Genomic DNA, 61259 nt, shown 5'->3' on the forward strand with positions numbered 1-61259 from the left:
TAATGTGAGTAATACAGCATCTGGAATACAGTTTGCAGCCAACAGATGTTGGCTGTTATTATAATCATCACTGTTAATGCGTGTTCACAGGGCCTTTGTGTTTACCAGCTGTGCACTGGCCCACAAGCAGTCAATCCAGAGCAGCACTGTGCCCAGAGACCTGACTCAGGTGGGCTAAGCGCGGGGCCAGGGCAAACACTGGGTCTATTCATTGACGCACGTCCTGTTCAGGCACCAACTGTTTCCAAGCAGGGAGAGTAACTCCTTGGTGCTGGTAATTTGTGCCTACACTGCCCTCTGCCATCAGCCCCAGGTACTGCACCTTCCAACGCTGTGGCTCTGGAGGAAAGACACTTAAAACCAAGACGGTGTGAGACAACCCTGGTCAGGCTCTGTGCCCACCGTGGAGCTGCCAGCTGGAGGAGATGCTGTTTCGCTCCCTGGCATGCCCAGGCAGGCCCCAGCCTCTGTGTTGCCCAGGCCCTGGCTTCTGTCTCCCCTCCTTCTTTCCTATCCCTCCTTTCACACGACTGGGGGTGGGTCGGGGCTGTGGTAGTGCTGGCATTGCCACAGCCTGAACCTCTTTACATCTAGTCAGGGAATTCAGGACCTTCTGACAGCTCTTCCTCGATGGGCTGATCCAGGAGTCCTGGGAGGGAGAGCTCCCATCCCTCAGCAGTACTGTGCCCTCGCCTCACCTGTACTATGTCCAGGCTCCCGTCCCGGCTGCAAGGGGAGCCCTCTGAGACCTCTCACTCTCTAGGCAAAGGGGCTTGGAGGACGATCTGGGCTTGGAGGCATGGTGAGGCACAGCCAAGGGGCTACAGAGGAAGGGAGGGATCAGAGCTGAACACAGTCTGGGAAGGCTTCCTGGAGGAGGTGAAGGGGACATGACTTGTTGGAGACCGGGAGTGTCTTAGACTTTTTAAGCCACCATTGGCAGCTGCTCTGAGGTTTGAGCTGTGCTTTGTCAGCTGCCTCCTGTTCCCTTCCAGGGCGGCTACCACCCTGTTTGTAGGACAAGCCCCCTGCTAAAGGCACCATCCCTCAGCCCTTACACTCACGGTTAGCAAGTGCTGCACAGGCCAGCGGAGAGGCGGAGGGTCTCCTCTCCTGCAGACCAGTTTCCGCCACCCAGCATCTCCCTCCTCACTTGGCGCACATCCACATCACGCCACCGTGTAAGTTCTGTCCTCTTAGAGGTTCATCACCGGAATCCCTCTGTCTTACTTCAAACCCACCCATCCTCTCTCTCAGGGATTCCAGATCCTTCTGGCTGAGACTCCAGATGCAGCCCCAAGTTCTAATTTAAAGCTACCCCCAACTCACTGGACGCAAAAGAGTCACAGCGTGGTGGCTGCAGGCTGGAGAGGGATCACCCGGTCTGAGGGGACACACGCTGGCAGCCGGCCAGTCGAGAGTCTGTTTCTTTTGCGGCTCATCATTACGCCTTGGGCAGCTTAGACTCGCTGCTCCTGTTTCCTCATGTGCAAAGTGCTTAGTCGCTCAGTCATGTCCATCTTTTTGTGACCCCGTGGACTTGCAGCCCACCAGGCTTCTCTGTCCGTGGGATTTTTCAGGTAAGAATACCGGAACGGGTCGCCATTTCCTCCTCTTGGAGGCTTGTCCCGACCCAGGGATCAAGACTGCGTCTCCTGCGTCTCCTGCATTGCAAGGCAGATTCTTTACCACTGAGCCATCAGGAGGGCCCCTCCTCATGTGTGAAGTGAAAAAAATAAGGGTATTCACTTGGTAGGATTGGTGTGAAGATGAAACGAATTAAAATGTCCTCAGCAAGCCCTCAGCCGGCGATCCCTCCATGTCTACACCCCAGGCATGACTGTCAGAGTAGCTTCCAGCCACATTCCAATCCCAGGCTGACAGCTCTTCCTTCGTTCTCCTTTGCTCTCCCAGCCCATGTTCATTTCCAGAAGGTTCTCTCCCACGCCTGATGGTCCCTCTCAGCCCTCTCCTTGGCCCTCTGTTATGAGGTGCAGCCCCACTCTTGGTCCATGCTGCCCCTTAAGCGGGAGCCTTTGCGCCCAGTCTGCTGCGTTCCCTGGCCCACGTTGCAGACCACTCACGTCCTGGTACCACCATTACGTCCAGACGTAATATCCCACTTGCTTCAATGTTGGGGGGGGCCATGACACTGGGGAGAGGGGGCTTGGTCTTGAGGCCTCCTTCTCCACAAGGGCAAGTGGACACAACTCTCTGAAAGGGCTCGGCTGTGGTCTCAGCTCTGGATGGAGGAGCTCACAGGCTGACTCCAGCCTCAGCCCAGCCTGCCTGAGCCTCTAAGTCCGAGGCAGGCTTGCGTCCTGGGGGGTGGAGCTTAGGCCCCTCCTCCCAGCAGTGAGGGGGTTCTCTGTAGCCAGCAGGTAATTCATCCCTTCCACCCAGGCTGATCTCCACTGTGAGGCTAGGGGGTCTCTCCAGCCATAAACACTTTAGGAGTCAGAGTAGGCTGAGAGAGAGAATCAAGAATGAGGATTCTGTCATGGATCCATGGGGGGCTCAGGCCATGCCTGTGCCTCCTTCCGATCCTCCCCCACTCCCTCATCTTCCTCCCTCTCTAGGCTTTGGCTCCTCCCCTCAGGACCAACTCCTCCCTCCCCATCACTCAGGGAGCCAGACAAGCTTCATTTCTGAAAACACACACTTCTTATTTCTTATACTTCTTTCTGGACATCCTGCTTTCAAATTTTTTTCCCCTTTCGGTTCCTGCTTTGCCTGTGGTCATCCAGGCCCCTTGGTGCTCCTGCCCTGCTGGGTATTCCTCCCCTTCTCCCACCCCTCTCCTAACTCCTGCCCCCAGGCTTAGTTACAATATGGATACAGGGAAGGGGGGGATGGCTATTCCCCCACACCTGAGGCAGGTGCCCCCAGCCCACCACTCCAGCTTCCCCCTACTGGATGGGGTGAGAGTGGGCTGCTCCATCCCATTTGGATCAGGTTGCACGAGGCTCTGATGGGAGACAGAGGGCTTGTCATTGGGATGACTGGCTTAATTACAGCCCGCCTTGCAGCCTGCTTGTTTGCTTTGGAAATGAGCAAAGGAAGAGGCGGATCAAGCATCAGACTTCACAGCCATGATAAAAAGATTAAGGCCTTGCCCCCAGCCTGCCTGTTCTCTTTCAGGGAAAAAAAAAAAAAAAAAGTCACATCATGAAGGGGTTTGAGGGTTAGAAAAGTACCTTACAAACTTCTTCCAGAAGTGGCTGGGAGTTGTGGGGCAAGGTGGGGCAGTGGGGGGAGGTCTGAGGTAAGGAGATGGATGAAATAATGGAGGTATGGGGGCTGGTGGTATTTTGAAAAGAGCAAATGAAAGCCAGCGTGTCCTTCCCAGAGCAAGACGGCGCTTGTCTCCACATACCTCAGTGCTTTCCCGCTGAGGAAAGCTCTGGTGATGACTGGGCAGGGGCTGGGGCGGAGTTGTAAAGAGTCCAGAGAGCTTTTCTTTCTTAAAAGAGGACAGAAAGAGAACTAAAGCATGCTTGATGTCCACCTCAGGACCAGGAGTCTCTCCAGCCGTAAAAGCCTTAGGAGCCAGAGCAGGAGGAGAAAGAGAATCAAGACTGGGGAGCTTAGTGGGGCATATCCAGGAAGCGCTGAATGCAAAGGACACTCAGGCTAGGAACAGTGAAGACAAGTCTGCAGCTCCCTAAGTCAGAGGGAAGCGGAGCTGGGCAGGGCTCCCAGCGGACAGAGGCCAGAGTGGGCAGAGGTGCGAGGCGGGGGACCATCACTTTCTTTCGAGAGCTCAAAGAGGAAAGATCCAGGGGACTGGAAGTCAGAGTGGAGGCCTGGAGAAGTAGGCTCCAGCTTGAGGGTGGTGGGGGGAGGCCAGGAGACCTTGATGACCAAAGGCTCCAACTCACCTGTGTAACACGAGCCTATCCCTGAGATTCGGGCACGAACCCACGAATGTCCTGAGGGCTGCGAGGGTTACGTCCAGCAATAGGGCCTGGCGAGGGGGCGAGTGGGAGGCCTGAAATCCAGCTGTGCACCCTGGCAAAGGGCTGCATCTGCCCAGAGGAAGGGGCACCTTTTTCTAACTGGCGCAAAAGCATTTAAAGGCACTGCAGCCACTTGGCTAAACTGCTCCAACGTTTGTCTCCTGAGCTGGACCACAGAGAGAAGGAAGGAGATGCTGGTGCTGAGAAGACGTGGGGAAAGCCCCAGACTCAGAGATGGGGTGTGCGGAGACATGGGTAGAAAGTTCTATGAGACCAGCTGTGATAAGGAAGCTGCTGCCAGATTTAAGGTCACTGAAATCTGCTAAGCCTCTGCTAAGTTTTAAAAAACAGAAGCTTACTACACAATGTCCTGTATACTAATGTGGCACCAAGAAGCAGAAATTTTGACCCTGTTGACTGCCTGTCTGGGTTTTCACTCAATACAGTGCCTTATAACAGGACTTGAATATATGACAATGGAACTGAATTTATATTGGTGCCATCCAGCTATCTGTTTTCTTAATAATCTGGGAAAGTCATGTTAACAGGTGTGTGTTGGGGGCAGGAGGCAAGGGAACAGTGAGGATGGCGAGAAGCCAGTGAATTGTTTGACTATGTAAGTTTCAGACTTGGAGAGATGTTCTAACTTCAGGGACCCCCCTAAACTACTAGAGAATTTGATACTCTTTACTCTGTGGTGTGGTGGGTGATGGTCAGGCCATCAGCTGTCCAGATTTTCCAGAACAGTCCAGATTGTAACATGGAAAGTCCCATGTCCCACTTAGAAAAACCCTCAGTCCTGGGCAAACTGGAATAGCTGGTCACCCTACACAATGGTCTTCAGCTGCTTCAGTCGTCTGGGGTGCTGGCCCTCATCTTTTGTGCCCAGAGTTTCCCCTTTCCCATCTTACAAACATGGGACTTTGGCTTCAGTCTCTGAACATCTTCTTGCACCCCCTGTACCCCAGCCAGATACCCAGGCCCCTAGACTGCAGCAGTGAGCTCGACCCAAGCTTCAGTCCCATCTGCTGTTGGACTTGATACCCTAAGACCCAGGGAATTTCATGTCAGGAAGGTGAAGGGTGTTGGGAGAGAGAATGGGGAGAGAGCGAGAAAAGCAAGTGAACTCTCTTGCTTGTTCTAGTTAACTTTGGATGAGGATGGAAAAACAGCCTCCTTTCAAACTGGTTCGGACAGGCTGAGAGTATGTGGTTTCTGCCCTGAGCTCATTTTTGAAAGGAAAGCAGAGAACACAGCTTCATGTCCTTTCCATTCTGAGGTGCTGCGGTTTGCCCCCAAGTCTTATTACCCATCAAGCTTCCTTCAAGAATCTGTCAAGCTTCTTCTTCTCCCTGTTAATTACCTTCTAAAAATGCTGGCTTCCTTGACTATGTCTAGGAATAGTCAAATGGACAATGGATTAGAGAAAAAAGACCTTTGATATCCATTCTCAAACCAGTTTGACATGACCTCAGTTATGTCCATTTGGGATTATTTGTGACACTGCTTTCTGTGCCCTCCCAGTGTGGGTGCTCTGCAGACCTCTCCCCTCCAGGAGCAGCTTTAACCAGGACGGCAGGAGATTATGGTGCACATGGGCTCAGCTCCTTCCCGTCTCCCTGGGGTACTTGTCTGCCCCGCATAGTTCTCCTCATGCAACGCAGAGCGTGTTCTTTAATCTAAAGCACATGCTCTGTCAGGTTTCTTCCCTGAGGACCCTCACATGATTCTACCCTATCCTCAGGGAGAAGGGAAACAACTTGGCCTGTTTTGTCATTTTTCTCCTAGCAACCTCTGCTTCATGGACAGAGGAGCCTGGTAGGCTGCAGTCCATGGGGTCGCTAAGAGTCGGACACGACTGAGCAACTTCACTTTCACTTTTCACTTTCATGCATTGGAGAAGGAAATGGCAACCCACTCCAGTGTTCTTGCCTGGAGAATCCCAGGGACGGCAGAGCCTGGTGGGCTGCCATCTATGGGGTCACACAGAGTCGGACACGACTGAAGTGACTTAGCAGCAGCAGCAACCTCTGCTTCCCAAGCCAAACTTTCTCCTACAGTCCCCCTGGGCTACTCACTGCCTCTGGGATGCTTGTGTGTCTATCCACCTTCCCATTCCCAACCCCCACCTCAGGAAGACCAGTCTATTTTATTCTGATTTATTTTTAAAAGCAGAATTTCAGTAACAGCTTATCTGAATTACTCATTTAAACACAAGGAATTAAACTATAGCAATAACAACAGCAAAACAACTTTCACGTGCTTATATTCTGTCTCCTCCTGTTCAATTTCAGTTTCTTAGAAGGAAGGAGAAGGTCTTACCTGTTTCTCTTTTGATGTCTAGCTTAGCTTAGAGCAATTCATCGAGTAGCGCTCAATTTTCTACTTACTGAATGAACCAATCTCTTCAAGCCTTGGGACACTGATAAGTCCTGTGAACTCATAGACTGGGGTGTGGACTATGATGAGTAATTAGAGGGTAGCCCGCATGGTGAAGATTGGAACTGTCAGAGATCCTACTGTGTAGCAAACGCAATTCTCTGCAATTAAATTTCCTGGGAGGGGCCCCTGTGTTTGGCCACAGTCGCCACACTGTTGTCAGGAAATTCCCCTCTGCGTCCTCCTCTTACTTCTGTGTTGCAACCACCACCGCCACGGCCATCAGCATCATCACCATCACTAGACTTTAAGGGCTCAGCCCCCAGCGCTGGGCCAGGCCCACGCCAGCACTCACTGATTGCTCGCGGAATGAATACAGAGTGCGGGGACCCCTCGCCCTGCTCCTGGCTCTCCTCAGCCTGTCTCTTCTGAGCATGGATGGGCCCAGTTCATTCTGTCGCGTTTTCCTGGGCACCTGAAACTCTGCTTTTGATCTATTCTAAATCTGCTCCAGCTTTGAAGGCCTAGTCTCATGCCTTTCTTGTAAATTCTCTTTTGTTGAGGTCCAGCTCCCCTAACAGATTAGGACCCACACTCCACCAGGCAGTGGAGGTGCACACTTGGCCCAGGAAGAGTCAGATCCCCAGAGTCATGCTGATTTCCCAGTTGGAGGCTCTCAGTGAAGGCCCAGCTATTGGACATTGTAAAATAAAGTAGCCCACATGAAAGTGAGTCTTTTCCTCCCTCTGCCCACCCCCATTTTGGCTGACTTTCTCTTTCAACCTCAGAGTGATGTCTCACCTAGAGCAACCACCTCACATAAGCCCCCATTTCAGGGACAACCTCCCCTTCCTCTCATGTCATCTGCTCATCTGAACAATATATAGAAGCGTGAGTATGCGGCACTCAGAGCCTTAGCTGCTGTGCATGCCTCGTGCATCAGAAAGTCTTGCATCCATGGCTCTAGCTCTCATCTCCATCACATAACAGGATGGTGATGGTTAGGAATATGGACTTTGAAACCAGACACACTGGAATTCCAGACCCAGCTCCGACTTGCTAGCTGAGTGAATTTGGGCAAGTTCCTTAGTGTCTATAATCCTCAGTCTTCAACTGTAGGGTGAATTCAGTAACATGAGGATTACATTAAAAATCCTTGCAGTGCTCACACAATGTCTGGCACATGTGATGTGACCGATCAACTCTGATTCTTTTTGTTACCACAAGAGATACTGTTGCTGCCACCACTGCTACCATTATTGCGATTACTATCTCAACCCTCCGCGGCCTGGGAGTGCCTAGTCCACCACCCTGCCACAGGTAATCGAAGCACAGCCTTCCAGAGGTCCTTAACGCCCCAGCACACCTCCGATCCTTTGTTCCCAACTTTTCTTATTCCAGAGCTTTAACCCAAGGTTAAGTTCTTTGCATAGATTCCTCTCACTAGTCTGCAGCTCCTTGGGGGCTGCGACCAGGTGATAGCCACCTCTGGTCAAGGGATTTTCACTATTTGTTGACATTCATTCAATAGCACTTGCAATCTGGTTTAGAAAACCACAAGAAACCGCTTCAATTACGACTTAGCACACATGCCCTAGGGCTAGGCCCTGCCAAGGAGGATGGGAGACAGGGACCTTAGAAAAACTTCCACCGCTGCCTCTGGGGCTGTTCGGAGAACTTCGTGAGAGGAAATCCTCAGAGGAAACCGTCCAGGGCTATGCACATCCGGCTGTCCCGCTCACGCAGTCCCCCTTCCCAGCTGCAGAGCAGCTGTCTGCTATCACTGGCTTCAAATGAGTCAATTTCATTACTGAAAAAGTGGTCAGAGTCAGAGGAAGGAGATGCCTGCTTTTGGAGTAATTTTTAAACATTTATCTCCACCAGGGCTCCCTGAGCTACAAAAAGCTGGTCTAACCCGACCCAAAATTGAATGGCTTCCCAAAGTGATCAAGAAAGGAGCAGAACAGGTACCTTGACTCCCATGGGCTTCAGTGCCTTGGTCGCTGGGCTTGGAACATGTCCCTAGCGAGCACTAGGGGAGACGTTCTCCCCAGGGGAGTCAATGGCTCACCTCCAAGCCTGCTTCATGGCTCATCTCCTAGGATGCGGCAGATGACCCTGTCCAGGAGAAAAAAATTCAGCTGCAGGAACTACCAGTTGCCTGAAAAGATTCTGTCTGATGAAAAGGCAACATCGAGGTAATCACCACCCAGTCCCTGCCCAGTACAGAAATGTCCAGACAGTCCCCTGCTGGGTGGCACACAGACTCAATATAGTCATTTCCACTACCTTCCTGGGGTCCATTCCATTACTAGACAGCTGTGGTCCTTACAGTGACCCAGAGAATGAGCCCTGGAACTTCTTTCTTGGACTTAGATCTTTGAACACATGCACCACATCCTTTCTGAATTTCATCTTCTCTGGTGCAAACACCACAGCTCCTCAACAGGACCAACAAAGAGAGGGGTGGGTTCTCTAGGGCGGAAACCTGGGGTTTTCTGATGAGCTTTCTCTGGACAAAGCTGGGCATCTCCCCTGCTTCTTACTGACATATCTGTCAGCAAGAAAGAGGCAGCCCTGGAAAAAATTAAGCTAGGAGATCTCTGAAGGGGATAACTCTCCAGGTCCCTAATTAGGAGCACAGATAAATGCCTGATTCGACCACTCCAGTCTGCAAGGACAGCGTATTCTGCTCACTATCAGAAGCACTTTGTTGCTGCAAAGGGCTTGGAGATATCTGTTCCACAAATTGCCCACAGCCTCAGGACCTTCGGCAGGGAGAAAGGAGATAGAGGAGCAACACCCTTTTCCGGTGTTCAGGGATGGACAGAATAAAAGGGAGCGGTGCTCTGGGTGCCCCATCAAAAGCTCTCTCTCCATTGACTGCTTTACTCCAGCTCTGCCACCTCCATCTCTGCCACCATGAGCCGGCAACTGAATGTCAAGTCTGGTGGTGACAAGGGGGGCTTCAGTGGGCACTCGGCAGTGGTGCTGAGGAAGGTTGGGGGCAGTGTGGCTTCTTACCGTGCACCCAGCAAAGGAGCTGGTGCTGCCTTTGGAAGCCGAAGCCTCTACAGTCTCTGTAGAGGGGATCTCTGTATTCCCCTCAAGGTGGCCGGCAGCAGTGTTCGGACTGGAGGTTACAACTTCAGGCTTAGCTCTGGGTATGGAGGGGGCCGGGCCAGCGGCTTTGCTGGCAGTATGTTTGGCAGTGCGGTCCTGGGGTCTGTGTGCCCATCCATGTGCCCATCCATGTGCCCACCTGGGGGCATCCACCAGGTCATCGTCAACAAGAGCCTCCTGGCTCCCCTCAACGTGGAGCTGGACCCGGAGATCCAGAAGGTGCGCGCCCAGGAGCGGGAGCAGATCAAGGCTCTGAACAACAAGTTTGCCTCCTTCATCGACAAGGTGGGTCTCCCAGGTGGATAAGACAGTCCAGTGAGATGTTCGTGATCCCTTTCTGCCTGGCAGTGCACAGGGCATTGTGGATGGAAAGGGTGCTGCTGGATCTCACGAAGGGCTCTGTGATCATAGCACGACCTGTGAGCTAGGCAGCACAAAGGATTAAATGAACGTGTCGCTTTCTTTTACAGAGAAGGGTGGAAATTTTGGTAAAGGGTAGCCCTACCTTGAGGAAGAATTGATGGGAATCTGGAGGTCAACTGGACCTCTAGCCCTTCATGGCAGATGGAGGGCTGATAGAATCAGCACTATTCAGAGAGAAGGGCTCATGGTACAGAAGAAACACTTAGCTGAGACAGAGGAAGAGCATCTCCTGGGGCTGGGTCAGGCAACAGAAGCCAGCTATGGAATCTCCTTCTTCAATGAGTTTTCAGTGACTGGTTTTGCCTGAAAGGCTACAGAATGAACCCTTGTAAAGGGTCTTGTTTGTATGGAATTCCATGAGTGGGGAGTCAGGACTGGAGCCAAATGTCTTTAGAAAAATCTGCATAACCTGGTAGGGTCCATGGTGTTTTTCCACGGGACTTGGTAGCGCCCATCTGATTCCAGGTGAGGTTCCTGGAGCAGCAGAACCAGGTGCTGGGGACCAAGTGGGAGCTGCTGCAGCAGCTGGACCTGAACAACTGTAGGAAAAACCTGGAGCCCATCCTCGAGGGCTACGTCGGCAACCTGCAGAAGCAGCTGGAGACGCTGTCCGGGGACCGGCTGAGGCTGGACTCGGAGCTGAGGGGCATGCGGGACCTGGTGGAGGACTACAAGAAGAGGTGAGTGGGTCCAGCCAAGGTCGCGGGTCAGGTTCCCAGAGGCTCCAGGGATCATCCAGTCTCTGTGTCACTTTTTAGGAGGGCAGGGAGCAAGCACCGGGGTCAAGGGCTCACACCCTTGCTCTAACTGTGAAGGAAGGACCACCCCTATTTGATGAGAACTTCCTACCTGGTTGATGGGAAGGAGTTCCTTTGCTCATTGATCCACCAATGGGTTCAGTGACTGGTTTGGGGCACCTGGATATCTTCCTAAGGTCCAGAGAATAGAATGTTAATGAGGAATTCAGGGACACAGGACTGCCACCACCAGCCCCTGCAGTGCTCCAGCAGATCCTGTGGGGACTCTGCATCCCCAGCCCTTGCCTGGTCAGTGTGAAGAGGGGGTCACCTGGCCAAGGGGACTGAGACCTCTGCTATCTTCTCTCCTTGCCCACAGGTATGAGGTGGAGATCAATCAGCGCACAGCAGCCGAGAACGATTTTGTGGTGCTCAAGAAGGTAAGAGCAAGAAGAGCCTATGGACTCTGTTTTCCCTTGAATCCCTATCCTAACCAACCCTGCTCGGGACTCCAGCCCTGGCCTTCTTCTGGGAAGGGGCTGGTACCTGAGTAGAGATGGAGTCATATTCTGGTCTCTAGCAAGGTGGAGAGGACACGTGCCTAGGATATGGGTGGAGACAGATAGGAGAGAATCATGGTCTGGGAATTGGAAACCTCTGGCTCAGCTCGGCCTTCCTGTGTGACTTGAGGAAATACACTCTACTTCTCTGGGCTTCATTTTCTCCATGTGTAACAGAAAAAGAGTAGCCCCCACTTCTTTATTTATCCCCAAAGATGCATAGGAGAGAAAGGCAATAGTGAGGGTTTTTATTCACCAACCTGCTTCCCTTGGTGGGCAAAAGATAGGAAGTTAATTGACTTTTAGGGCAAGGACAGGGCACCTGGTGGGATGTGGGTGATATTGACCAGTGGCTCTGGGTGCCTCCTGGCAGGATGTGGATGCAGCCTACACGGTCAAGGTGGAGCTCCAGGCCAAAGTGGACTCTCTGGACAAAGATATCCAGTTCCTTAAGTGTTTGTACGATGCGGTGAGGACACCTCCCCCGCCCCCCTTTCCAGCTGAGAGATTCCCTGGCTCTTCCAGGGAGATGCTAATAAGAAGGATTGACGATAAGCAGAATTAAGGGTGTTTTGATGGGAAGGTGCAAAACCCTGCACTGGGAGGCCATGGAAGTGTAGGATCCTGGCCCCTGGAAGCCATATTCACAGGAAAAACGTCTCATTGGGGCTGTGATAATGACCTTGGCAGTAGGCAGGTAAAAATGACCCCATGAGGTCCTACTGAAGCACAGATTCCTGATACTGTGAATTGCAAGAAATGCCTCCCATGGCCTGCTACCCACATGGGGTGTATCCTGCTGTGTGAGCCTTTTCCTTGGCTCCAGCAGGCATTTCTTCTCTCCACTGTGGCCCGTTCTGCCAGGTGCCACAGGCCCAGAAGTCTGATGGGAAGAGGAGGGAGGTGGGGGAAGGACCCTGACTCTGTCCTCATCTCTCAACTCAGGAGGTGGCCCAGATCCAGACTCACACCAGTGAGACCTCTGTCATCCTGTCCATGGACAACAACCGTGACCTGGACTTGGACAGCATCATTGCCGAGGTCCGAGCCCAGTATGAGGACATCGCCCTGAAGAGCAAGGCTGAGGCCGAGGCGCTGTACCAGAGCAAGGTGAGGACTGACTGTGTCTCCCTCCTCCACCAGCCTTCCTTTCCTGGGAAGGGACACCTCCACCAATGGATGTGAGACATCCCTTAGGAGATGTGTTGAATGAAAGAAGGGTTATAATCAATGCCATAGCGACATCTACTCAAAAAGAATTCTTGGCAAAAATTGTTATCAAAGATAAGCCATAAAACTGGGTAGGCATTTCCAACAGAGAGGGACAGGCCATCCTCTGATGGAGGAACGAAGCGAGGTGCTCTTGCTATAAAACTGGGATTAGGTCGTGTCACCATGGGAAAGAAGGAGAGTAACAGATATGGAGGAGAGTAGCTATGGGTGACCTGGAGTGGGACAGGGAGTAAAGAAGAGGGTGCCATGAGCTTCCCTCTGATCAGTGTGGAAGGGCTTCTGAGAAGAAGAGGTGGGATTCTAGGAGCATTCTGGGGGATGGCACTTAAGCTTTGAGGTAAAACCCTTCTAGGCTGTCACTGAGAAGACCCTTTACCTGGGGGCCCTATGGGGCTTCACACCTCCCAGCTTTCTTGGCCATTAAATCCCGCCAACAGCAAGGACCACAGGTTCCTTGTTCCCTGTCCAGGGCTGTGTCATCCTCTCTTTTCTGAAGGGCTGGCCAAGGGTGAGGGGAGGATCTGAGCTACAAGTCCTGAGCCAACAGTCCCACCACCTCCAGGGTACATGCATGCGGTCCTTAGCCCTGGCCCTTCACCTGTCATTAAGAAAGGATTCTAGGAGAATGTTAAGTTTCATGGGACCAGGGACCTCACCTATACCCCTCACCTCTGTATCCCCAGTACCTGGAACAGAACCTGGCCTTTAAAATATTCCTCTATAAAGAGGTGCTAAATCAATAAAGAGGTCCAGAACTCTTCTATTTTGGAAAGTGAAAGTGTTAGTCACTCAGTCATGTCTGACTCTTTGATATCCCATGGACTGTAGCCCTTCAGGCTTCTCTGTCCATGGAATTTTCCAGGCAAGAATACGAGATTGGGTAGTCATTCCCTTCTCCAGGGGATCTTCCTTACCCAGGGATCAAACCCAGTCTCCCGCAGGTGGATTCTTTACCAACTGAGCCACCAGGGAAGCCCTATTTATTTTGGAAGTGCTTGAAAGTGAAAGAAAGTGAAGTCGCTCAGTTGTGTCTGACCCTCAGTGACCCCATGGACTACAGCCTGCCAGGCTCCTCTGTCCATGGGATTTTCCAGGCAAGAATACTGGAATGGGCTGCCATTTGCTTCTCCAGGGGATCTTGCCAACCCAGGGATCGAACCTGAGTCTCCCGCATTGTATGCAGATGCTTTTACCATCTGAGCCACCAGAAAAGTCCTTGGTGGCTCAGGAAAGTGCTTAATACATGAAAACTGCATTTTCCCTTTATCCACCCCCAGAAAAGATTAGTCAGGGAGATGAGAAAGGAGGATAGGCCCAGCAAATAGATTTCTGCTTAGAGAAACAGGTGGACTTCTTGGTCAGAATCAGCTCCAAACAGCTGGAAGGATAACTCAGGTCCTGGCTCTATCACCTCCTGCTGCAGAGCTATCTCCCCTGGCTCTCTCCGGTGGTGGAAGGGTTTGCTCAGGACACTTTCTCTGCCTTGGATGGTGGGGGATATGGAGGGAGTTCTGTCTCATCACCAACTTCCTGTCTCTGCAAACCAGATCCAGGAGCTGCAGCTGGCAGCTGGCCGGCACGGGGACGACCTCAAACGCACCAAGAACGAGATGTCAGAACTGAACCGGCTCATCCAGAGGATACGCTGTGAGATTGCAAATGTGAAGAAGCAGGTGGGCAGCAAGCCCGCAGAGAGCACGGAGGCTGGGCTTCACCCTCTGTCATGGAGAGACTGGAGTCCATCCTTGAGTGAAAAGCAGATGTCCCCTGCCTGACCTGGGACTCTCTGGACCATTGATGGTCCCTCTTCCTCACCATACCTTGGGATCCATACACTCCGAGCTGTCAGCCTGCTCAGAACCGGAGGGGCCTTGCACTTATTTCACCTGACTCTCACAGATCAGATAAGGAAACTGGGCTGGAGAGAGGAAGGGACTCTCCCAGGGTGTCCAGCTGGTTATTAGGATTAGAGTTTAGGTTTCCTTTCTTTTTTTTCCATCTTTCTCAGGCTTTTTCTGTGTGCAGTAAACCTGCCCCATGTCCCCTTCAGGTATGACCCTCCGAGGGCAGACCTCAGACCTCTTCCTCCCACTGGACACTCAGTGCATGTAGGGTTTGGGGGGGCCTCTCCTTGGGACCCTCATTGGCCAAGTTAAGGTCCTCCTCTCACTGCTCTCACTGGGTGACCAGTGAGGATGATAGCAGATGAAGATGTTCTGGGTTGTCTGCCCTGTACCCATTGCCTTTCCAGCTGGCGGACCCTGTCTTGTCTGAAAGCAGAAAAACATCATATCTCTGGGGAGATGATTTTAAGGGGGTAGGGAATCCTTCCCCAGTTGACCCTGGCAGGTCTGTCCAGTGATAGAACTGCCAAACCTGGAAGAGCTGAGCCGGCTCTCTTTCCTGCACCCCCACAGCCTTCCAAGCCGGGTGATGTGGGGAACACGGGGCCTGCTTTCCAACTCGACACGCGGCTGATTCACGACTCTATGAGGACTGTTTCTCCGCCTGGTCGTATTTGCCATCACAGTGCCACTGGATGTTTTTCAGGCCCCAAATGCTCTGTCTGAGGCCATGGATATGACCTCAGGCCCTTAGCCTCTTGTTGTGTGGGAAGGTTCCCCGAATCCATTCAGGCCAGATGTGGGGAGCGTTTAGATAGACCCTCCCTGCAGAGTGCTAGGATAGTCCAGAGATGTACACTGTTGGGTGCTAACGGGTAGGAAGGGTCCCTGCTGGGAGACACTCTGCAGGTAGGGGTCTGATCACAGAGGTGCCTTGGCACGCTGTCTGATTCTTGGAGGCTCCAGGTTGGGGTCTCAGTGTGATTCTCCAGGACAAGGCAGACTTGAAACCGACAGCCACTGGTTTCAACCTCACTAGGCAAACTTGCAAACATCCAAATCTCTTCTTGCGGTCCTGAAATGCAACTGCTCTGACAGCTTTTCATGGGCCTTTAAATATCCATCTACAAAAGAAAATAGAAGCGACTCAGATACTGTGGTGGCTCTGCAGCAATTACTTGCTACCGCCTTGGACCTCATCTGTAAAGTGAGGGGGGTTGGGACCTAACCATTAAGATCTAAACATTATTCTGGGCTCTGATGGTCTTCCCATCCATCCTTTGCTTTTCAGTGTGCCAATCTGGAGACGGCCATTGCCGATGCCGAGCAGCGGGGAGACAGTGCCCTGAAGGATGCCCGGGCCAAGCTGGATGAATTGGAAGCTGCTATGCACCAGGCCAAGGAGGAGTTGGCTCGGATGCTGCGTGAATACCAGGAGCTCATGAGCCTGAAGCTGGCCTTGGACATGGAGATTGCCACCTACTGCAAGCTGCTGGAGGGCGAGGAGTGCCGGTGAGCGGGGCAAGGGAGATGCCATGGTGGGGGCAGGGGACTGTGGGTGGCTCCCTGCTGGGCCAAGGGACCATTTGGGAGGTAAAAGAGGAAAGACAGCAGTGCTCGTGACATGGGCACAGAAGGGGGCTGTTTGCTGATTGAGCTCAGCTTCCTGCAAGAGGAGGTCAGATGCGAAGCACCGGTGGTTGGGTGGTGGCATGAAAAGAGCCAGTGGGGTCAGACAGACCTGGCTTTAATCACTCGCTTTGCCATATGTCAGCAATGTGGTCCTGGTGTCTGTAAATTTTATTATTTATTTGCTCATCTGTAAATGAGGATTGTAACCTCCATAAAATGAGGTTGTTTTAAGGATGAATTCAAATGATATAAAGGCAGGAACCCATCAAAAGGCTCAGCTGAACTGGACACTTCCTTGAGGTTTTATCCTTCTCCAACTTTCTGTCTTGCAGGATGTCTGGGGAGAATCCCTCCTCTGTGAGCATTTGTGAGTATCCCTGAGAGACAGATCGAGTTGGGGATTCTGACTGGACGGGAAAGCTGGGGACTGCAAGATAATGTGATACCACCTCCAATCATTGTCTCCCCTCATCTGGGGGCTCCTAGTACTGTCTCAGGAAGGTTCTCTGGCTTCAAAGGAAGCCTATTTGCCTTCTGTCCCAGGGAATCAGTGACTGAGGTCATGCCAACCCCATTTCCTTCCTGTGTCTCTCTCCTGGGCATCATCATCCCAAGAAGGGTTTGAGAATACGGACCTGTGAGACAAATGGTCCTAGACTCTCTAGGAGGGCAGGGACCATTCGGTCCCGGATTGTCCTCATCTTGCACAGAGGTTGCAGTGTACCTGGGTCTCAACCCACCCTTGCAGTGTTTTTTGACTGCCAAGGGCAGCTGTGGGTTGGAGGGGTGGCTCGCTGAGTGATGCTGTCATCCTTCTTCCCGTTCTGCGTCCTTCCACCACAGCCGTCATCAGCAGCAGTACAAGCAGCTCTGGTTCCCACCCTGGATCCTTGGCCGGCACTGACCTTGGGGCCAGCACCACGGCCAGCACAGTGACCAGCAGCTCCAGAAGCACCCGAAGCGGGCAGACCAGGGCCAAAGGGGCACAAGGGGGAGACCCCAAGGACTCCCAAGACAAGAGCACCCCAGGCAGCGGCCGGGCAAGGAAAGCTGCCCGGTAAAGCCCCTCAGCTTTAAGGGTTCTCTCAGCTGCTGGGAGAAGAGATGCTCTTGCCCTGCCACCTCACTTGGAGATGTCTGCCACAGCCCCCCCTTCCCCAGAGTCCTAGGACCACCGTGGTACATGTGACCACCCACATGCACTGTGGCCTGTCTCACTGTCAAGTTCTGGTTGGCCTCATCCTCTCCCGTTTTCAGGTCCCATCTGGACTTTGTGACTTCCTTTTTCCCTGCTGCCCTCAGCTGCTAGGAGGCTTATGGACACAGCTATAATTACCTTCTTGGCCCCGGAACATCCCTAAGAACATCCCGAGAGAGAGAGGAGAGGAGGGAGGAAAAAGAGAGGAAGAGGGCGAGGGAGGGCAGGATAGTTTTCTCTATGCTTTGGTGGAGTCAGCAGTTGTCCGAAGGCTTACTTTGCAACCTGGAGGCGGTAGCAACTCCTATATGTTAAGTACCAACTACATCTATTGCCTTTAATTCTCATCCAATTATGCAAAGTAGAGGCAATAAGCATCCTCGGGACAGAAGAGACTCCCCCATCCTCTGAGTGACTGTGGAACGTGCCCCCTTCATTCCCTGGGTGCTAGGGTCGGGAGTTGAGCCCAGGCCTGTTTGACTCCAGGGTCCGTGTGCTTTTATATGCCACTGTCTCTTTAATGAAGGGAATGTCAAACTCTTATTTGATGAAGCAGAGACTTAGGTTGCCTTTCTGTCAGTGGGTAGGTGTTTATCTTTGGGCATTTCTCTGGGCTGTGTCCTGCTGTAGCTTCTGATTCACAGTTCCTGCTGCCAGGAGCTGTGTTCAATGAGGGAAGCTTGCTTTGTCTCTGGTGGTGCCACCCAGCCCAGAAGTCCTGGCTCTTGTTGTAAATATTCCTAAGGATGGAGACACCCGGTTCCTCCTTGCCTTGACTGAAGGATTCTGAATTTCTGCCATATGTTCAATAAACTGTCCTTGAGTAATGTCCGAGGTGCATGTCTGTCAACGTTTCAATTTCTCCAAACTGCCCATCTCCAGTGATGATACACTCCATCTCGGTCATGGGCACAAGCCTTTCAGGAACCTGGAGGCTGCTCTGGAGGTGAACTCAGACCAATGGGAGAAATAGACACACACGCAAAGTCACGCACTCATACAAATCAGGGAAGGGCAGCCCAGTGCAGCAATGCTGAGAAGTGATCAGCACAGGGAAGCTAAGCAAGGAAGACTTCCTGGAGGAGGAGGAGAGTATAAACAAATAACTAGAAAAGTGAGAACATAGATTCTTAAAAAGAATTTAAATCACACCATCACAGTAAGTTTCGGCTTAGGTTTTGTGTGCTGGTCTTGTTGGTTGTTGGGTGGGCTGGGTGGGCTGGGTGGGCTGGGTGGGAGGTGAACAGATTTGGCAGTGGATTCTTAGACACGGCGTCAAAAGCCCAGGCAACCAAAGAGAACATGCAGAAATTGGGCTTCCTCAAAATTAAAAATTTCTACACATCAAAAGGAATTACCAAGAAAGTGAGAAGATAATTTACAGAATGAGGGAAAATATTTGCAAATCACGTATCTGATTAGGGTCTAGTACCAAAAACATTGCTTTCGAACTGTGATGTTGGAGAAGACTCTTGAGAGTCCCTGGGACTGCAAGAAGATCCAACCAGTCCATCCTAAAAGAGATCAATCCTGGGTGTTCATCGGAAGGACTGATGTTGAAGCTGAAACTCCAATACTTTGGCCACCTAACGTGAAGAGCTGACTCATTTGAAAAGACCCAGATGCTGGGAAAGACTGAAGGCAGGAGGAGAAGGGGATGACAGAGGATGAGATGGTTGGATGGCATCACCGACTCAGTGGACATGAGTTTGGGTGAACTCCAGGAGTTGGTGGACAGGGAGGCCTGGAGTGCTGCAGTCCATGGAGTTGCAAAGAGTTGGACATGACTGAGCAACTGAACTGAACTGAACCCAAAACATATAAAGAACTTTGACATCTCAATAACAAGAAGACAACCCAATTTAAAAGCAAGCAGAGGAATCTAATAGACTTTTCTTCAGAGAAGATACACAAATGGCCAACAAGCACATGAAAAGATTCTCAACATTATTAATTATCGGGAAATTCAAATCCAAACCACAAAGTGGTAGCACTTCACATTCACTAGGATAGCTGTAATAAAAAAGAATAGAAAACGAAACCGTTGATGAGCTATATGTGAGACCCAACACCCTAAAACTCCTAAAGGAAAACATAGGCAGAACACTTTCTGACATAAATTGCATAAATCGCAGCAATATCTTCTTTGACCGATCTCCCAGAATAATGGAAATAAAAACAAACAATGAACAAATGGGACCTATTTATACTCAAAAGCTGGGAGTCACCACTTCCTCCGTCCTTGAAAAAGAATATAATAAAAACAGGACAACCAGCTCTCACGTGTGTGCCACTAACAGAGAGGAAGGGACACTTGGAGGTCTGACAGTGATAGCTAATCTAAGATGGGGCCTGTTGTCAGGTGGACTGTCATCAGAAACCTGGGCACACAGGTGTAGACACGTGCTCATCAGCCCACAGACTCAAGCCTATGGACGAGACTCAAAATATTTAACCATTGGTTTAATTAGGTACTAACCCATCACAGAAGGTGTCAGCCACAGGCAACTGAGACAGCCACGCTGGTCCCTACTGGCTGGACAGCATTCTGCCTAAGTTTGTATTCACGACCACCCGTATGCAGATGTGGGCCCCCACACGGCCTCTGACACCTATGGGAACACGTCTGTGAGCTTGTGAGCAGTGCTCACAATTCACACGGTAAGCACGGAGACTGGGGCCATGGAGCAGAGAGCATCGTCCAGCCTCAGGGGGACCTGTTAGGCTGGAAGGATGCACACAGCACCTGGGCAAGAGGGTTGTGTACAGAAAGCTGTGGCTGCCCTAGGGAGGGCTCAGGGGAGGCTTCTTAGAGGAGGGGTGTTTTTGTTTGTCTTAAAGGATAGGACCAGTCTGCCTCGGTGGGCAGGAGGCTGGGAGAACAGCCCAGGGCGTGTCATCAGGGGAAAGCAGGATGCATGTAAGAAACATGCGATCGTCTCATAAGCACCCCACCCAAGTCCTGAAATTATATTGCCTTCAAAAGAGCAAAACAGGCTAAGGGGAGTAGGGGTCAGATCTGCTGCTTGGAGAGTCAGGGACAAGAAGAAGAGAGCGGGAGGAGTCGGTGCTGCTGAGCTCAGCTTCTCACACTGTGCTTCAGGGCGGGCATGTACACTGGACATTGGCACATGGGAAAGCCAGGACAGTGCAGAGGCGAAGGGCACAGATGGCAGCCAGGCAGCTTACCTCAAATCCTGGTCCAACTACTCACTAGCTGTGCAACTTCCAATAACTTACTTAACATCCTGTGCCTCAGTATCTTCATCTGTAAAATGGGGATAATAACAGTACTTGCCTCACAGGACTGCAGTGAGAATTAAATGCGTTAATACGTATGTAGTGCTTAGAGCAGTGTCCTGCAGAGCCCACCCTGTGTGTTCGCCAGTATCATTACCATCATCATTATTATTTACAAGGTGACTCCCATCCACCTCGGGGAACAGGCGGAGCAGGTATTAGTACCCCCTGTTTTAGAGATGTAGAAACAGAGGCTTAGGAAGTTGGGAGACCTACCCTGGTCACATGACCAGGGCCTGGATGCACAGTCCTGAGTCCACACACCTTGCCAGAGGCTTGGGGTGGGCTAGAGAAAGGAGATGGCCAGCAAAGCTCAAAGGAGATGGTCTTGGCCACGGAGTTGAGCAAGGAGGAAGTGAGGGGGATGGGGCAGCCCTGGAAGGCATTTCTCTGGCAACCAAACAGCAGAGTGGGAGCAGAGCCGAGTGTCTGGGAGGACAGTCTTCCTTGGCCTTTATACCCCGGCTCCTCTGGCATGAGCTCACCTTCAGCCTTGCTAGCTGCAGACCTGCTAAACAGCTGTCCTGCCCCCAGATGGATGGCTCTGGCCATGGCCAAGTCCCCCAGGGGCTGTGCTCCAGCTGCCAGGCTTGGGGCTGAGTGCCCTGCCAGCCTGAAACTATAGGAGGATGTAGGGGGATGAAGGGCGTACTTGTGTGGGATTCACAGACAACATGCTCTTTTCCTGAGTCCATCTGCTGAGCAGGGCTGGCAGGACCGGAACTGATGTCATCCAAATAGCCCAGCTCTGCTGCTGCTGCTAAGTCGCTTCAGTCATGTCCAACTCTGTGCGACCCCATGGACTGCAGCCTACCAGGCTCCTCTGTCCATGGGATTTTCCAGGCAATTGTACTGGAGTGGGGTGCCATTGCCTTCTCTGAAATAGGCCAGCTCATTCCCCCTAATTTTGGAGACAATTATTTGCTCCAAGAACCACCTGCCCCATTCTCAGTACCTCCAGCCTCCCCCACCCCACTCCTACATCAGCTAGATTCTGCTTCCTTAAACATGTGTGGCTCAGACTCTGTCTGGCTTAAGAGCCCTCAATAGCTCTCACTCACCCTGTCTCATGCACCGGTGGGGTCCAGGGTCCCTCAACCCATGGTCTCCCTTCACTCATAATTACGCCAGCCTGAAGGGTCTTTCCCTCACAAAGCCTCTTCCTCCTGCCAGCCTGGGTTGCTTTTACTCCTCCTCAGGAAGAGTCTACCCAAGCCTTTTTTTCCTTGAAAGACTGACATTCAAACCCCTTCCTCCAGGTAGTCCTTGTGGATTCAGTGTCCCCGGGTCTTGCCTCTCCTCTGTGCATTCCCTTTTCCTCTCACCCAGCAAATACCCTCTGGGATTATACTAGATTTTCTAACTCTTCTGTCTCTCAAACCTGCTCTGGAGGCTTATAGGACCCCAGAATGCTGAGAATGAGGAGCCAATGGATCCTGCAGAGGCCATGGAATCACACGAACACGCGAAGCTGATCATTCTCACAGATGTAGAGACAAAAACACAGAGAAAGCTACAGATTCTTTGTGTAAAGTGAACAAAACATTTAGTTATAAAACCAAGAGCCATATAAATGTAATTCACTTAGCAAGCAATTTAAAAGTCCCTTGAACATTCAAGCTAGATGTTCTTGGTAACCTGGGGGTTGAGTCTCTGATTGGACATACTTTCCCTGCCAATTCACAGGTGAGTAGAGCTGCAGCTCAGAGACCTCCATGCCTGGCCCATCATCTCTCCGAATTTAATTCCCACCTGGAAAACTGGGCAGGGCTTCCCAGGTGGATCAGTGGTAAAAAAGAATCCCCCTGCCAATGCAGGAGACATGGGTTCCATCCCTGGGTCGGGAAGATCTGGAGAAGGAAATGGCAACCCACTTCAGTATTCTTGCCTGGAAAATCCCAGGGACAGAGGAGCCTGGCGGACTACAGTCCATGGGGTCGCAAAGAGTCAGACATGACTGAGCAACTGAGCGCACACATACCGACAGGAAACAGCCACCCCAGTACTGCAAAGGGCGTGAGGGGAAGATGAAGATGGGACGTGGGGCGTGGTAGATCCCAGCCTGTCTCCCTTACCAGCCTCCCCAGGCAGGGACTCTGTCTCCTCTTGCCCATAAGTTTGCCCAGGTCTCAGGTGAGTCTGGGGCAGGGCCTTTATAACCTTGGTGAACTATAGCTCTGTGCTGATTTTCTTTAGTACCTCCCTTTATCCCTGCGGCAAAAACACCAGTAAGCACCCCAGGAGCCCCACCTGGGCCCACCCTTCCTGTGAGTGGCCCAGGATGTTCCTCCTTCCTCTTCTATCATCTGCATCAACAAAATTGGGTGTTTCATTCCTAATGGCCAGTATCTAATTAACTAATTTATACTAAGGTGGTAATGACTTGTTAATAGCTTGATGAGATGCTTTTTCCAGGAATCCAGAAACTAAGTTCTCTGAGGGCAGAATGCTTTTTATTGCCTCCCTCAGCACTTGGTAGGTGCTCAGTGAGTGATAAAGGGATCAGTATCAATATAGTTGGGCTTCTCCTGGTGGTTCAGTGGTAAAGAATCCCCCTGTAATGCAGGACCCATGGGAGACGCAGATTCGATCCCTGGGTTAGGAAGATCCCCTGGAGAAAGGAGTGGCTGCCCAGCTCAGTATTCTTGCCTGGAGAATCCCATGGACAGAGGAGCCTGGAGGGCTACGGTCCCTAGGGTCACAAACAGTTGGACATGACAGAAGCGACTTAGCATGCATGCATCAATATACTTAATATTTGAAAAATGCTTCCTGTCAAATCTTGTAGCTAGAAACACTTATTAGACAGTGGCTATTATTATTTCTAATGGAGAATTTTCCATTACCAGAGATGGTCTGAACAGAGAGATTCCCAGAGCCTGGGACCTTTGAGAACACCATCTATTCCAGGTCCCCCAACAGCAGATAACACTGTATGGGAGTGTGCTAATCCAGACATCCTGTTGCTCTGAAAAGGAAGCGGAGAGAGGAGGAAAAGAGAGGACAGGCTGATTCCTAAATTCTACTTTTGGTCACTGATTAATATGTATTGAGCGTTGAAATACACCAGGCAGTTACCAAGGATTTACATGAATTAATACATGTAATCACCACAACTACCTCATGAGAAATCTTTTTATTTTTGTTGTTTTTCTTTTTAAATGTATTTATTTTTCTATTTGTTTTGGCTACACCATGAAGCATGCGGGATCTTAGTTCCTTGGCCAGGGACTGAACCCATACCCGCTGCGATGGAAGCAGGGTATCTTAACCACTGGACTACCGGGGAAGTCCATCCATGAAGAATTGTGATCCCATTTAGAGCTGGGAAGCGGAGGCTTCAAGAGGTGAAGACGCGCTGGGTGGTAGCATGGGATTCAGACCTTGGGAGCCAGCTCCTGGAGCCTGGGCTCTTACTTGGTGCCATCTGAGGCAGATGCAAGCGCAGAGGCTCCCTGAAGATGCACCATCCCAGCAGTTTGGTGGCTGTTCAAACCATTGTCAATCCTCTCATACCTGGGAAGGATGACCAGAGGCTAGTGCTGTGCCCTGAGGGAAGATACAGAGGGAGGAGTCGACTGGGGGCCATGAACCCTCTCCCAGGCCCCTGGCCCTAGGGAACATGGCAGCCTCCACACAGCAGTCAATGGACAGAGGAGTCCTGGATTGGGGGCTAAATCCAGGAGTGTAAGCAGGATTTTGAAAGACTGGAAGGATTTGGACAGGAAGAGATGGGGAGAGAGGGTGTTTCAGGCTGGGTAAGAAGTTTGGTAAAAATTTGAAGGTATTTGAAGATGAGCCCTGTGGATGTCCTTGGCAGAGCAAAGGAGCAGCCAGGAGGGAGGTTGCTGGCTGGGGTGGAGGTGGGGTGGCAGCTGCAGGGACCCTGAAGGCTGTGCTAGGGAGCCGCCATGCCTATCAGAGAAACAGACAGCCGGCGAAACCATGGAGGGGACCACCCTCATGTGAGGACTGGGTTCCAAGAGCTGAAAAAGGCCTTGAGTGCTGCACCACAAGCTCCTGGGCACACTGCCTGACACATAGTGCACAGTGGAGATTTATTGAGGGAGAAGAGGAGGGGCGGAGGTGCCTACTAGGGGGTGTCTGGGAAACTTCCACCCTCCTTACGAAGGAAGATGTGATGACACGCGATGCAGGCTTCAGAGGAAGCTCATGGAGCTGCCCGCAGAGTCCCTGTCCTTCTGGCACAAGGCAAGAACATGCCAAGGGGTGAGGGAGATGGGAGAGTCAGACGTGGGCTCTGCTGGCCCAGGAAGACCTCCAGGAAGAGGCTGAGAGGAGGGAGCAGCAGAGTGAGAGGGAGAGAAGAAAGGAAGGAAAATGGAGAGGAGGGATAAGGCAGGACGGAGACAGGATGGCAGGAGAGAAGGGCGGGAAAGAGAAATTCTGGTGACCCACGCAGACAAAATGGCAGGGGGAGGCTGGGAAGGGGCATGTGGCGGGTGGGGTGAGGGATTTCAGGCCAACCCGCTAAACAAAGTGACAGACAGCCCCAGACCAGCTGGGCCCCAGATTCTCTTCTCTTCTGTGTCCACACCCGGCCGAGAGTCACAGCCCACCCATGGGGTCCCAGCAGGGATCTTTGGGAAATGGCAGTCTCCAGAGGCAGAGCCAGCCATGGGCAGAGCTGGGGCCGCAGTCACAGGGGCGATCATGGGGGAGCTCTGGGGTCTACTGCGGGAGCCAGGGATGCAGGAGGGAGGGGACAACAGGCAGAGTCTGGGGCGGGGACCGCAGGAGTGTCTGAAGCAGGATGCACAGGGCTCCCTGAGCCCCACTCTGGGCCAGACCTTCACCCTTGGCTTGCCTGGGTGTTGAGGGATGTGATGGAAGTCCAGTCTCATCTTGACAGTAACTTCTTCATTTCAGTTTTAAGCAGATGGTTCCTGACCAAGTTGCTCCACATCTTATTAGCAAATACACATTGGAAGAGAGACATACGTGACAAAATGGATGTTCAGGAGGCTTCCCCTGAAACCTCCAGGCCCTGGATGAGCCTCTGTCCACTGTGTCCATATCTCTTCCCAATGGACTCTGGGAATTTCTCTCCCACCTGCCTGACACCATCCTCCTCATCCTCTTCATTCTGCCCAGGTGCTTGAAGGGCTAGACATCCCTGTGTGCAGGCATGCTCAGTCACTCAGTCAGGCCTGACTCTTTGCGACTCCACGGACTGTAGCCAGACAGGCTCCTTTGTCCATGGGATTTTCCTGGCAAGAATACTGGAGCATGTTGCCATTGCCTCCTCCAGGGATCTTCCGGACCCAAGGATTGAACTCATGTCTCCTGCTGCTCCTGCATTGCCAGGTGGAGTCTTTACCACTGAGCCACCTCGGAAGCCCTAGACATTCTCTGCACAGCCTCTAACCTGTCTTATTTTGAGAGTTTGAGAGGGGTGAAATGTGGCAATCCCATTTCTTGGAGAACTTACAGAAGCTCAAGGACCCACTGTGTCCAGGGTTGACTCTGGCCTGGGCTATTCATGTCACTTGCCAGGGAGAGGGTCACTCCATCCTTGATACTCCACAGAGAGAGCTACTGTCCTCTGTGGGTTAGAAGATGAGGCCATGGGGTGGGGTGTGTCTCAGGGGGCCTGGGGGAAGGGTGAACAGCTCAATGAATGGCCCCTTTCCATGAAAGAAGAGGACACAGCTATGCTTAGAGCTCCCAAATATTCTACCCAGCAACCTTCCCTGTCCAGGGCAGTCCATCTGCTCCCCCTGGTCCCCAGGAGGAAGCCCACAGCCAAGAGAAGATTCATCAGGATAGAGATGATGAAGAGCCAATGACACCCCCCTGGAGAGGCTGGGGCCTGGGGCAAATTACCCTATAACAGCAGGTTAATTAGATAAGACCCAAATTACATGAGCAAGGCTTGCAAGCCCAGCAATTTGATGGTTTCATGTTGTTTCAGAGGTGGGGAGGCTTGATCTCTAGCTCAGCACAGAGAAAATGACTTCTTGCTCGCAGGCAAGCCAAACCCATGAATTAAGCTCTTGACTGGCCAGCCACGAGCCCCAGTGCCAAGCGCATATAAAGGAGGGCACCTGCCAGTCGTCACTGCAACCTGCAGAACCGTGTGGGAATTTGCCTTTGTTCCTCCAGCATCCAAGCTCCATCTCCACCAGAAGCATGAGCCGCCAATTCACCTGCAAGGCCGGAGCCACTGCCAAGGGAGGCTTCAGCGGCTGCTCAGCTGTGCTCTCCGGAGGCAGCACGTCCTCCTACAGGGCAGGAGGCAAAGGGCTCAGCGGCGGCTTCGGAAGTCGGAGCCTTTACAGCCTGGGTGGCGTCCGGAGCATCTCCTTCAACGTGGCCAGCGGCAGTGGGAAGAGTGGAGGTTATGGATTTGGCCGAGGCCGGGCCAGTGGTTTCGCCGGCAGCATGTTTGGCAGCGTGGCCCTGGGGCCCATATGCCCAACTGTGTGCCCACCTGGAGGCATCCACCAGGTCACTGTCAACGAGAGCCTCCTGGCCCCCCTCAACGTGGAGCTGGACCCCGAGATCCAGAAAGTGCGTGCCCAGGAGCGGGAGCAGATCAAGGCTCTGAACAACAAGTTTGCCTCCTTCATCGACAAGGTGGGTCTGCTAGGACCTGGGGACCTGTAAACAGCCCTTGTCTTTTCTTCTTGGAACATGTGCTTTTGTTGCAGCAAGAGGGATTGAGATTAGAAATGGGAAGGCACGTAATCCAGGGTGACCGAATTAAGGTTTCCCGCATAGTCTTCCCTGAGAAAAGACAGGCAGATCAGTCTCTACTGGCAGAGGCTTGCCAGGGTTACTGAAAGGAGCTCCAAAGAGAAGACAGACCCTTGCTTCTTACTCTTGAGAGCCGGCTTGGTGCTACTGCTAAGCCTGGGCCCAAGCAGGCTATAAGCAGGAAGGGGCCAGGAAAGCTGTCCTCCTCCTATCATTGCAAGCTGAGCTCATCCTCTAGTCCTTTGACAGAAGGACTGGGAGCACCAGCAAATGGTCCTTCATGGCTGGCTTGGCCATGGGCTTTAGTTTCGGTGGGTGAGGACTCTCTTGAGAGGCAGAAGGGCACGGTGGGGACGAGGTCTCCACAGCGCTCTGAAGTCAGACCTGGTTTCCACCTTGGCCCCATCACTGACCAGCTGTGTGACTTCATGTGGCTAAGCCAGTCACGTAGCCAGCTGTGTGGACGGGTGGAGAGTCATCCCCCCTGTTTATGCCTCTGTCTCCTCATCTCCACCATGGAGATAATAACCTACCTCTTGGGGCCACTATCAGATTTGTGAAAGAAAATGCATGTGAAGATCTTGGCATGATGCCTGATGCATGCTAAGTACTCCCCAGACGGCGGTGACTGTTATTATCATTTTTATCTCTGAAAGCTGAAGGAGGGGTGTTGGGAAGGAGAAAAATCAAAGGTCTGGAAGAAGCCTCAAGGGATCATCCAGTCCAGATAGGTCCTGCCTTTTTGCAGATAAGAAATGATTGCTCCCATTTTGCAAGTCAGCAAAGGCAAGGGGCAATGCCATGCCCAGGGTCATCTCTGGGCAAGGGAAGGTGCAGTTGGAGGCTCAGCCTCCTGACTCCAGACCCAGTACTGGGCACTGGAGGACTCTGCTGGCTACCTGACAGTCAGGCACCAAGGGTGGGTCAGCCCAGGACAAAGCCTATGTTGTAACAGTCAACGGCCATCAAAATCTCGCATCCCCACGGCTCTGGACTCCAGTTTGGAGCAGTTCCTGTTGCCTCTGCTCACTCCAGGGGCTGCACTGTCTCTGTGGCTTCTTACTTCCTAAGCCTTTCCACATCTAGAACAGCAAAGTATGCTGAGGTTTGGGGTCTGGGGATGTGGGAGTGGACTGACCTTGGGCTGAGTTGGTCAAACCTCATTAAGGAGTGAAAGTCTGGAGACACAGAAAGAAAGACAAGCATGAAGATAGTCACCTCTGTGAAAAAGGTGGTCTGTCTGGGGTGCCTCTGGGCTCAAACGCCTGGAGGTTTCCTAAATAATTTTGGTCCCTAGAGGAGTACAATCCCATAAGCCCAGGAAGCCAGGGGTGATGGGTACGTCCTATCAGCCATCCAGATGTGCATTGTGCTGTCCTGGGAGTAGGGTTTTCTCTGTGGTGAATACTCAGTCTTATGGATAGGCTTGAAAGAGTCAGGATTGCTTAAACCAAACCAAATGCTGGAGGATCTGCTGGAAGCAAGCTGTTTGGTGACCAATCCCACCTCAACACTGGAGCCCAGACAGTTTTCTGATGTCCTGTGTTTCTGACTTTAAGGAACACAACCTTGCTTAAAGTAGTTGTGCTCACATACGATTAAGAGAAGTCACATTCAAAACAGAAAAACCAAAAATCAACCCAAACCAAATGAGAGCAGTGGCTGCAGATCCACCAGCTCCGGTCAGTTTCCTGGCCCAGTGAGGCTACGATGGCATGGGAGTTCTGTCTGTGCATCTTGCTCCGTGAGCCAAGTATGCTCTAGGGAAGATGGTTCTGAGGAGCAGGACTAGAGGACTAGGAAGAGGCCTTGAGAAAGATGGAGCTGGACTCTGATGAAGGAATTTAGAACACCCAGGAGTTCTTGGTCCATTGAGCCCCTTGATCATGAAATACTGGAAAATGAAGAGCAGTCTCCTGTCTTTTGAGTGGTCAGCCTTTCCAAAGATGGATTCAGCCTGACTCTGTTGCAGTAAATTCAGGCTCACCCCTGCCCTGGACTGGTTTGGCCATAGTGGGTTCAGAGTGATCAGATGCATGGGTTATTGGAACATATATCTGGGTTCAGTTCTGGGCTCTGATATTTATTAAACCACTGGACCTTGGGAGAGATCAACTTCTCAGTTTCCTTTCCACAAAATGAGGTTAAAGATGCATGCGCCTCAAATAGCTGTTGTGAGGGGTAGAGGAGAAAATGCAGGGGGGACCGCTTTGCCCATGCCCTAGAAGTGACAGGTGTGATGGTTTCCATGGAGGCTCAACATTTCTGGGCATTGGGTTTCAGGTGAGGTTCCTGGAGCAGCAGAACCAGGTGCTGGAGACCAAGTGGGAGCTGCTGCAGCAGCTGGACCTGAACAACTGTAAGAACAACCTGGAGCCCATCCTCGAGGGCTACATCAGCAACCTGCGCAAGCAGCTGGAGACGCTGTCTGGGGACCGGGTGCGGCTGGACTCGGAGCTGAGGAGTGTACGGGACGTGGTGGAGGACTACAAGAAGAGGTGAGTGGGGAGGGGACTCCCTGTAGCTACATGACTCTCCCTGTCCCTTTTGACCAGGAGTGGGCAGCTACCCCAGCTTGAAGTTTTTGGAGGCAGCGGGCAGTGTTCCTTGTCATACCAAGCAGAATCACCCCAAGAAAGCTCTGGGACTTGCTCCCTGATCCTCCAGCCTGACACTTGGGACAGATGGGTGGTTTCCCTCAGGATGTTCATGCCACATGCTCTTCCTCATTTTTGAAGCTGAATCTCCAATAATCTCATTCTTCCAAAATTGGTGATCACATCCCCTCCTCCAGGAAGCCTTCTCGCCTGGCTGGCCCCACAGGCCCTGGACTCTGCAGGCCCTCCAGCATCTGTGCCCTCTGTCAAGCACACTGCCCCCAGCTCAGGATCTTCCCTGGGCAAGCGAGGGTTCTCAGTGAGACATATTAACCATAAAAGCCCTGGCATTCCCACAGGTATGAGGAAGAAATCAACAGGCGGACAGCGGCAGAGAATGAGTTTGTGCTGCTCAAGAAGGTGAGGGGGTAGGCAGGTCTGGGGTCTGGGGGTGGCCTGGGATCTGGTGGAGCTGAGCTCTGCTTTCAAAGAAAGTGAGCTTATTCCAAAACGGTGAGGGGAAGGCAGGGGAAAACCACAATGCAAGACTATCCAGAGAAGGGAAAAAAGACAGGATGGGGGCATTCTTGAGTGCTTAGTGGGGGCAGAATTCTCCCACAGTGGAGAACAGCAGAGGACAGCACACAGAAGTCCCCTGCAGCTGCAGGCCTGGCTCGGATGCCACTGGATTACTGACAGCAGTCTGGCTGGGGCTCCTTTTCTTAGCGGGGCACCCCATCCCTACTGCTGAGAGAGCCCATTTGCAGGATGGGGCAGGGCTGGGCCCTCTGCTCCTTCCTCCCCTTTCTCATGAGCCTCCCAAAGAGGAGAGGCGGCTAGTTCCCTGTGCAAGGGAGCAGCCTGCGGTGTGTGTTGCCTTCTTGGCTGCAGTGGTGGTGACCTGGGGATGGCTGGGCTATCTTTCAGGATGTGGATGCTGCTTATGCCAATAAGGTGGAATTACAGGCCAAGGTGGACTCCATGGACCAGGAGATCAAGTTCTTCAAGTGTCTCTATGAAGCTGTAAGTCTATCTCTCCATTCCACCCCTCTGAGGGCTCCATTAGGGTAAGACTCTATTCTGAGACACCCAGGAGGGACACCCAGGCCCCTGCTCTCATCTATTCATCTCCATTTCAGCCCTGAGAGGCTCCTCACCTCCACTCTCTGGGTGGGAGGGAAATGGTCCTGGCCTTACCTCCCTGGCAGCAGGACTCTGTCTGGGGCCTGGAGGGGGCTCACTATGCACCGTGAGCTGCAGTCTTGGTTTGGAGCCTCTAAATGGCATCACTGGGATTTGTTCACTTACGAGGGAGGTTGTTGACCTCCATCAGTCACGTCTTAAGACCATCACTGTTTCCCCTGCAGGAGATCGCTCAGATCCAGTCCCACATCAGCGACATGTCTGTCATCCTGTCCATGGATAACAACCGCGACCTAAACCTGGACAGCATTATTGACGAGGTCCGTGCCCAGTATGAGGACATTGCCCTGAAGAGCAAGGCTGAGGCTGAGGCCCTGTACCAGACCAAGGTGAGCTGGGCTGAGGCCAGGCTGGGGAGGGTGACCCCCTTCGACAGGAGGGCTGGGCCAGATCATTTTCAGAGCGGAGACAATATCCAGTTAAGTGTCCAGCATGTCCTGTCCCCATGACATCACCAACCCCAGTCACCATGCACTCCCACAACACACTCATCACCCCTAACCATGGCTCTGTTCTTTGGGTCCCCAGTTCCAGGAGTTGCAGCTCGCAGCCGGCCGGCATGGGGACGACCTCAAAAACACCAAGAATGAGATCTCCGAGCTCACCCGGCTCATCCAGAGAATCCGCTCAGAGATTGAGAATGTGAAGAAGCAGGTGAGATGGCTGGTTGCCTTTGCCTGGGGCAGACGGGCACAATTGGTGGGGGGTGGGGGCGGAGGTGATGAATGGGCTGAGAGTGTCAGCCTTCCAAATCTCTGCCCAGGAAGGGAAAGGGGCCAAACAGGTCACCACATCAAACCCTTAGAGCAGGCATCCCTGGGGTGTCTCAACTGTGGCTCAAGTGCCGGGGATGTGGTAAGCTCTTGGGAAATAATAGTTGATCCTAGAGCATCTCCTTCCCCATGCCCTTGTCTCTGACCCCACATACCTGGGCAGCCACTGACATTGTACCTTCAATACAGTGTTCCAGTGGTCTCTTCTCCCAGACTTTAAAGTCAAGAGCAGAAGGCTGAGCTCTACTCTCGCTCACTTTGTATTCTCAGCATAGGCTGGCCAAATAAATGACTTTGCAAGGAACCGAGTGGTGCTGAATCTATCAGGGCTGCAGAATGCACTATTTTTCATTCACCAATGTCTAAACACAAGGCAGTGAAGCCAAAGCTAAGGAAGGACTTGCCAATGCCAGAAAGGGCTCCAACTAGAAGAGGAACAGGGAGGTCTGACAGGTGGAGGTGGGCGTGTCTGCTTCAGAATCTCAGAGAATGAGTGGGACTTGGATGTGGATGATTCCGGGGAGCCCTTCTGGTTTCCAACTCTCCAGTTCCCCATTTAGGCTTCCAACCTGGAGACTGCCATCGCTGACGCCGAACAGAGGGGTGACAATGCTCTGAAGGATGCCAGGGCCAAGCTGGACGAGCTGGAGGCCGCCCTGCACCAGTCCAAGGAGGAGCTGGCCAGGATGATGCGCGAGTACCAGGAACTCATGAGCCTGAAGCTGGCCCTGGACATGGAGATCGCCACCTACCGCAAGCTGCTGGAGAGTGAGGAGTGCAGGTAATGGGGCACGCTATGGCAGGAAGGCCCCGGGGGTTGGGGAAGGACCCAAGGAGAAAGCCCAACACATCCTAATCTAGAAAAGATGAGTTCTTGGGGAGTGAAGAGGTGGTGATGCTAGGGAAAATAACAGAATTGATAATACCTACCCAGACATGAATGCTTACTTCGTACCAGGCACTGTGCTACGTGGATTGGCTCATTCAATCCTCACTACTTCCCTCTGTGTACCTGGGCACACTCCCATTCCCGCCAAAAAGAAAAAGAAAAACCCATTGCTTGTTCCATCTTCCTTAACTGCCCAGGTCCAAGAGAGAGGTGGGCGGCCACTCCAGCATCCCCAGTGCTCTTGGGAGAAGGAAAGGATCAATGCCTGGGTCTGACCTTTGGGAGGTGTCATGCTGTCTCTCAGATGTTAAACCTCATTCGGTTTAACTGGGATGGTTGCCTGGTTATCCCAAAGATTCAAGGGTGTCCCCCATAGCTCCTCAGGCTGTGTGCCAGAGGAGCCCTGGAATTTCCATAGGTGTCTACTGAGTTCAGAAACCCACATTAGTCTGGTGGGGGCACTAGCTTTGAGGTTAATAGATTGCAGGTTGAATGACTGCTTGCTCTTATTTCTCCCCTTGTTAACAGGATGTCAGGAGAATTTCCCTCCCCTGTCAGCATCTGTAAGTACCTGTATGCTTGGACCTAAAACTGTACACTCTGTGGACTTGAAAGGGCCTTAGTTATACCCCACGTGTGGAGATGAGCAATCTAAGGACCAGAGAGGGAAACCTTTGGCTGAAATCACACAGCCAGATAGCAGGGCATGGCCAAGCAATCGGGCCTCCTGACTCTCAGCCCAGGGCTCCTTCTCACTTATCACTGTCTCCTTGTTCCCAGGGGATGGCAGCTAGGAAGGCTCTCACCATGGGAATGGGGAAACAAAGGACATGGTGCAAGACAATAAGTATGGGTGAGAGGCCCGGAGAGCCAGGTTGCGAGGTTATGATCAGACCCGGGCTGGGGGACTGATGGACCTAGGAGGTCATGTTGATAGTTGTTAGATCTCTAGATTTCTCACCAGGGTTAAGAGTTAAATTGTAGCTTCCCAAAGATGCCCCTGGAGGACAGTTGGCAGGAGGCAGGAGGGAGAGGCTGGAGACTGAGAAGTTTAGAGAAAAGGCTAACAGAAGAGGCAGGAGGTGTCCAGAATGACACAAGAGTCCGTGGGTACCTGGACCAAAGAGGTGGACCTCTGAGAGTTAAGCATCAGCTGAATTGAGTATAAGCTGGGCAAACCAAGGGTAGGGCGTGGGGGGAGCAGTCTCTGCCATATTGTCCTAGTGGGGAGGGAGTTGACTGTGACTGGGTCCCCCAGCCAACTTGTTGTTCCAAGAAGAGCTGCACCTGTCCTGGGGAAAGGCGGCCTCCTCTGGCCCAGCCCCTAGCTGTGCCTGCGGGCTGCTGACCCTGCTCTCCCCCCGCAGCCATCATCAGCAGCACCAGCGGCAGCGGCGGCTATGGCTTCCGGCCCAGCTCGGTCAGCGGAGGCTACGTGGCCAACAGCGGCAGCTGCATCTCCGGAGTGTGCAGTGTCCGCGGCGGGGAAAGCCGGAGCCGGAGCACCACCACCGACTACAAGGACGCCCTGGGGAAGGGCTCCAGCCTGAGTGCCCCCTCCAAGAAAGCCAGTCGGTAGAATCCGCTGCCCTCCCGCCATCCCTGCGTCCCGGCTCTGGCTCGCGCACATGCGCTCTCCCCAGCCCATTGTCAGCCCCACCCCCACCCCGCCCAGCCTGTTCTTGCACCTCAGGTGCTGGCCTTGGCCGCTCACTTCTCCCAGACTGTGTCTTGCTGAACCTGGACAGGTGTGGACAACTGAGCTTGGTGAAATTCCTCCTTGCACATGCTGGAGTTTGCCTCCTTGGCGGTGGTCCCTGACCCATGCCATGGGCTCCCAGCCTTTCGTCCTCTGCACAGCCTTTGACTCGGTGGCTGATTACTCTGTCTGGCTCCGTGTGTCTCAGACCCAGGCCCTCTTCTCACACTGGGGCCTTTGTCCCAGCTCCTGCTTGTGGTAGGAGCTGGCTCTGTGTTCAGGAAAAGGAGGGCTGAAGGACAGACGACCAAGCGAAACCATCCCCACCCCACCCTGTCTGGCTCACGACTCATTCTGAGTGGACCGAGTACAACTCAGGGACTCTTTCTTCATTCTATCCTGCACCCACAAGCAGGGAAGAGGAGGCCCCTTCATTTCTCCTTTCTCCTTAATGACCCTCCCACTGCATCCTCAATAAACAGCACGATCTGATGGCTTGGTCTCTGAGTGGTCAAGGTGCGCGCACAGACCTCAGTTCAGATGCTCATGTGAGCACACAGGCACATGGACACACACATTACACCATGGCATATCACCCGGGCAGGTTAATCTTCTCTGTAGAGCAGAAAAGAAGATGCTTTCTGAGCCCACATGGCAGAGGGGCTGGGAGCACATGTTGGGCTGCAGGAACGTGAAGTGTGAAGAGTTGGGAAGTGAGAGGGAGAAGGCGTGGGGGAAAGAAAGGGAAAGCATAGCCAGGGTGTGTGTGTGGCCTGGTTTGTGGCTTTCAACAAGAGGGTTGCCTGTATCCACTGGCAGAAATGGTCCTGCTCTTGTCAGAGACTCCGGTCTCTTTCTGAGAACTGCTTGTTTCCTAGACGGTGGGAGCTTGGCAGGCAGTTATCTGCATTTGTTCAGCCTGTGCCTCACTCTCACAGTCCTGGCCTCTGGGCCGGGCGGTGGATCTCCCAAGAAGGGTGGAGCTGGTGGGGACCCAACCCCCTGGCCCCTCTGTGAGAAAATCCAAGATAGGGAACAAGTTTTCAGAGCCTGAGCCCAGGGGGGAGGGAGTGAGTTGGGCTGGGGCAGACTGTGAGGGTTAGTGGCTGTGCAGTTGGCACTTCCGGACACCTGTCTGTCCTGCTCCCGCTGTGGGGAGGCCATCCCTGCCTTGTGGTGGGAAGGGCTGTAAGGAGGCAGATGGATGGATTCCACAGCAACAATAGAGAGCTGGCAAACCTCAGCCAGGAAGTCCCTGGAGTTCACAAGGGCTTCCAAAGATGGAGGAGGAGGGATTGGGTAATAGGATGGATGGGCTAGGTTGGCAGATAGAACTTGAGAGTAGTGGCTAGGGCTTACAGCAAGGCCACAAGGCCAGGCTTGAACCCCCCACCACCCAGGAAGTGACCATTGGCCAGGGCTTCCAGGCTGCCCTCAACCAGGAAGTCAATGCCACCTTTCAGCAGGTGCGGGTAGAGGAGGGGTAAACAGATCAAGACTCAGAAGCAAGTTTTGCTTCCCTGGTTGACAAGGTGAGGCTGGTATGTGTGCTTCCAGAACTGGGTAGAGACATTGCCATTTCCTCAGTAAAGGAGTCACGCACATCTGCTGTCTCTGCCACTCTCCTCCCTTTGCAGAACTAAGGACTGAGGTGAGACAGCAGAAAGAACTTTCCGGTTGAGAGGTTTAGAAGAAATGCTAGATTCTCAAATGTGGGGATAGAGACTGTCTCTCTAGATGCTGCTGTTTTATCAACCAGGTTGTGGGGAGGGAGTGAAGACCACTCCCTTGTCTCTTTCTGCCCCAGGGCTCATGGGGGTCTTCTGGGTGGGCAGGATGATTCTGGGTTCTGAGTCCATTTTCTAGAACGGCAGATCACGGTGCTGGAGAGTGAGTGAAGCTTCTTGCAGGAGGCCATCGGGAGCCACGCACTGAGGCCCCTGGTCGGGACTTAAGTTATCAGCTTGGCAGGTCTGAGAGTGGGATGGCTGGGCTGAATGTTCACTGCAGACTTGGTTTGGGGAACATGAGAGGGCCCTGGGGAGGGACTAATGACGATGACTAGCAAGTAGGGTGACCACTATGTTACATGAGTCTACAAGGTCATTGGATTGTGGTTACTAAGAGCAATGGTTCTTGACATTGGCTGAAAAATAACCTGGGAATTTCAAAACAAATACTGTTGCCTGAGCCTCTATTACAAGTCACTTAAGTCAGGCTACTGGGGTGGGGTCCAAGTTTCACCAGTATCTTTTGAAGTTAGTGAAGGGATTCTAGGGAGCGGCTCCAGCTGAGAACCACTGGTCTAGGATGTGGTCTTAGGGATCCAGAAAGGAAGAATGCTGTGATCGATTAGTAATGCCTGCTGTGGCGGCCAGTGAAGGGAGTGGAGGCATAGGATGCCCTCTGTCGTTGGTGCTCACCTGTGGCTTCATGGTTTGCTGAGTACTTGCACACTCATCATCTGAACAGCATTGAAAGTGAGGGAATGCCACTCTTGTCATTTCACATATAAAAAAACAGGATCAGATCCTCTATCAACACCATCCTAGGCTGGAGAAGACCTCAGAGGTACCCTGTCTCTTGCCTGAAGGACTGAGTGGAGAGTGGGGGCAGGGCTCTAGCTTAACGCACAAGTCTGGACTGGAGTAGGTGCTTGACAGTGCTGCCACCTGCCTGATCCCCCGTCCTGGCAGGTTCCAGGGGGAGATCAACCACAGGGTCAGGGTGGAAGAGGGCTCAGGGTTGCCCTGACACATTGCAGACCCCGATATCCTAATGTGAGGGCCCTCTGTGCTGCATAGCAGGAGCTGCTTTATCTTTTTCACCAGTGAAGGAACTGAGACCCAGGGAGGGGCAAGGGCCTCATCTAAGGTCACCTAGGTCATCAGGGGCGGAGCCAGGCTCAGACCCCAAAGTCCTATGATCTATCTGGTCAACACACCCATGGCAGGATGTCATCGGTCTGCAACAGGGGTGAGGGCACTGTGCCTGAAGGTGGGCAGTTTAGGGACCCGAGAAGCTTTGGAAGTATAGGGGATTCTGGACGGTCAGAGAGGGGTGAGCACTTTATAGCCTTCAGTGGCATCAGTGGACAGAGCAGTGCAGGTGGGCCTGTGGCAAATCAGGGCGGCTGGGGGAGGAGGCAGCAGAAGGGGCAGCAAGGCAGAGGCTGCTTTGCGGAGCAGATGGTGCATCATGTGGAGCCTTTTGCTTCTGCTCCTGGAAGCCCAGGATGGGCAGAGGGAAGAAATGGGGTCCCTGGAGACAGAGGAAGAGAGGGGTGGGCTCACTGTAACAGGGATGAGATCCAGGGTCCTTCCTACCCTCAGGGTGTGGAGGGAACTTCAGTGGAGCTGAAGGCCCAGATGGAGGTGCTGTGTAGGGGTCCCATCAGGGCTGGCTCTGGGGGTCAGAGGTGTGACGGAGTCGGTTCTGGTCTCTCCAGGATGACACCGAGCTGAGGGTGCCCTTGGAGTTGCCGTGGCCTGGGTTTCCTCTGCTGCTGAGCTGTTTCCATCTTCCCCACCCCCAGGATCACGTTTCATGCCCACTTCCCACGCACACACACCAAAACTGAACCTCAGGAAGGGAAAGTGATGGAGCCTGGGCCAGGTCATTGACTCCAAACATTCCTCCTGGAGGGTTCCTGCCTTCCAGAACAGTTCATTCTGGACCCCCAGATCCAGCTGGTGTGAGGACAAAGGCCTGGTCATGTGCATGCAGAGAACAAGGTGTGTTTCTAAGTCAGGGAGTTCCTCAGGCTACAGTGTCATAAGAGCTGGCCTACAGGCCTGGGGCTGAGCTTTTCACAGCCTTCCAGGAGGGAACCAACAGGCCTGGGCCTCAGACATGTCCATGTTTCTGTCCAAGGGGAACAAGCAGCTCCTGGGCCAGGCTGCATCATCCCAGTAGAAGAACATGATGGCCCTGCGGAGGGAGGCCCAAGTCCTGGAAGATCAGGAGCCCTGTAGTGCTCTCTAGCTGGGTTCCCTGACTAAAGGGCCAGTCCAGGGCCCAGGACACTTTAAATGGGCACCCAGAGTGGGAAGGGGATGACTAGGGGGCCTGCCTAACACCTTTCAGCCAGTCTCTGAGGCTGCAGGCAGGAACTGGATGATAGGAGGTTAACCACCGGGGGGTGATGGAGACGCTGGGGCAGCTCTTAGCCTGGAGTCTGGTTTAGAGACAGCCTAGAGACTACTGGCCGGCTCTACTGCACAGGATGGCTTGTGTCAGAGGGAGCCTGGAGTGGAGCTGAGGGGCAAGGGCCGGGCTTAGATGGATCCTGAGGGCACAGAGGCTGTGGTTGGCCATATCAGTGGAAGAAGAGTATAGAGAGGAGCCATCATGTATTCCTTTCCTCAGATGCAGATAGTGAAGGCCTTTGATACTTGGCAAGTGCCCCTTGCTTTCTGAGACCCTGTCTCTGCTCCCCTACCCACCTGACTCATCTCCTCCTCCCAGACCAATGACAGGGACTGAATCATCTTCACCTGTGTACTCCTGTGCCTGGCACACCATTTGTGCTCAGCACAAGTGGGTGAACTAAATGCTCCCCAATCCCCAGCACACTCTGACTCCAGGCTGCCATGGTGGGTCCTGACAGGAGCTGGTCCTTGGTATAACCCACTGAAGGCCCTGCAGCAGGAAGGCCAGATGTACCAGCGGCCCAGCTGGGGGACTGTCAGGGGCTGAGTCAGGCTGGCTGTAGATGTGGACATTGGCACCCTTGGGACATCTCTGGAGGGCAAGAAGAGCAAAGGGGGTTCCAGATGGCATCCAGGGGTCCTGCCAAGGGGCTGAAGCCTCTTGACACTGACCTCTGCCCTGCTCCTCTTCTTCATCTGTGGAGCCTCAGCCCTTAGCCCCTTTCCTATACTTCAGGCCCGGAGTAGCAGATAGGGGTCCTAGGACAGGATTTGGAAACTGATGTTTATGGAGCCCTAGCTCCGGGCTGGGCACCTCTCTGAGGCAGGTGGTGCTGTTCCTAAGACAGACATGCTAAATCCAAGGCTACTGAGCAGTACCTGGAGCCAGGATTCCATGAGCTCTGTCTCCCAGAGCCCACACTCTTTCCACATCACCACCCTGCCTCCTGGCATGGGAACGGCCTGCCTCTGCCCACCCAGCTGCTGTGCATTCATTCCCACCCTACCCTGACCTCCCACGGGCTCCCTGCCCATTCTCTGTTGGAACTTTCATAGTATTCTGTCATCTGAAGCCTGATGTCTCTGAGTCCTTGGCACTGGGCTGGGTTCCCTTTTCACCTCCTGATTGCCATTAAGCCATCTCAGTTTTACATGCTGCCGGCTTCCTGCAGAAGCTGTGGCCCCACAGTCACTGGTCAGTCACGGTAGCCCATCCCCTCAATGTTGGGGGTCTTTAAGGCAGTACCTTGATCAAGCTCCTCTTGATCCTTGTCTCCCATGCTAGAGGCAGCCAGGGGCGGTGGCAGCCCTAGATTAGGAGGGTGGGGAGGAGGGAGCGTGGTGATGAAGAGGTGATGAGTGCTTAGTCGCTCAATCCTGTCCAACTCTGTGCAACCCCATGGACTGTAGCCCGACAGGCTCCTCTTTCCATGGAATTCTCCAGGCAAGAATACTTAAATGGGCAGCCATTTCCTTCTCCAGAGGATCTTCCTGACCTGGGGATCGAATCGGTGTCTCCTGCATTGCAGCTGGATTCTTTACCATCTGTGCCACCAGGGAAGCCCTGAAGAGGTGGTGGAGGTGGGCTAAGTGGACAGGGGTGGAAGAGGTTTTGGAAGGAATGGAGCTGAGGTAGACTGGAGTGGGCAGTTTATCTTGAGAAGCTGTCTGGGCTCTGGGAGCAGAAGCATCAAAATGAAATCCTAGATCAGCAAGAAGAATCTGGAGATACAAGAAGGAGACAGCCTGGCCATGCAAGTTGGTGCTTCTGGTCCCTGTCGTTTGCCTAGATTGGTGTGGTGGCCAGTCCATCCAGCTGAGGATGGCCGCCACCTCTGCCACCACCGTGACAAGGGTATGTTTAGTTTTCCTGAGCGTCTTCTGAGGAGACTCGGGAGACCTCATGTCTCACCACTTGACCTTGGAAAAGTTCTGCTTCCTCTCTGACCGCCGCCCTTCAAGCCATCCAGGACCCTGGCTCCCTATCATGCGTGGGTTATCTTGCCCAGCAGTGAAGACTGTTTCTCCTCTGGCTTACTCACCTGCTGCCTCTCAGGGCTGGAGATCCTTGGGGCCCATAGCCTAACCCCACTGGCCCAAATCTCATCAGCTGAGGGCTTATCAACACCACTTGAAGAGACGGGACATTTTCAAGTCTGAGAGTCTCTCTATAATAGTCTAGCTATTCCTGTCCCACCGTTCCAGACTGAATACAGTCACTGTGCACTGCCAGTGCTGGTGGAAGAGGGAGAAAGAGCCACCCAGAAAGGAAGAAGAGGCCGCAGAGCAGGTCGCTGAGAAGCGCAGAGGAGCCAGGGGTTCCTTCCATTAGGAGAAACAGGAAATAAATTTATGCTCTAAGCACTAGCTCCTCTCATCTGGTCCTGACTCTTTCGTTTGTTTGAAGAGCTCATAGATAGCCTTGGAATCCAGCCAAAGCAGGAAAGAGGGGCCTCCAGGTTGTCATAGAAAATCCTCGAAGCAAATAAGAGGTGGATGAATCATGGCTTTGACTGCCCATAGGACGGATGGGACAGGGTAGATGGTGGGAAGATTCCTGTCTGACTCCCCACCCACCCCCCACCCCCAGTCCCCACATTTCAAGTCAGCAAATAGAGCATCAGGCAAGGGGCCCTGTGCAGGCTGAGGCAGGTTTGCAAAGGAGGGCTGGTGGGGACACCGCACCCTCTGGAGCCAGAAAGATTGGGGTGTTCTCTCTGCACGTCCTCAGCTGGCAGGTCAGCCCAGGCGCAGCGTTCCCTCTGACACCCTTTCCTCCACAGTCACAGGTGGTGGCGGTTGGGTACCACCCTTTGAGGATCCTTTGCAGTTTCTCGGAGGCCCTAAGAGCACTTGATTATTTGCCCTCTGCTTGAAAGAGTTAAGTGGTGAGAGTGTGAGCGGTCCATAGTCCACGATCCAGCAGGATTTCAAATAAGATGCTAAGGCTGCCAGCTTCTAATTGGGCCAAAATGGGAGTAATGATCATTGACTGCCTTTATTGTTTCAAAAAAGAAAGGGACCATTTAACAGTAGGAGGCACACGCTCTCAGAACAAGATCGGCCCTTGAGTTTAAACAGTCAGCCGCACAAGAAACTTATTGCACCATATTTATCTTTCTCCCTTAGCTCCAGACCAGTGAAAACTGCTTCAGCATTTATTGTACAGCCTCTTCCTATCTCAGCCCCTCATCCAAATGATGAGCGTAAAAGCACTCTGTCAATGACACGACACTGAGAAAATCATCGAAAGGAACAATAAAGGGAAAGTCTGTAGAAAAAAGGCATGAGCTGCAGGATGAAAGGAGTGGTGACAATGATGATCCTGCAGAAGGAATGTGGCGAGAGGGGAAGGGAGGAGTGGGCTGCTGGTTCACCCTGCAGGGCTGCGCCCACGCCAAGAACCTTGTCCCCTATGCCTGCCTCCTCTTCTGCAAAAATGAAAATAATAATAACCACCTCCTGTTATTGGAGTGGCTGAGACATGAAAATGCCAGGCCCATAATAAATGCCAGCTGTTATTGTTATTATTACTGTTATTAGGAACAATGATAGCTAGGAAACCACCGATGACTTTTAGAGGTTCACTGGGACCCCGATCCTGATTTGATTTCCCAGCAACAAGTCCTTTCTTTGGCGTTTCCTCAAGATTGGTGTGACGCTAGTGTAAAGAACCCGCTTGCCAATGCAGGAGATATAAGAGATGTGGGTTTGATCCCTGGGTCAGGAAGATCCCCTGGAGGAGGGCATGGCGACCCACAGTATGCTTGCCTAGAGAATCCCACGGACAGAGGAGCCTGGTGGGCTACAGTACATAGGGTCTCAAAGAGTTGGACGCAACTGAAGCGACTTAGCCACGCACACGTCAGACTGATATGTTTGAGCCTGTTTCTGAAACTGCCTCCTCCAGGGAACTAATCCAGGTCTACAGAGCCCAGGCTTCCTTCTTAGTCTCAGCCCACCAGAATGGAGCTTTTGCCCCTGGGCTTTTTCCTGAACCAAACCCCAGGAGTTTCCTCCTAAAACTCTGCCTTTCTCCTAACATGTAGATGTTGCTAAGTTTGTGGTTTACTTGAAACAGGATTGCTACATTTCCCCCAGGGCTGTCTCAGTGCTGGAGCTATCTTCTCCAGGGTCCCTGGTGGGCAGAGCCTGGGAGGTCCATATCTCCCTGTGCAGTGATCAGGACAGAACTGTCTCCAGTGAACTTGCTGTTTTTGATGATGGTGGGAAGACACCTGCAGAGTCCTGCCCACTGAACTCTGAAGGCTACTACCCCGCACCACACCCCTTGCTGCAGCTCAGCCCACCTCTCTGCCCCACTGAAGACCTGTCTTTGACTGAACTGGGAATGGCCATCTTTCATCCCTGAGGGCCAGGTGTGCCAGAAGTCACTGCCAAAGCTGACTTCCAGTGGCGAGGGTCTCAGGGCAAGAGCAGGCAGGCAGGGCTTGGGCTAAGAACCAAGCCTGGGAATGGAAACTCCACGACACCGTGATTGACTATTCAGGGCCGGTGTCTGGAAACTGGGCTATGAGCCAGGATGGGTAAGAGGAGAATAGGCTGAAAAAAGACATCCTGAGAGGGATGAGAGGAAGGGAGAGGGTTTGGAGATGGGAGGGGGAGGGTCCACCAGTCATATTGCTGAAGTCTGCAGATTCGGAAAGTGAAGGATGGGAAGGGACAATGGGCAGGATCTGGGTGCAGGGGGGTCAGAGACAGTGGTGTGCTGGTTAAAGCTTAATCAGCTCTTTGAAAAAAAGTGTGTATACGTAAATACACACACAAATATATACACACAAATGCATATATGTATATATGTATAACACATACATGTACATAAACAATATTATGTTTTAGTGATACATACAGTGTTTTTATGAGGCTTCCTGGGTGGCTCAGTAAAGAATCTGCCTGCCAATGCAGGAGATGCTGGTCTGTGGGTCAGAAGATCGCTTGGAGAAGGATATGGCAACCCATTCCAGTATCCTTGCCTGGAAAATCCCATGGACAGAGGAGACTTGCAGCCTACAGGTCATGGGATCACAAAAGAGTCGGACACCACTTAGCAACTGAACAACAGCAACGAGGTGTATAACATGCAATTTATAAATAATAATAAAATATTCAATACTCTTCATTATAAACTATAAAACCTCCTGGATCTCATGAAATACTTTCAGTTGATTTTGCCTAAGCTCTTGCCTAACTGCCAGCCTGTTAACCACAACTTACCAACAAGTACAGTTCCGACAGGAACATTAGTTGGTTCATATTTTCCTGCTAATGATTAAGATTAAAGTGGAACAAGGAACATGGTTTTAAAGCTTTCCTTGCTGCCCAGTGATGTGAATGGCTGAATCAAGGAGAAGGTTTTGAATCCTGGAAGATAATTTAGTTGTTTGTTTGTTTGTTTTTTTGCTATCCATAATGTAATGGTTATGAACATGACACACTTTTAAGTTTAATCTGCATAACATTTTTACCATCACTTCATTAAACTTAGACCAGAGCCATCCAATGCAAGCCAGACACATAGTGTAAAACCTTCTGGCAGCCACACTAGAAAAATAGCTGAAATTCTAATAATGTATTTACTTAACCTGATATATGCAAAATATAATCATTTCAACATGTAACCAATATAAGAGTGATTAGTGATATATTTGATATTCTTTTTTCATAATAAGTCTTCAAAATACAATGTGTATTTTACATATACAACATTTTGAAATGTGAACCACCCACATTTCAAGTGCTCAGTAGTCACATGGGGCTAGAGGCAACTGTGGTAGACAGTATAGTTCTAGACAATTAACAAAACAATCAAATTTGTACGCACATGCATTGATATATATAAGGATGTGCATATATGCACACATATATGTAGTGTGTATATATAGATATAGAATCACTTTTTATATCCCTAAAACAAATATAATGTTATATGTCACAGATATTTCAACTTAAAATACAAAATATAAAAACCAGTAAACTAAGCTCTGATTGGCCATGTTCGATGATCCCTTTGGTGTGACTCCTGCCACAGAGGTGGTTTCAAGCTGCCAACATGATGTCAGTGATCTCAGAGCTGCAGAAACATGCAACAGCTCATCATTGTACAGTATAGGATTGGCAAAAAAATTCCTTTGGTTTTTAAGTAAAAATAAAGGACACATTTTTTATTTTCACCAAGACCTTTATTGAACAACATATTCATCATTTTGTTCCATTACCTTCTACCATTTTTCAGTTAACTTCATAATTCCATTTTCCCAAAACTTCTTATCTTTTTGAGTGAAGAGTGATTCTGTGCCTTTTACAATCTTCCAAGGAATTGAAAATTTTTTACATTAAGAGAATTTCATAAAGACAAAAGTAAATGAAAATCTGAAGGTGCGATGTTTGGTGAATACAGTGAATGAATCAGAACTTCTCAGCCAACCTGTAACAGTTTATGTCTGGTCATCAAAGAAACATACGGTCTTGCATTATCTTGATGGAAGATAATGCATTGTCTGTTGACTAATTCCTGACATTTTTTTGTAGAGTGCTGCCTTCAATTGGTCTAATTGGAAACAGTACTTGTTGGAATTAATCATTTGGTTTTCCAGAAGGAGCTCATAATAGAGGATTCCCTTCCAAAGGCACCATATACACAACATCACCTTCATTGGATGAAGACCAGCCATTGGTGTGGTTGGTGGTGGTTCAGTAGATAACTACCTGCGGAAATATGGTCAAGAAGTTTTTCTTTTTTTACCTTATGTATGTGGGGCCCAAACATCAAAGAGATTAACATTAGCTGGTGCAAATGATTTTCAACACTTGATTTGGATATTTTGAGTATATCAGCTATCTCCCGAATGATATAATGTTGATTGTTCTCAGTTAATGTCTCGATTTGATTGCTATCAACTTCAACTGGTCTACTTGACAATGGAGCATCATCCTGTGAGAAATCCCCAGCATGAAACTTCCCAAAATACTTTTGAAATGCCCAATCAGTCGCAGCATCTTCTTCATACACTGTACAAATGTGGTTTTTTTGCGTGTGTGTTTCGGTTACATTTTTACCTTTCTTGAAATAATAAGGCATAATACACCAAAAATGTTGCTTTTGTCTTCCATCTTCAAAGTTAAAATGGCTACATAAAAAAATTCACCAAGTTTGATAATCCTTTTAAACGCACACTGATATGACAGCTGTCACAAAACAATCTAATAAAATTATTTTGAATGAAGTTAAGGACAACTAAGCGTTACTTAGAGCCATTTTATGGAAAAATTTGAACAAAATTTTTGGCTAACCCAGTATTTCCACTCTACAGATTGCATAGATGTAAATAACCTCAAGAGCTTAGAGAGTAGTAAAATAGTTAGGAAGTTATCAGTTTTAAGCCTTTTTTACTTTTGTTTTTGATTTAATTTATTTAATTGCAAGTATATATAATTTAAATTGAATTATAGCTGTGTTTGAAAACCAGCTCACAAAGCTCTTGAAAATTTATCCATTGGCTGTTATAAGCCAGTAGAACTTGGTCCAGCCTAACACTAGTCAGAGACCAGAACAAAGGGAGCTTTCAAATGGGACATGTGAGTTTTTAGCAGGGATCAAAATGAGATTTTTCTTTGTTAAACAAAACAGACATTTATTGATTAATTTTATGAATCACCTTGACTGGGTCACAAAGTGCCCAGACATTTGGTCAAACATTAATCCTGGCTTGTTGTGAGGGCGTCTCTAGATGAGATTTACCTTTGAATCTTTGGTAGGCTGAGTAAAGCAGATGTTCTTCCCAATGTGGGTGGGCCTCATCCAATCAGCAGAAGACCCAAATAGAAGAAAAATGATTAGTAAGAAAAAAACTTGATTATATCAGCTGGAACACTGATCTTTCTAGGACTGGAATTCACGCCATGAGTTTCGCTAGATCTTAGACTGTCAGAGACTGGAACTATACCACTGGCTCTCCTTAATCTCCAGCTTGGCAACTGCAGATCTTGGGACATGTCAGTCTCTGTATTGATGTGAGCTAATGCTATTCACATACGCAGATAGCTGGTGCAGGGTGGGAGCGGCGGTGAGGAATAGAATGAACACAATAGGGCTCTGGCCCTCAGAAGTCTTGTGATCTAAGGGTTGCGCAGAGACCTACAGAAACAATAACAAGTCAAGTGGCTCCAAGGGTTGTGGACTCCAAAGGTGGAGAGTTAAAAGCACATTTGCTTCTTTCTCTAGGTCGCCGCCTCATTTTGCCCTCATTGGCCTTATCTGTTAAATCAGAGGACTGGGCTGAGTGAATGGTTCCATTCCAGCTTCCAGAATGAGTCTTCTTGCATGATGAGTGGGAGTGGTGGCTCCCTGGATGAAGTGGCATTTGTGTTACCTTGAAAAATGCCTTTCTCAATGCAAAGGGATGTGGAATAAGGAAATCCTAGGTATCAGGAACAGCTAAGGCAAAAATAGAGGGGCAGGAACAGGAAGAACCCTTTGGAAGGAGGCAAGTGACCTGGTGTGATGGCAGAATGAGGAAGGAAGACCAAAGAGGGTAAGTACCAGGGTGTTAGGGGTGGAAGCGTTCTTAGGGTTTATCCAGAGAGCTACTAGATGAGGAACCTAAGGCTTAGAGTGGGTAAATAACTTGCCTAAGGTCACACAGCTAGTAGATGGGAAATCAGATCCATGTGAAAGGATATAGATAAGGATATATGTAATTAATGCATTCATGTCCATATTCACCCATTTGTATAATTATCCCACTTAGCACTTATTTCCAGATGCTTGAGTGTAGGATAATCATTGATGAAAACAAACCTAAAATCTTTCTCTTTGTACAAAGATGCTTGGGTTCAGAATTCTCAAAAAGGCATCCTCAGTAAAGGCCATGGAAAATGGAGAGAATACTATAAAATGCCTATGAAAAAACAGTGAAAACTCCTGACAGAATTTCTAGCTTGCATTAGCCTCTGAGAGAGGGCCCAGGTATTCGGACACGTCAGTTTTGCATCTACTGTCATGGTAGGGAGATCCCAGAAACTTCTCTTCGTATCCTAGCCCATGGCTCAGTGACCCTGAAGGATCAAGCCAAATACGTCAACAAGTTCCACCATCTGGAGATTTCTTGAGAGCTCCAGGCAGCCTCCCTGGGCACCCAGGTAGCACCGATCACTGAGCCAAAGACTAGGTTTCCAAAACCTCTCTAGGCTGGTAATCTAGGAGCTGGCAGAGACCACCTTGCTCCTGCAAAGATATCCAGGCTTTGGTCTGCAACAACTGGCAGGCCAGGCTCAAATGGAGTATTCTTGGACTCCTCAGAGCCCCAAGTAAGAATGATGCTGCAGACAGCACTCTAGCTCCTGTCTATGGTCTGCCCCTTTCCCTTCCTACCCCTGGCTCTGTCCTCACTGCAAGGACCCCATGTAAATCCCAGCCTACATTTCCAAGCTCCAGTTGGAGCTGCAGGCAACCTGGAGGAGTGCCCACCAGCAAGGCAGTCTGTGCTCTGAGGATGGTGCTGGGAAGAGGCCCACTCAGGCTGGGGTTATAGGGCAGGGAATTCCAAGGTCTTGGTTACTTAAGCTGATCTAGAAGGGGAGTGTGACTTCAGCTGAACTTGTCCCTGTGGGCTTGCAGACTCCTTGCTCTGTGGGGAGAGGGTGGCTGGAAGGGGCCAGAGCAGGGCCTGCCAAAGTGAGGTCCAGAGCAGGAGCTCTTCATGTCCAAGTGTACGGTGCTGGACATAGGACTCACATTCGTGACACCAACTGGAGCAGAACTAGGAACCTGGACCAAGCTCTGGATGTTGAAGACCAGGAGACTGGAGCAGACCAGGGGTTGATGCTGAGCCCATCAAGGAGATGGGAAATAAGTACAGAGAGAACACTGAAGGTAGAAATAATGATAAGAGCTCCTGGAGGAGGGCATGGCAACCCACTCCAGTATTCTTGCCTGGAGAATCCCATGGACAGAAGAGTCTGGTGGGCTACGGTCCATAGGGTTGCAAAGAGTTGGATATGACTGAGGTGACTTAGCACATAGCACACAACAATAAGAGCTATTGTCTATTGAGGGCTTCTTGTGCGCCAGACGATGGGCTAGGATCTTTTAAGGATATTTCCTTATTCAGTCCTCAACAGCAGAACCATTATCACCCCTGTGGTATATAAATAAACAGGGCTGGAGAGATGGCTTTTGGCCACCAGCTAGAAGCAACCCCCACACTCTCGTACCCTGATGAGGTACAGAATGCTCGAGTGGGGACAAGAAACTCACTGTCCCCATCTTGAGTCTGCTGCAGGGCCTGAGTCTGTCTTCAGGAGCCAGGTCTGAGAGCGTGGCACTGGAGAGGCATTTCAGAGCAGGGGAGGACCCCATATGGGACCAATGATACGGGGCTGGGAGGGCAAAGGGTGAGGTGGCAGCCAGCCCTGTGGACTGGCAGGGCTGCCAGACGCAGTCAAGACCATGCAAGGCTCGTAATGCCCATGTGATTAAGGCCGCCCTGAGGGCTGGCCAGCCTGGTCATGGTTGTGAGCCTCGTGCCCTGGGGAGGTGGCAGATGCCTTAAGATGAGTAGCTTTTTAGGAATTTCTTCTGAGGCCAGGCAGAGTGCTTCTCAGCATCTTTTCATCGTCTCAGCATCTCTAGATAGGTGCCACCTGTCTCAGGTGGGGATGGGCTTTGGAGCCTCAGCTATCTCCATCCTCTCTGAAAAACACCTGGGCTGACCTGCCCACAGCCCGTTGTTTTGACTGCCTGGTCAGAAGCTGCCACTTGCTACACTTACCCTCTAAGGGCTGTAATTTGGCTTTCTAAGCGCTTATTTGTGGTTTCCAGACACTCAGTGGTGTAATTACAGAAATGGACTCTCCACCTCATTGACTCTGGGTCAGGTGTACCTGTTGGCCTGTGTTCACAGCTGGATGTTCTGAGAAGGTAAAGCAGTCCAGTTATGGCTCTGGCCCTGTCTCTCCTAACTGCTCCCCAGGGAGCTCCTCACTTGGTGAGAGTTGAGCCTCAGGAGCAGAGAGCAAGGCCTGGCTATATGGCTGGAGAATGGATATAGGAAGCCAGGAAACAGGGGGGGGAGTCTCTTCCTGTTCCAAAGCAGAGATGGCTGGCAGCTAGTGCTGCTGGCACATAGAGTCATTTCAGGCCCTTTTGTGGTTCTGGTGCTGTTTTAAAGTATATTAAAAAAGATGTCACTCATTAGTCAACAAAGTTGCCTTATAATATAAATATATTAAGCAAGCTAATTTTTAAAAAAATATTAAAGAATATAACAGTACAAGCAGTTTGGAAACGTGGGCAAAATCCTGAGGGTGGCACTTGAATGACTATGGTTTGGGAAATTCTTAAGAAGTTGTATCCATACTGTGCTCAGGCACTCAGTTGTATGTGATCCCATGAACTGTAGCCCACCAGACTCCTCTGTCCATGGAATTTTCCAGGCAAGAATACTGGAGTGGGTTACCATTTCTTTTATTAGAGAGGAGCAAAGAGGCACAGGCAGAAAGGCCAGAAGCCTCAGCCCAGGGCTGGCTTGGCCAAGGGTGCCGAGGCCAGCTCCTGAGGCGGTGAGAAGTGAAGTCTTGCACAGGCTGCCACAGTGCAGATAGCTTGGGAGGTGACCAGGTAATTCTTCCTGGGAGTTAGTGTCCTCTGAATCGCAGAGAGGGTGACTGAGAAATGACCTCCAATATAAAAATATTTTGCCAAAGGGAGAGAAGAATTGATCTTCTTTAGTGTAGCTCCATAGAACAGAACAGGATGTTGGAAGGAGACTGATTTCAGCTCACAGTGAGGAAGAACTCTCTTCTAGTGAGACCTGTCAGAAATGGGCTGGTGGATCTGGGGAGAGGATATCACCCTCCCTGACCTCCAGTGGGGCTGGGGAAGGGTGCCCTCTTTGGTCCCTCCCAGCAAGTTCAAGACGACCCTCCGACAAGGGAGGTGGAAGATCCCCAAGGTTCTCAGAAGCAGCCTGAAGACCCAGTGGGCAGGGTGGCTCCTTGGCCGTCCTTTCCCCGTGGCCAAGGGGAGATGCTTGGCAGGCCGATTGAAGGCGAGTTCTGGCAGCTGGGAGTAGATGAAAGAGAACAGGGAGATAGAAACTCTGCAGCCTGATAGAAGGTGCTCTCTGCCTCAGCCCTCAGGAGAGCTTTTTTTTTTAACTTTTAATTTTGTATTGGGGTATAGTTGGTTAACCATAGCTGCTAGTATAGGTGAACAGCAAGGGGACTCAGTCATACATATACATGTATTCATTCTCCCCCAACCCCCCTCCCAAGCTCTCAGGAGATTTTTGGATGCAGATCCTGCAATCAGACTCGTCAGGATTTCTGTTCATGGAAAACAACCGCAGCCTGGATCTGAGTGTGTCAACTTGAAGCACGTGGCCAACCTGCTGCCAGCCTGAGGCCCTGCTGGAATCAGGTATAGAGCGAGGCAGGTAATTGATGGAGCTGACTCACCAGGTGGGGCCCAGTGGTACCATGAACCTGATGTATGGGAGTTAGGATATGCATGCTGTGCTGGCTTCTTCAGGGAGCAAACCCAAGACAACACCTACTCTCCTGTCCACTGCTCTCAGGGCTGCCCCCATCCACAGGGAAACTGTGGCCCAGCTTCTCAGTTATCTGTAGGGATGCGGGGAGGACACAGGCCGTGGGAATACTCACCAGGGTGCAGGTCAAGGGGAGGGCATGATTCCGGAGCGCCCAGAGCTATGTAAGCTTGCACTCCCAGCTGAGGTCATTATGAGATAGACCTATTGGTCATGCCCCGGTTCTCCTCCAGGACTGGACCTCTGTCCCAATTCTAACACAAAGGTGTTCTCTGTTCTCACCAACTAGGAAGGCTATGGGGCTTTGGGCAGATGTACGGAGCCCGTGCTATTTGAGGAAAGCCCTCTGGGGACTGTCTGGGGAAAGGATGAGGCTGGTGTCCTCTCAAGGAGCTAGTGACTGCCTCTTTCTCAAGCAGCTGAACCATGGGAAATGTCAGCATCTGTCCACCAGGTCAGCATCCTCAGGGAGGCAGTAATCAAGCTCATCTACCAGGGAAGACACATTTCTTACCAGATGGCAGAGCCTCTTCCCTAAGAACCATCATCTTCCCTTTCTTGGTCTCACCAGCATGAAGACCTGGAGCTGGCGGGTGATAAGGGGAGATCCCAAGATGGACAAAGGGAACAAGGGGCCAAGTTAACCGAGCTGATGAGGAGCCAATCCTCTCAAAAAGACGGGAAGACAGCCTGGCAAGAAGGGGTGATCTTCACCAAGCAGCCTGAGCCCACCCCAAGAGGCCAGGCCCCAGGGTGGAGCAGGCATGGCTTGATGGCTCACTCTCATCAAAAAGGAAGCCAAGACTGGGCCTGTTTCAGCCCTGGTTTTCTCTGCCCTCAGCCAGTGGGCGGACTCCTGCACCTGTCAGTCCGCATCAGGCATGGTCCCTGCTGAGCCCTGGGCAATTCAATAAGGAGAGGTTGGAGGAAAGATCAGTCTGGAGGAAGCTGGACTTAGGGACCTAATCCCTACTAAACTCCAAGCTGAGAGCAGTGGATGAAATGTGTACAGACCCTGGGGCAGAAAAACGCACCCACAGAGGACTGTCTGTAGGTGGGGAATGTAACCTAGTCCAGGGCCAGTTGTGTATTAACACAACTAGTGGAATGGACAAGTAACTGAGCTGACCAGTGAGCCTGGGCAGTGGGCAGATTTTGGCTGGGAGCCATGAGGAGCAGAATTCAGGAAGAGAGAGGGCCAGGCAGGGCGGGGTGGAGGAGGCAGGGAAGATGTCTTATAGCTGGGGGAGGATAACCTGGATGTGGAGGATACAGGGTAGAGTCCCTTGGCCACAGCAGAATTTGAATAGCGATGGGATGTCTGTTTCCTGTTGCAACTGTAACAAATTGCCAAAACCATTTTGGCAATTTTTAATTTCACAGTTCTAGAGATCAGGGTATCTGAATGAATATCACCAGGCCAAAACCTGAGTTAAATTCACCTATTCCAGTTCATCTTAGTTCACTGATTCCTAAAATGTCAGTGTTCCCTCTTGCCATTTCCTGTTTGGCCACTTCCAATTTACCTTGATTCATGGACCTAACATTCCAGGTTCCTATACAATATTGTTCTTTACAGCATCAGACAATTGGGAGTTGTTTCTGCTTTGGCTCAGCCTCTTCACTCTTCCTGGAGCTATTTCTCTGCTCTCCTCCAGTTGCATGTTGGGCACCTACGACCTGGGGGGGTCATCGTTCAGTGTCATATCTTTTTGCCTTTTCATACTGTTCATGAGGTTCTCAAAGCAAGGATGCTGAAGTGGTTTGTCATTCCCTTCTCCAGGGGACCATGTTTTATCAGAACTCTCCACTATGACCTGTCTATCTTGGGCTAAAATCAGGGTATTGGAAGGGCTGCATGTCTCCTGGAGGTTTGAGGAGAGACTCTGTTTCTTTTTCGCAAAGGCAGCCACAGTCCTTGGCTCATGGCCCCCACTCCCTTCTTCAGAGTTGGCAACAGTATTCAAGTTCTCACTTGACATCACTCTGACCTCTTCCCTCTCCTGCCTCCTTCCTTCACATTTAAGGGCCTTTGGGATTACATTGGACCCACCTAGATAATTTAGGATAGTTGTTTGTCATTGTTTAGTCACTAAGTCGTGTCCGACTCTTTGTGACGCCACGAACTCCAGAACGCCAGGCTTCCCTGTCCTTCACTGTCTTCTGCAGTTTGCTCAAACTCCTGTCCATTGAGTCAGTGTTGCCATCCAACTGTCTCATCCTCTGTCACCCCCTTCTCCTCCTGCCCTCAATCTTTTCAGCATCAGAGTCTTTTCCAGTGAGTCAGCTCTTCACATTAAGTGGCCAAATATTGGAGCTTCAGCTTCATCATCAGTCCTTCCAGTGAATATTCAGGGTTGATTTCCTTTAGGATTGACTGGTTTGATCCCTTGCTCTCCAAGAGACTCTCAAGAGTCTTCTCCAGCACCACAACTTGAAAGCATCAATTCTTTGGCACCAATTTTAAGGTCAGCTGATCAACAACCTTAATTCCTCCTGCACCTTAATTTACCTTTTCCATGTAGGTCACCATATTCACAGGTTCTGGGGATTCGGGCATGGACAGCTTCGGGTGCCATTGATCTGCCCACCATAGATAGTAGGAGGGATGATGAGGAAAGGGGACCCAGAGGAATGTGGAGGTGAGTTTAAGGCCAACAAGAAGCTGCTTTATGTTCTTAAGCAAAAGAAGGCCATGCTTCATCGAGGAACTGGGGCTAACCTCTGTTCAAAGGGTTATCCTGAGATCATTTTCCAGACTCAGAACAATGGAGTTGCGTTCTGGCTGATGGCTTGCAGACCATAATGTGTTATTGTTCTCTGCTGATGGCAGTATGCCAACCTGAAGGAGGCCATGGCTGGCGCCAGAGTGAGGGGGCTTAGCCCTAGGGGATGCCCAGGTCAGCTGGCGGCTGGAGGCTTCCCAAGAGGCTGGATAGATCATGACATTCCGGCTGTGAGGCATGGAGAGCTGCTGAGTGTCTTCTCTGCTCTGAATGGTGAGGCTGCTCCTTCTGGGCAGGGCTGGAGGGTGAGGAGGCCGACAGGTAGGACAAGTCTTTAGGGCAGTCTCAGGAACTGGCTGGGACTCCTGGGCTGCTGAGAAAGGAAGCAGGGCATGGTGGAGGCAGGGAGAGGGTCATCATGAAAGGAGCTTTTGTTTATTCCTTGGCACATACCATGCCTGGGAATGGATCAGTGGAGAACACGGAGGCTTATAGATCCAGACAGTTGAGAAGTTCCATCTTGCTGGGGCATTGTGGTGTTGATGGCTCTAATGGTTTCTCCAGAATTTTCTCATGGGTAAGGCTTGAAGTTTAGAAGCTATGATCTAGTTAGAGAGAGGCAATGGTATGGCAGACCCGTCTCAGAGCTGGTTTGCCTGGGAGCACGTGGTTTTTTATTTAGGTGGTATGCTTTTTTCTGGGGGGCCCTGTCTGGAAGTCTTGGCTATGGAGCTTCAGGGCTGGGAGAGATGAGAAAGATGAGAAAGGAAAGGAAAAGCTGAAGGTTGAATCAAGACACCAGTCCACACATGAGGTTGTCAGACATGTCTGGGCCCTCTGGAAGAAACTCCGCTAGAGGCTTGAGAGCCTTTGTCTAGTGTCTGGTGCTAGGGAAGTAGGCAGAGGAGCAGCAGTAGGCGAGAAGGGTGGCAGCAGGCCAAGCTTCATCCCTCGGAGCATTGTGTAGAGTGATCCCGATTCACTGGAACCTTGCCCCAGGGTCCCCCCTGCTTCACCCCAGGTTCTGACAGCTCAGAGAGGACAAGGGTCTCTCCTAGGATTCACTCCCCTATCACCCCTATCACCACTAAAGGCCAGAGCTTCTCAGGGTTGCTGGAAGATGCTGAGAAAACTGACTGCCAAGTCATCTAGCAACCGTCGAAGGCCCTCTGTGATTGCTGTCCTCACAGGCTGGCTGGGGACTAGAGCCTCAGCGAAAGGCCTCCTCTTCAGGGTCAAGTCAGGGTCACAGGCCACCAACCTGAGTATCCACAATGGTGGGGACACACACCTGTCTAGGTTCCTATCTAGGCTCTGTCACTTACCATTTACTTAACTTCTGTGAGCCTCAGTTTCCTTATCTGAAAAATAGGGTTAATGAAGAATAGTCCCATCTCCTGGGGTGAATGAGGATTTAGTAAACTGATATCTCCAGAACCGTGCCTGGCACACTGTCAGTGCTCTATAAGTGTGGCTGTTGTTACTGTCTTTTCTCATGCTACAAAGTACATCCTGGGCACTGATCCAACCTATATATTGAGCTGTTTTAGGATCATGGAGGGTTCAGAGTTTCAGAGAGACAGCCTCTCTAGCAATCACCAGATACGTCTCTCCCATTTGGAAGAGACTGTCTGAGAAAGCATCTGGGTCTTTGCCTCATGTTTTGTGGGAAGTCAGGACAGAGAGAGAGAGACAGAGCCAGCACTCAGCGTAGCGCCCCTCTTAGCATGAAAGCAGGGGAGCGGGTAGCTCGGGAGTGAGGGTGTGGATGGATCCCCCCGGCTGCAGAACAGAGCTGAGACTGAATGGCCATGGGAGACTACGGGTGGGTGACTGGGGTGGGGAGCCCTGGAATGTGCTTCAGAGGATACGATTTGTCTAGAGGCAGCGGAGAGCATGGTGGTGCTCTGAACCCTGACACACAGGAGTGGCGTGTGAAGTCTCACTCGGCAGAAGTAGGGGGCGGGGAGAGGGGCAGGAGAGAAAGGGCTTCCCATCAGCCACTCCTCCTCTTCTCATCTGTGGTCAGAACCACAGCCTGTGGGACCTGGAAGCCTGGCACAGGCAAGGGCCCTGGGGAAGGGCTCCGGCGCTGACTTCAGCTGAGGCTGGTCTCGCCCTGGAAAGGTGGGTCAATGTCAGAAGTTATCAGGGCTCTGGATGAGACTGAGGTGGAAAGCAGTAACTGCATCACCCAGAAGCAGTCATTGGTCAGCACCCCCTGATACACACACCTCCTTCCACATGGGCCGGGGGACGTGGCTCTCTGAAGGGGGTCAAGACATGCAGCTTTGAGTGCGGCGTGCATGGGCTCTTTCTGGGGTGCTGGCGAGGCAGTGCAGGGCAGTGGAGCATGTCCTGGCTTGGCCCTGGCTCTGATGATAGCAGGATGACAGGTTCTGGATTAGGATCCCCCCTGCTCTGCACTCAGCTTTCTCGTCTAGGAATGGACCACTGGTAGACATCTGGGCATGGCTGGGCAGGGGGGGATTGGAGTAGGAATCAGAGTCACAAGATGCCCGCAGGCAAGTCTGGCCAAGGCTTCCCTGCGACGGCTTGTGGGAAATGAGTTTTCCTGAAGCCAAGTCAGGCAGGATTCCCTAACCCTGCCTTGGCATGGGCACTCCTGTCACCAGGCAAGTGGTGTGGGTTAACCTTCCTGGGCCTGGCAGGACTCAGGCTTGTCCTTAGAGCCTGTGTGTCCTCCATGGGCCTGTCCTGTTCATGGCTGTACCCCCTTCTGCAGCCTAGTGCGTGGCGCCCCCACGATTGCTCAAAACACATGTGCTGGATGAAGGAATGATCAAGTGACTGGTGCACGTGTTCCTGTGCTCTTTCTTTTCTCAAGTGTCCTGACACAGTGTCTCTCTTGGGAAAACTAACCTGTTTTCATGAGCCCTGGACAGTGTCTGTTGGTCCCGCGGACAGCGAGCAAGGCCAGCAGTTTGTGTGCATAGGGGATGTGAAGGAGCTGAGAATGCGTGCAGAGAGTGCAGCTGGGTTGGGAAGGTGTCCATTTGCCCCCGGGACTGTCCAGTCTCCAGGGGTGTTGCTGAAACCAGCCCCGGGAGGGGTAACATCTCCAGCCTCGGCACTGTGGCCTTTTTTTTTTCTTCCCGATCATATCATCACCATCTGCACTCATGCCCCAGTGATGGGAGCTCAACACCTTGGAGATGGAAACAAGACTCGGTCCTTGCACCTGGGCCTCCTTCCTTAGGATGAGGAAGCCATCCACCAAGCAGCTCTCATCTCCACCTCCATCTTTCCATCCCTGGGTGTCAAGTTGCTAGTATGCTGGGGGTAGAAAGAAGCAGGGGGGAGAAAAAGCCATGGGGGAGGTTAAGGGTGAGAAAAAGTTTCCCGGCATGCCTCTGACCCCATAAGGATAGAAGCCTGGTGTGAATGAATCATGTCCCCGTCTCTCCATTGTAGAGAAAGTCTGTAGACACCCAGAGGACGGAGTACACCCACACCCACGTATAAGGGACAAAGCAAAGGCCAGGAAAATGGTAAAAGCCCTTCTTTGCAATTTTAGATTCATTGATGCAGAGTTCGTAGCACAGTGTCTGGTGTACAGTAATTTTTATGAGTGTTTATTAAAAGAAAACTAAAACCTCCCTCCATGAGAAAGCAAAACCTAGAGGTTTTTCCTGCTTATCCCCTTTTTAGTCCCTCTGACTAATTAAAGTATTTGTTGGTTTCCAGCCCATAGTTTCAATCAACCAAGGGGGATTTTCAAGGACTTTGGTATGCCATTGGCAAAACACCCTTCCAATGAGGGAAGAACATTCCACAGACCTGCAGGGACCTGTCGGAGGGAGGCTGAGAGCTCTGTTGTGTGGCTCTCAACGCACAAGAGCCAATCTCTCAATCAGTCTGAGAGGTGGGGGCTGAGGCTGCTCCCCACAACCCCCTGCACGTGGGCCCCACCCTTCCTGCCAACCCTGGCCAGCTTCAAATTACCATTCCTCCTCCCGTGAGCGAAGACCCTTTTCCTGCTGCTTCTCTCAAGGCCAGCGAGGGAAGCCGAGGTGAGATGCTGGGCTTCCTGTCCGGGGTTCCAGTAATTCAAAGGTTGGATTAAGACCAAGGCACAGCACAGGGTGAGGCCATGGGCTTTTGCACCTAGGCTGAGACCCACAATTTGTGTCATGTCCAAAGGCCCCCCTTGTCACATGACCCAAATAATGGCAACAGAGTACCCTTCCACAGCTGCCAAGAGAGATCAGTTCCTTTTCTAGTAGACTTTTGCATTTCTACCTGGGCCTCTTCTCAGATGTGGGCTCCGGAGAGTCCTAGAGAGGCAGGGTGGCACCCACAGCATCACAAGGCAGCCGCCACCAGAGGTGGTCACGTGGAGAGGGAGGGAGGATCCTCCTCATCCCACTGTCCACAGAGGGGCTGTCTCCTTTCTGCCACTACAGTTCTGAAAATTCTGAATCTGAGATCAAAGCTGGGACCCAGAGTTCCCGCTGACTTTGGGTGGAGGCAGAATTCTTCCCTCAGTTCCTCCCCGAGGCTAGGGCTTTGTAAGGAGTTGTGCGGGCTGGCTCTGGGCTCCGTCCGCCCTTCCCCATCTTGCTGGATCTGGCTCCATGCACTCTCGGATGAGGCTGCCAACCGTCATCCAATGAATAGATGACTCATGAGTCAACCATTGTTCCCCACTCTTTGTGCTGAACATGCATGGGATAGAAGGTCCTCAAAAGTGGGGACACTGCCTCTTTCTTTCTCTCCTGGAGGGGGACGTGGGAGCTGGGGCTGAGGGTGGGAGGTGGGGAATGAAGGGAAGTTCAAGGAATGGAGAGTCATGAACTCTGTCCTCAGAGGATGCCCAGGCTAAAGGGGATAAGAGATCTACTCTCTGGATAGGAAGCCAGGGACAGAAGTGGGTGGACAGGACCCTGGGACTTAGGATGGGGCAGGGGAAGGCCTTCCACCATGACCTAGGGAAGGGAGATGACCTTACGTCTGTCAATTCAGTTCAAAACTATTTGCTGAGCAGTACTGGTGTGCCCAGCTGGGCTGAGTGTGTGGCGATGCCAAGGCAAGCCAGACGTGCTCCCTAAACTTGGGGGAGTCTATTGTCTGGGAAGACCTGCAGGTCATATGCAAAACCATTTCCCATTAAATTTATCCATCGCATGGTCTTCTATGAAAGGCACCCAAAGAGTGGTGGGGGCCCCACGAAGGGAGCCCTGGGTTGGGATCATGGGATTTGCCTAGTCCTTGTTCCACTGTTACCTGGACCAATCCTATTTCCTGCCTGGTGTGTCAGATGTGTCCCTGTGGATGAAATGCTGCACATATTCTGTGTTCTCAAACCTCATGAGGATGGACAGGGCCGTCACCCCTGTCCCCCTCTGACACGGAGACCAGCAGGACCAGCCACTGCAGTTCCCTCAGTCTTGCACTCATCTCTTGCTGGAAAATGATGCCTGGAGAAGCTAATTACCATGTCCTGCCAAGCCTTGATAACTCTCTCTGTGGGTGCCTGCAGAGAGGCTCAGGGAGCTCTGTGTAATCTCTCTCTTCCTGCCAGGCTGAAATTCCAGCCTGGGGTGGGACTCTCCCGCACTGCAGTGTTGCTGGTCCCTGGTTCCCCGGGGGCGCGTCTCCACTGTGGCATTGTGGGGGTGGAGGGCAAGGGGTGGTGCGGGGGTGGCCCTGTCTGCTTAGGGGAGAATTCCCACAGAGATAGGTGCTTTTCCCCCAGCGAGGCACCCAAACACGCCCGACCGCATTGATTTGCCACCCACACCCCTTTGGTCCCTGGCATCTGAATCTGAGCTTGGCACACTCCAGCCCTTCTCAGACTGGCCAGAATGCATTCCTGTTCGCCTGAGTCCTTCTTCCTGGACAAGGAGGACTGGAGAGAAAAGAATGTCCCAGTGTCTTGGGAGGGTGGGGCGTCCCCAAGGGCAGTGGAGACTAGACTCAGGTCAGGTGTTGGTGGGGGGCGGGTAGGAGGGACCATGCCCTGATGGTGACTTCCAGGGGAGAGAGAAGAGTCATGCTAGGAGTTTCCAGATAGCTGCTTCTGTTCTGTCGGGGGATGAGGGTCCATCCCTATGTCTCAGGAACCCCAAGATAGTCGTGTCTGTTCCGTGAGAGGCAAGTGCGAAATTGGCAAGCTCTGTAAAAGTCACCTTTGAGTGCCTCAGGAATTCTCTAGGGAAGGAGGCAGCAAAACCTCATTCATTGCCCAAGACTTATAAGGCCAGCTCTGGCCATTGATCTGTCTGTCTGTCTGTCTGGATTTACCTGGCCACTGCTGCTTTCTCATCACAGCCTCAGGTGAATAATCACCTCTTGGCTGATCCCCAGTGGCTCCGAGTCATTTTCCCACAGCCGTAGCTGCCCTGTGGCTGACTGCAGGCCCTGACTAGAGGTTCCTAAGCCGTGGCTGGGTCCTTATTCCTTTACTCTGAGAACATAGCCGCTCAGTCCCGCAGCTTCAAACCCATCCCCACCCTACCCCTGCCTCCAGCCCTAGCCTAGGGATCTCCCCTACCCCAACAACTCTTAAAGACCCAAGCACTGCCTGAGATTCCTATTTCTGTTCTGACGAGGCAGATACAAGACCCCACTCAGGTCTGTAGCCAAAAAGAGGGGGTGTAATTTAAGACAGAAATTTGTAAAACCCAACCAGGCCCCTTTTCCTCCATCTAATACCATAGCCCACCCAGACAAGCTTTGCCGAGAGGACTAACTGGGAGCTGGGCTGAGGGTGCTTCCTAAAACAACTGGCAGACAGTCGGGCCAGCTGCCTGGTTACCCAAACCTGCCCCTTCTAGTCTCTCTGGCAGGATGATCCATAGATTTAGAACTCCTTTTCCATCCCCCCAGCCCTGAAGGAGGGTTCAGGCTGGAGCTGAGAGAAAGCCCAGCAATTCCCGCTGCTTGGAACAGGGTGGTTTGCCGTTATAACAGGCTGGCCGACTCTCGACATGTTCCTGACGAGATTAGGAACTCCTGCAGGTATGTGTTTGTGGCGGCCTTCAGCCTGTATCAACAGATACGATGACTCATTTCTTCCCTAGTGGAATCACCAAGGGCTTGCTGGAACACACCTGGGGGGCCGGGGAGCAGGCAGAGCAGCTCCCCCTGAAGAGAGACGTGACTGCCAGGCGGAGTCACAGGATTCTAGGGGAGGGATTGATGGCAAGGGGGCCCTGGGTTTGCTAAGCCCCCTCTGGGGCCTGCCTGGGCCAAAGGGCAAGGGAAAAGTTCAATGCGGCAGAAAAGGCTGAACTAGGAGGCGCTGTGGTGGGATGGGTCTGTCCCTGCAGAGAGCAAAGTGGGATAGACCGGGGGCTGAGGATGTCCCACAGTCTCTCTTTCTGGAACTTGGTTCTTGGGGAGACTTTCTGGCCCAAATCTTGCAGGAGAATCTGCCCAGCAGGCTCTGGTGTAACTGTGCCTCCTCTAAGAAACGGAGTTTTGCAGTATGTGATGGAAGTCTATTTTTCCCTCTGGCACAGAGTTGAGAGATCAGGCCACAGCTGGCTTTCCAAGGGCTGAAGTCCCTGAAGCAAGCT

The 61259-nt window shown here is 51.6% G+C and overlaps 2 protein-coding genes across 2 annotated transcripts; both read left to right on the forward strand.

The window, feature by feature from the left end:
* KRT74 (keratin 74) lies at nucleotides 9209–17919 on the forward strand. Its single transcript, XM_005701851.3, has 9 exons — nucleotides 9209–9746; nucleotides 10350–10564; nucleotides 11001–11061; nucleotides 11555–11650; nucleotides 12127–12291; nucleotides 13962–14087; nucleotides 15550–15770; nucleotides 16223–16257; nucleotides 16734–17919. Exons 1-9 carry the CDS (start codon nucleotides 9261–9263, stop codon nucleotides 16949–16951), a joined length of 1623 nt encoding a protein of 540 aa, XP_005701908.2. The 5' UTR covers nucleotides 9209–9260; the 3' UTR covers nucleotides 16952–17919.
* Nucleotides 26294–34761, forward strand: LOC102177231 (keratin, type II cytoskeletal 71). The gene is made up of 9 exons (XM_018047717.1): nucleotides 26294–26988; nucleotides 29392–29606; nucleotides 30065–30125; nucleotides 30633–30728; nucleotides 31073–31237; nucleotides 31437–31562; nucleotides 32242–32462; nucleotides 33099–33133; nucleotides 33938–34761. The coding sequence occupies exons 1-9, from the start codon at nucleotides 26542–26544 to the stop codon at nucleotides 34147–34149; spliced, it is 1578 nt and encodes a 525-aa protein (XP_017903206.1). The 5' UTR covers nucleotides 26294–26541; the 3' UTR covers nucleotides 34150–34761.

The sequence above is a fragment of the Capra hircus genome, chromosome 5, assembly GCF_001704415.2.
Source record: "Capra hircus breed San Clemente chromosome 5, ASM170441v1, whole genome shotgun sequence".
NCBI classification, from domain to species: Eukaryota; Metazoa; Chordata; class Mammalia; order Artiodactyla; family Bovidae; genus Capra; species Capra hircus.

Excerpts from the sequence above, each read along its gene's own strand:
- KRT74 (XM_005701851.3), top strand. The coding sequence starts at position 9,261 with ATGAGCCGGCAACTGAATGTCAAGTCTGGTGGTGACAAGGGGGGCTTC. Across the intron at positions 11,651-12,126 it reads TTAAGTGTTTGTACGATGCG|GAGGTGGCCCAGATCCAGAC; the intron begins GTGAGGACACCT and ends CTCTCAACTCAG. Across the intron at positions 16,258-16,733 it reads TCCCTCCTCTGTGAGCATTT|CCGTCATCAGCAGCAGTACA; the intron begins GTGAGTATCCCT and ends CTTCCACCACAG.
- LOC102177231 (XM_018047717.1), top strand. The coding sequence starts at position 26,542 with ATGAGCCGCCAATTCACCTGCAAGGCCGGAGCCACTGCCAAGGGAGGC. Across the intron at positions 29,607-30,064 it reads GTGGAGGACTACAAGAAGAG|GTATGAGGAAGAAATCAACA; the intron begins GTGAGTGGGGAG and ends GCATTCCCACAG. Across the intron at positions 32,463-33,098 it reads CTGGAGAGTGAGGAGTGCAG|GATGTCAGGAGAATTTCCCT; the intron begins GTAATGGGGCAC and ends CCTTGTTAACAG.